The sequence below is a fragment of the Canis aureus genome, chromosome 16, assembly GCF_053574225.1.
Source record: "Canis aureus isolate CA01 chromosome 16, VMU_Caureus_v.1.0, whole genome shotgun sequence".
NCBI classification, from domain to species: Eukaryota; Metazoa; Chordata; class Mammalia; order Carnivora; family Canidae; genus Canis; species Canis aureus.
In genome coordinates, this window is record NC_135626.1 from 34,701,103 (window position 1) to 34,768,537 (window position 67,435).

General features: G+C 54.6%; 4 protein-coding genes and 1 long non-coding RNA gene across 35 annotated transcripts in view; 1 reads left to right on the forward strand and 4 right to left on the reverse strand.

The window, feature by feature from the left end:
* Positions 1-7,276, reverse strand: part of CACNA1G (calcium voltage-gated channel subunit alpha1 G) — a 63,395-nt gene extending 56,119 nt beyond the window's left edge. For 14 of the 27 annotated variants that reach the window (XM_077852749.1, XM_077852741.1, XM_077852742.1 and 11 more), the window contains exon 1: positions 6,322-7,275. In XM_077852749.1, coding sequence (XP_077708875.1) covers positions 6,322-6,563 — 242 coding nt within the window. In that variant the 5' untranslated portion in view covers positions 6,564-7,275. Of the gene's footprint in view, positions 1-6,321 lie in introns of all 27 variants that reach the window. The other 13 variants (XM_077852759.1, XM_077852757.1, XM_077852750.1 and 10 more) reach the window with 3 other exon arrangements.
* Positions 7,277-12,005: 4,729 nt separating this feature from the next.
* SPATA20 (spermatogenesis associated 20) lies at positions 12,006-19,324 on the reverse strand. Of its 3 annotated transcripts, none has more exons than XM_077852780.1 (16): positions 19,167-19,324; positions 18,850-19,029; positions 18,506-18,570; positions 18,197-18,351; positions 17,971-18,114; positions 17,658-17,859; positions 17,126-17,256; positions 16,925-17,029; positions 16,625-16,699; positions 16,318-16,527; positions 16,040-16,232; positions 15,569-15,737; positions 15,070-15,281; positions 13,504-13,703; positions 12,545-12,625; positions 12,006-12,368 (listed from the first exon to the last, which is right to left on the reverse strand). In XM_077852780.1, the coding sequence occupies exons 1-16, from the start codon at positions 19,241-19,243 to the stop codon at positions 12,198-12,200; spliced, it is 2,370 nt and encodes a 789-aa protein (XP_077708906.1). In that variant the 5' UTR covers positions 19,244-19,324; the 3' UTR covers positions 12,006-12,197. The 3 variants fall into 3 exon arrangements, with proteins under 3 accessions (XP_077708906.1, XP_077708905.1, XP_077708907.1); XM_077852779.1 differs by having other exon boundaries at positions 16,625-16,720; XM_077852781.1 differs by lacking the exon at positions 16,625-16,699.
* A 37-nt stretch (positions 19,325-19,361) lies between these two features.
* Positions 19,362-23,450, forward strand: LOC144286382 (uncharacterized). Its single transcript, XR_013354469.1, has 2 exons — positions 19,362-19,425; positions 20,616-23,450. It is a non-coding gene; the product is annotated as an uncharacterized LOC144286382 (long non-coding RNA).
* Positions 23,451-24,614: 1,164 nt separating this feature from the next.
* Positions 24,615-33,916, reverse strand: EPN3 (epsin 3). Of its 2 annotated transcripts, none has more exons than XM_077852783.1 (10): positions 33,534-33,916; positions 29,818-30,494; positions 28,740-28,858; positions 28,006-28,086; positions 27,604-27,732; positions 26,587-26,674; positions 25,843-26,112; positions 25,541-25,612; positions 25,186-25,416; positions 24,615-24,973 (listed from the first exon to the last, which is right to left on the reverse strand). In XM_077852783.1, exons 2-10 carry the CDS (start codon positions 30,353-30,355, stop codon positions 24,636-24,638), a joined length of 1,866 nt encoding a protein of 621 aa, XP_077708909.1. In that variant the 5' UTR covers positions 30,356-30,494; positions 33,534-33,916; the 3' UTR covers positions 24,615-24,635. The 2 variants fall into 2 exon arrangements, with proteins under 2 accessions (XP_077708909.1, XP_077708908.1); XM_077852782.1 differs by having other exon boundaries at positions 24,618-24,973; positions 25,541-25,657; positions 33,534-33,909.
* Positions 33,917-35,081: 1,165 nt separating this feature from the next.
* MYCBPAP (MYCBP associated protein) lies at positions 35,082-55,780 on the reverse strand. Of its 2 annotated transcripts, none has more exons than XM_077852785.1 (19): positions 55,644-55,780; positions 48,598-48,725; positions 47,440-47,599; positions 47,209-47,312; positions 46,200-46,383; positions 45,826-45,941; positions 45,139-45,289; positions 43,892-44,007; positions 43,688-43,803; positions 43,135-43,246; positions 42,156-42,345; positions 41,482-41,669; positions 39,946-40,092; positions 39,096-39,506; positions 38,586-38,707; positions 37,608-37,723; positions 37,064-37,209; positions 36,726-36,896; positions 35,082-35,266 (listed from the first exon to the last, which is right to left on the reverse strand). In XM_077852785.1, the coding sequence occupies exons 1-19, from the start codon at positions 55,684-55,686 to the stop codon at positions 35,165-35,167; spliced, it is 2,823 nt and encodes a 940-aa protein (XP_077708911.1). In that variant the 5' UTR covers positions 55,687-55,780; the 3' UTR covers positions 35,082-35,164. The 2 variants fall into 2 exon arrangements, with proteins under 2 accessions (XP_077708911.1, XP_077708910.1); XM_077852784.1 differs by lacking the exon at positions 55,644-55,780 and adding an exon at positions 55,421-55,578.
* Positions 55,781-67,435: the final 11,655 nt, after the last annotated feature.

Below are 67,435 nucleotides of genomic sequence, written 5' to 3' on the forward strand. Positions count from 1 at the left end.
CCAGAGGTCCACGGCTATAGCGGCTCCTTCACCACAGCACTGGAGCCAGATGCTGCCTCTCCCACCACCCACCAGCCCCTTGGCCTCTCAAAGGCCTAGATGGCCTCCGAACACACTCACACATTTAACTATGAGGACCTGCTACACACCAGGCCCTGTGGTAGATGTAAGTCTCCCAACTCACGCAGAGTAGACAGTGCTCTGCACACACAGACCCCAAGTCTTGCCACAGAGTGGATTTTATTAAGGGGTTCACTACCAGCCCATCAACAGGAGAATGTACAGAGTGGCCTCTGGACCTTAGAAGGTTCTGCACGCTGGACTCACAGATAAAGTGACCCAGCATCCTATTTTTCTTAAAGAAAATATGGGGTGGGGAGAACAAAGAAGATAGAAAGGAGCAGAGAGTGGAGCCTGGGCAAAGGAGGGGCATCAGGGATGGTGCCATGGCGGCCCACAGCATGACCGGCCAAGCTGGACTGTGGGACGCAGAGTGCCTAGAGCAGCTGGAATCTTCCATCATAACCCCACTTCTGCAGTGAGAAGGCTTTGTCCGGGGACCCCAGCACTTTCCTCCCAGCTGGTCCCAGCTAACCCCCCATCTCTGGCCTGAACCTCAGGCCACCCCGCTCCACAGCAGCTCGAGACACCCTCGATCCCCTCCCGGCCTCTCTGCCACCTAGGCCGTTTGCCCTCATATCCCTTCCCACCGACAGGCACCCAAACAGGCCGAGGCACTGCAATTTCCCATGCCTCCACCTCCCCCTCACAAGAATAAGAGTAAAAATTTTTTTAAAAAAATAGTTCTAGGTTTTTGGGGTAAGTATATGGAAGGGGGAAATAAAGAGTGCTCTGTTTCCATGGAGCTATTTTCCAGAGTGGAGTCAGAGCCCAATGGATGCCTCCCCAGAATGAGGGTCAGCCAGGGGTCACCCTGGAAAAAGGAGGATAGGGAGGGAGCTCCCTTGGGGCGATTATCTGGAAGGGGAAAGACTCGATTAACCTTCAAGAATTGGTCGGCTTTCCCCAAGCTAGCCCCCTCTCCTCTGCAGGAAGGGACCCATGTGAGCAGATATCTTACAAAGGAAACGTGGGTAGTTCTCTAGGAAGAAGGGCTCCCAGAACACCTGTTTGGACCCCTCTAATGGCAGTGATTCCACCATGCCATCTGTGCACTAGTCTTATCTCCCTGGCTGAGGGAGGGACACTCTGATACATGTTCACATCCCCTACAACGCTGACAGTAGTACCTGGCACGTAGCCGATGATCAATACATGGGGGGAACGAATGAATGATGAATGAATGAATGAATTGATCAATCAATCGCCCTGCTTAGAAGCCTGTGAGTCTCCCCATTCATGTTCTCCTGCCTTGTTTGCATTAACAGTAATACATTGATAGCTGTGAGGGGGAGGGGCAGAAGTGACACCACAGAGGAGCTGGGACTCCTTCTGTGCTCACTTTAGACATGCTCACACGAGGGCCTCTTAGAGCTAGATTCTGCCCCCAAATAACCCATTTCCAGCTCTAACCATGCAAACCCCTTCTCAAGGGTCCCCTTGGCAATTTAGCTTACTCCCAGGTACAGCCTATCTGCTGTCTACCTTTCCCCTTTCCCAAAAGGTGAGCATAAATGGACAGGGAAGACACTAAGGCACAGAGAAATTTGGGACCATCTGAACTGAGAAATAATTAATGAGGACGGGGGGTCTTTCACCCTTCTCAGGGTAGGGCTCGTTTCCTTGGGAACATGGCCTTATGTCACTGTGTGATGTTCCTCTGTTGCCATAACAACAGGAGGATGTGTCACCAGGTGGTGTGGATTTGTTGCTATGGCAATTTAAGGGACCCCTCACACAAGAACTCCCCTTAACCAGACTGCCATCCTGTCCTCATGCAGAGAAAGGAAAGCAGGAGACCCACAGGTTATCAGGTTGGGGGGAAACCATGTGACAAATCCCCATGGCAACCAAGGGAACGGGGGACACTGGTTGCCATAGTGACTATGAGAGACCTGTGCAGTCACATGTCTACTGTTGCTATGGCAACTGTCCGGCCTGGAGTGGATCCCAAAGGGGGAGGTGGGTAGGAGAGGGGAGGCTCTTTCTTCTCCCCACAACCCACCATCAAAAGCAGAGAAAAAGGAAATGGCAGGGCGAGGAAACCCACTTCCATCCCTCCTCCTCTTCTCCCTCCAGGAGAGAGAACCAGAGCATGTTATCTGTACAACTGAGTCCTCTAGAGCTTTATCTAGAGCCCTTGCTTAGCCTGGCAGCTGTAAGGGGTGAGGGGAGGAGAGAGGAGGACAGGGGCTTCCAGAGACACAGGGGGTAGGGGGGCCTCGGGTGTGACTGGGAAGGGAAGCAGGTGCCCCCAGTTGCCCCTCTCCCCAACTGAAGCCTGGAAATCTGAGACTAAGGAGCACTCAGGAGGAAATGGGCCTGGACCCAGGAATCCTTGCCTCCTAGTATGAGTTGGGAAGGTGGGATCCTTGTCTTGCCTGCCCCCCCCCCCAGAGAAGCTGGCATCTCTGGGGGCTTCAGCATCCCCCAAGGGGGGCTGGGATCTAGGAGCTCAGCGGTGTGGCTGGCACTGGGCAGGCAGAAAGGGGGATTCCCCCAGCCAAGCCCCCACTCCCACAGCCTGTTTCCCAGTGGTCTCCTCTGCTCCAGCCTGTGGGCGTGTGGGGAGAGAGGTTTCCAGCTGAACTGAAAACTGAAGCCCAAAGAAAGGCAGCCGGCCCCACCCAGAGACAGAGACGCGAGACCCAGAGACACAAGAGAGCCGGCCTGTTGGAATCTTTGGAAGGGGAAATAGTCCAAAAATCTGATTCAAACGTCTGTGACTCGTGTGTGTGTGTGTGTGTGTGTGTGTGTGTGTGTGTGTGTGTGAGAGAGAGAGAGAGAGAGAGAGAGAGAGAGCACACACACGTGTGAGCAGTTGTGTCTGTCGCCACCCTGGCTGAGGCAGGCAGGGTGGGGTGAGGGCTGGGGCGGGAGAGAGCGAGGGGTGAGGGGGGGTTGCGTGGTGGGGGTAATCCCAGGAATGGCTCCAGCTGGCACTATGGGTGATGGGGAGTCCCCCAGCAGTTCCTGGAGTAGCGTGGGCGTGTGACCCAGAAGGAAGGTGGGCCTGGGGCAGAAGGAGTGCCAGGGGGTGCTCCATTCCCCCAGTCCTGTTCTATTCCCCAGCCCTCCTCCCCAGAATCCCCTCTGGAGTTTTAAAATGAGAGGAGGGAATTGGTGAGGAGACAGGAAGAACACCCCCTCCCATTTCCTCTGAGGACCAAAATGGAGATTCCTCCCTAGGTAAGAGAAAGAGGCAGATTTGGGGGCACTGGGACAGTGGCAAGGAAAACTCCAGAAATTCTGGGCCCCCTCCTCTCCAGACGCACACACAGTGACGCAGTCACACACTCACACTCACTTCTGGAAGCCATTAGGGCTCCTGCCTTTTGGGCCTCCCCCTCTCCTCCCCCAACTCCTGGCAGGCTCCCTACTCCCCCTCTGGCCCCCCTCCCACTCCCCCTCTCGGCATCCCAAATGCCAGCCTGTGATTTCCAAATGAGAAAAAGCTGTGCTGGGCTCCGAGCTTGGAGAAACTCCTACACAAACTTCCAGATGTGACACAACAGCCGGAGAGGGAATGCTCAGGATCTCCTTCCCGGGAGGGGCGACGCACTCCCTCACACTTCAAGAAACACATATTGGAAAGTCCAACTCACTCCCCTATAACTGGGGGGGGTGGCTACTGATGTGAGTGCCCCAGATCTTCCCAGTACCAGCGCATGCTCTTCTGAGCCTCTCTTCTTCCTGCTGCCCTCCCCTCCCCCAACACACACACACACACACACACACACACACACACACACACACTACTTCCTACCTGGGTCTAGATCTCCTCTCTAGGAAACCTGGTGTCTTAGAGGCTAAAGTGGGAGAGGTTGAGAAAAATGCCAACAGAAGTCTAACTAGCTTCAGCTGGTGGGGGAGGTGTCCCTATGTCCCTGAGACTCAACAGAGCCGGGAACCTTGTGGAGGCAAGGGAAGCTTCACTGATACCCAAAAAGAGAGAAAGGTAAAGACCGAGGTCCAAAAGTCAGCTCAGAGCCCCTCTGGCAATGAAAATACAGGTTTCCCTTGACATTCAGGTGTGATGGGATTTGTAGGGCACAGCTTAGGGCAGCCAAGAAATTGTTCTCAACCCATCTTCAGCCAACCCAGGCTCAGTGATTTGTCTAGACCTAGTGATGCCAATGCCCCACACCCCAGACTCCCACCATTCCAGACATAAGCCTGCTCCTCTATCCCTGAGAGGAGCACTGGGGTCCCACCTCTCTTTCCTCATTCCAGGCCTCTCCACTTGCTTCTTCCCAGAACCCCTCAAGAAAGGAACCTGCCTCCACCCAGAACCATCCACTAGCACCTAGAGACAGGGCAGGTGGGGAGATGCTGGTCCAGAGTTCTGGTTGTTTTACACAGAGATAGAAAGGGGAGAGAAGATCTCTATCTCCCCTGGACCCCTGAGGAGGAGGAGTGGGGGATGGGGCTTTTTACCATTTATGAAGAGGGTAGGTGGTTAGAGGTAGAGAGGGGGATGCCCAGGGCCCATCTTCTCAGAGACATTTCTTCCCCAAGTCCATCTCTACTGTGGAGAAAGGAGCCAGGGGGGGTAAGGATGTGGAGGTGGCGGGGGAGTCAGAGCCCTCTGAGACCCCCTACTTCTCTCTTTCTGCAGCTCAGACAGAAAAGAAGATGGGGCAAAGGATGAAGAGAAGGTGTAATGAGGGGAGCTTCCTAAAGACCTGCGGGGTGTAGAAGATGGGGGTTGGGGGGCGACCCAAGCTCACATCCCCGCTTTGCGCACTAGAGGCAGCAGAGCTGCAGAGAGTGAGGGCGGCACCAAGCTCCCCTCACCTCCCCCAAAGCAGAGTCCCGGTTGGGCTCTCAGGGTTTACAAGGGAAACCTGAGGTCTCCCACCCTGGTTCAAAAGAGCCTCTGAGCTGGGAGAAAGGAGTCAGGAGAAGCTGTCAAGACCTGGGATGGCAGTGCACCCCCCTTTCCTTCCGGCAGTGATGGGACCCACCCGGAGCCCCGCATTAGCCAAGCAGCGCTTTGTGCCAGGGGCTAAGTGGGAGAGGCCATGGGGCTGAGGGGGCCAGGATCTCCCATATCACCCCAGACCAGGCAGAGGAGAGGGGGCAGTGCCCAGTCTATCTCCCTGGAATGTGGGGCTTGCATTCCACAAACCCAGCCAAGGAGCAGCCCTTGGGGTGCTGGACCCGAGTCTTCCTTAGCCAACCAGCTCACAGCGTCACTGTTCCCCCAATACTTTCTTGGAGGCTGCGGTCTCCCATACCTGCTCTGCCGACAGGCGGGAGCACTCTCTATTTGTGACAGGGTAACTTGGACCGGCTTAATCCCATCCCCCGCTGGCCAAAGCTCCCGACAGTCTTTCCCTCTACAAGAAAAAAAAAAAAAAAAAAAATCCAGCACAAAACTCCCCAACCCCAACACAAAGCACCCCGCGCTGAATGAAGAATTAGGGAAAAGGGAGGCACTCCAAGCCAGTGGGCTCCAGCTGAAAGGGTCCCTACTCCAGCTCTGGGGGCAGACAGCTTCCCCTTCACCACCACATCTTGTTCTCATTCTGCGCCCCTGACATCAGCCGCCGCCGGAATCTCCTTGTTGTGCCTCCAACCCGCGGGTGGGGGTGGGGGAGTTGGGACCTGGTCCCCGCCCCCCAACATCTCCCTCTGGGTCAGTGAAAACCCCTCGGCCTCAAGGACCAGGTCGGGGGTGGGGATCAGACCCTAGAATCCACCTCAAACTTTGCAGCGGGGGCAGGAGGGAAACCCAGGAGATCGCAGTCCCCCCTCCCCCGTCCCCGCAGCTTCCTCCCCACCCCACCCCCCAAACTCGGAAACCCAACCCAGCTCGCTAACGGGCGGCGGGCGGAGTAGAGCTCCCAGGCTCCCGAAGCTTCCCACATCTGGAGGATGACGACCCTCCCCTGCCCACATCTGGAGAGCATCCAGCTACAAACCAGCGGGGCACGTCTCCTCTCTTTCCCTGGCCCGGATCCCAGCCCCCCAAGGAGGACCGAGGTGTGTGTACCGAGGTGGGGCTGGTCTGGGGTATCCGCCAAACCTGCTCGCGTCTCCGCTCCCACTCGGAAGCCCCCTCCCTCCCTCAGCGGCCCCACTCGTCTGCCCACCTTCCAGGCTCACTTCTCCGACTCACCTGGCCTTCGGTCCCCTCCCGCGGCGCGGCCCGCCCCCCTGCGGACCCCGGCCCGGCCGTCGTGCCCCGGAGGATATGGGTTACAGACCGTGCGGAGACACCAGCTCCGCGGGCGGCTGTCCTGGCTCAAGTAGAAGAAAACCACCGGGGCCAGCGCCGGGTAGGGCAGCCCCTCCGCCTCGGAGTCGGCGCTGCCCGGGTCCTTCTCCGCCGACCCCGGCCCCGGCCGGCCCCCGGCCCCCGACAGATCGTTGAGCCGCATGAAGCTCCGGGGCTGTCCTGACTCCTCGGTGCCCGCTCCATCCTCCTCCTCGTCCATCCTCTGGCCAGCCGGGGCCCCGGGCGGTCTCGAGAGGGGCGAGCGGCGCCCCTCGGAGGAGGTGTCCTCACGCCACCGGGGGGCCCCGGCGGGGGCGCATCTGGGGGGCTCTAGGGTGCAGGCTGAGCCCCCGGGAGGGCCAGTTCAGCCCAGCTCCCCCTGCCCGCAGGGGCATGCTGCCCGCGGGGCGCCGGGTCGCAGGGCAGCCCCGCCCGGCGCGAGTCCCGCTTCCCCAGGGCTCCTGGGGCCCCCCCGGGCCAGCCGGCCGGCTCCCCCTCACTTTGTTCCGGCTTCTTCGCTTCGCGCCCAGGCTCCGGTCGCCCGATTCGGCGCTACCTTCGGAGAAGCGGCCGGGAGAGGGGTAGAGAGAAGGGGGTCGGAGAGCGGGGCGTACCGGGGAGGGGCGCCCCCTCTTCCCGCGGCGCAGCTGGAGCAGGATCTAAGGGGTCGGCATCGTCCCGGCTCCGCGCCAGCGGCGGCGGGGGGAGGGGAGGAGGGCTCTCTTTGAGGGTGGGTTTGGAGGGGGTGGGGGGCGGCTCTTTCCTCCGCCCCGCGGCGGGCTCACGGTCCGGGATGGGCGGGGAGACGGTGGGGGGCCGTCCCGGGCGGGGGCGGAGGCGGAGATGCCGCCGCAGCAGCCGCCGCGGTGGCTGCCGCTGCCGTAGCTGTCGCCGGCGCCACTGCCTCCTCCTCCGGCCGAGACGCGGAGCGAGCGAGCGAAAGCGGCGGCGAGGAGCCCGGCGCACGCCACAGCTGGATCCCTCACTCCAACTTCAAGCCTCGGCCCCGCCTCCCCCCAGCCAGCCCCGCAGCCAATGGCCGCGCGCCGCCGGCTCCGAGCCCCGCGCCCATTGGCCGGCCGCCGTGGCAGCGAGGGCGGGGGCGCCGGAGAGAGAACCGCAGCTGGAATTCTGTTCCCACCCCGGAGCCCAGCGCCGCCCCTCTCCCCTCCCCTTGCCCCTGGGCCCGCTCCCGGAGGCCGGAGCCAATGAGACGGCTACCCAGACCGAACCCATTTTCCTATTGGCCGCTGGGGTCTCCGGGACTCCCCCCGAGGGAGCCCCGGGGAAGCAGAGGACTCGGCGCCGGGTCCTGGGATAGCGCCGACGGCCCCGGGGCATCCTTTGTCCACGACCCCTGAATTGGACCACAGCCGAAGGGTGGGGCTCAGCTCTGGGCGGGCCTGGAGAAGAGAGGCTGGCGGCCGGGCTGCGGGGTGTGACCAGGGTCCCGGAGGGAAATCCCCACCTGATTAATCGCCCACCCTGGAGTCGAACCGGGGAGCAGGACCGAAGAAGAGGAGGAGCGGAGAAGGATGTAAGGGATGTAGGGGGTAGGGCTTCAGGCTGGGGGTGGGGTGGGGGGATGGTCTTGGGGAACCGGGAGGAGCCGAGGGAAGTCAGGGGCTAGCAAGGTCTGCGTGTGCTTTCCACCTGCCTCTCAGCCCTATAGACCCCTTCTGCGGCTTTGACCCTGACCTTCTAATCCTGACCCGCTGACCCTAACCTCAAGTCAACACTCCAGCCCCTAGGAATCCTTTGAAGGCTCTGGATTTCTCTCAGGGGCTTAGTGCTTGAACACGTGGCCCCAGACAGGTCATGTCGAGCCCAGGGCCCCCAGAGCAGCTGAGGATGCAGAGAGAGGCTCCTGCGAAGGGACCTGCTGGGGCCTCGACTATGCGGGAGGGGGTGGAAACACGGAGCTGGGGTTTCTGAGTCTTGGCCTGCAAAGTGTCACCAACCCTCCCCGCGCCCCACTCCGTGCCTCAGCTTTTCCCTCTGAGTGCCAGTATGGCTGGGGGGCCGTCCGCAGGACAGGAGCTTCGCGTGGCCGCCCTCCTCGCATGCCTCTGTTCTACCCAGAGCGTGTCCTCGAGGCTCACACGCACGTGCACAGCCCGGGCCTCGCCCCGCCCCTGCTCCCCGAGTCCCCGGGCTCAGCCAGCTCCAGCCCCCTCTCGCCGCCGCCGCCGCCGCCCCCCCAAGGCTGCAGGTGCCCGGAGCAGAGCGCCGCGGGAGAGCTGGGCGCTGGAGTGAGGTAGGTCGGGGAGGGCATCGAGCATCAGACGTCGGGAAGCGCTTCCCACCTCTGGGAAGGTAGACACGGCCGCGGCGGAACCAAGCAGGTCAGTCAATTCTCTGTCCCACATATTCGGGTCGCTGACGCCACAGCGGAGAGGCAGGGGCATGGACCGGGTGACCTCCCAACCCCCGCCCCCCGACTCCCGAGGCTGCGCCACCCGCCACCCGCCACCCGCGCAGGCCCCGCGCGCCTCCAGCCGCCTGCGGCGAGTGTCTCAGCTCCCTCGCGGGCGGCTCGCAGGGAGTGCGGCGGGGAGGGCCACGCCGCTGCAGCCTCCCGGGTTGCCCTTTCCCCAAATCCGAGCACCGAGTTGTGTAAATGAGGCCGAGCTCATTTGCATTTCATGCTAATGAGCAGATCCCTTAAGTGCCTTTCCCTCCTGGCGGGAGTCTCTGCTCTCATTCCGCGTGTGTGCGGTGCCAGGCTTGAAGTCTCAGCGGTCTTCTGGGAGAGGGGCCTATTTATGGTTCACTCCACGTGTCTGACACCTTCGTCTGCAGTCTGCCTCCTCGGCCTGCCCTTCCCCGATGGGGTCAAGAAGCCCCAGGGCTGACACCGGGAGGTAGTGACTTTAATCATCCCTGCTTTGCAAAGGGGATGATGAGCCCAGAGAGGCTGGCCCAGCCCAATGGTCAGGTTTCCTGGTGGTCCACAGGCCTCATGTCTAGATCCCTCATCCAAGCCACCCCTGTCTCTGGGCTGAACTCTGTTCTAGAACATACCCAGAAAGGGGGCAGGGTGTGGGGCAGATACACATTACTTCCCTTGCCTCGGGGCCTGGGGTGACCTGCCACCTAAAGCATCCTGATCCCTGGGCCGGGGGCAGCAGGGGACTCTGACATCCAGTCAGAGATGCTATCTTCACCTGAGTGGGGGGATGGGGAGGAGGTAGGCAGGACCTACAGAGAAGGCAAAAGAAGGGGTGAAACCATCTTTAAGTCTCACCCTTCCAGCCTCGGCTTTGCCATCACCTCCCCAGAGCAGCCTTTTTCAGCAAGTACTGTGATGCTACATGTGCCAAGGTGCTGAGGACACAGTACTAAGCCAGACCAGAATCTGGAACCTCATGGCTCTTCATGTTGCTGTATGTAAGGAAATGATTGTCTGCCCCTCTAGGATCTCTGTTCCCTCAGGGCAAGGGTTACGTCCATTCTGCTCACCACAGCCTCCTCTGCTCCAGTTTGGCACACAGTGGGTACTTAGTAAATCTTTGTTAGATGAATGAGTAACCTCAGGCAGGGAGGAGAATGAGGGATGGGAAATTTCTTGAGGCTCAGTTTCCTAACAAAGAAGTTAGGCCAAAGCCTTGTCTGAGATTTCCTCTGGGTTTGGGGGAGAGCCTCCATATAGGACCTGCTCTGTCAGCCCCTCCAGCCCCCTCCAGCCCTCTCCCCTTTACACCTCCCGCACAGCCTGGCTGGCTCCCTCAGGAACTGAGACAATCTTCCCATCTGTGAGGCGCTCTGCTCAGCGATGATACATCATCCCGTATAGTCACCTCACAGCCTCACAGTGGGGTGGTGGTTGTCCCATTTTTTAGATAAGAAGACCGAGGCTCAGGGAGATGAAATTAGGTATAGGATTTCTCAAACGGTGAGGTCCCATCTCCACTGGCGCCAGCTCCCAGCTCCTCCAGGACAGCCTTGCTGGCAGAGAAAGGACCACACGCAAGAGGGACTGGCCAAGGGAAGAGAGGTGGCAGATGTAAAAGCCCCTATCCGAGCAAGACTGATGTTCAGCTTTGCCCTAGTCAGAAAATGCTAGCTCTCCCGCAAGCCTAACTCTTTCAGGCCCTAACTCCTTCCTTTGAACTGATTACAGAATCCCGTTAGCAGGGGAAGGGAAAGAGGACACAGAGCAGAAGGAAGACTGGCTAGAGGGGTAGGAGACACCAAATGCATCCCCTTTCACAGCCGTGCCTCTACCTCCTGGGGGAAGAGGAAGGCTCAGTGATTTTTATTGTCCCCCGAAGACCACGGAAAGAACCAGATATGCTGAGTGGTCTCAGGCCAGTCTTTGATCTCTCTGGGCCTTGAGTATCCATCCATAGGAGGCCAGAGGTACCTGTCTTGCCACCTCATTCTTGAGGGTCAATGAAACAGAGACAGAGGGTTTTGCAGACTGCCTAGGTTTTCCAGAGCCAGGGCTGGGGCAGCCAAAAAGGCCACCTGTGCTTCCCCGGCTCCACCCTCCCTCCTCGCCGCCTCCCAGACCTGGCTCTACTTGCCCAGGCCTTGGACTTCCTGCTTGGGGCTGAGCAGGCTCCAGCCAGAAAAGGGCCACCTGACCTTGTTGGCTGGAGCCCTAATCCTCTCCAGATGGGCCGGTGGCTTGCACCGAGGGCCCAGCTGCCCAGTCAAAGCTGAGCCTGGTCCCCTGACCATGTGTGGCAGTGTGTGACCATGTGCAGAACTTGCAGGGACACTTCAGTCTCCTGTTCCTGCCCACTGCTGACATCTCCACAAGCAGTGGCCCCATTTGGGTGTCATCTCTAGCAGCTTCTTCTGGCTGGCCGTACTGCTTGGCTCTGGGACTTCAAGGGTACCCAGGCTCAGCAGATCCCTCAAGGGTACGGGGAGGGAGACAGCTCCTTCCCCTTTCCCTGCCTGTCAGCCCCATCCCACTACACCTGCCCTTCCCAAAGCACGCTTCCCAGTGCCATCCCAGCGGTGGAAGCTAGATGGGGTTTCTGGGGGTCTGTGAAGATGCAGAGGTCAAGGACAGGGCTCGGGAGCATCTGAAGGGACTGGAGGAGGACACAGAAGAGTATCATCTTTCCCTCCAGCAGGAAGGACTCAGATTTGGAGAAGAATTTCCAACCCAATATATGTTCCAAATGAAAGAGAACCCTCCTTGGACTGGTTGGTATGAAAGCGGGGGCATGGACGATATGACCTCCTGTAGGGGGCCTTGGTTCCATCCTGGGGTAAGGGGGAGCAGCTAAATGGACATCCCAAAATAAACATCCCTGGTCCAAAGAACAACAGCTCCCATGATGTACCGAAGCATATGCAAATGTCATCATTCCTGAAAAATAAACGCTCATATAAAACATCCCCTTCCTTTTCCCCAGCTTAGAACAGGAGACAGGGGGAAGGGGAGGTCAGGATCCTTTCCTAACCCCGCTGAAGGCCAGGCTCAGCCTATATCCCTTCTCCAGGGCAAGGCTGCACCCCAACCCCCAGCCCTGGCAGGCATTACAGGCTCCCCTACCCTGAGCTTCATTCAAGCTGCAATGACCACAGACTGGGGCAGTGTCAGCCCAGAGACCTCTGAAGGTGAAGAAGGAATTGGAGAAGGCAGAGGAGTCAGCTAGAGGTCCCCCCCAACACACACACAAGCAAGGCTGAGGCCCCAAGGTTCCCACGGGATGCTGTTAGGTTTATTCCAGGGTGAGTGGGTGCCCATGGGGGGGATGGTGAGGATGGCCGAGGGCGTCTGGTGACAGGGCGCCCAGGGATGGCCACAGCATGCACAGGGCCCTACTGGGCCTGAGTCTCCGGCCAGCTGGGAAGCTCGGCCTCCTGCCCCTGCCTGACACGGTCGAGGAAGTCATTGGTGTAACAGTTTCCGTAACTCGCAGGGCTCCGTGATGGGCATTGAGCAAGCTTGGTCCTCACACACGTAGGCCGTGGCCCGGTCTTCCAGCCGCCGCAAGGTACTCAGGAAAGGCAGCTGGCGGGACAGGAAACTGGAGGGGTCCCCGTTGGCCAGGATCAGCACCTGTGGTAGCAGAAAAGTAGACAGTCACCTGGGGGCTACTGGGACACTGGCAGGGCCCACAGTGGTTTTCCTCTCCTGGGGCCACCAGAGGAGGGGATAGTGGAGAGCTGCAGAGGGGCAGGGGGGCCCCCAGGCAGGAGAGTTGGGAGGCTGGGGCAGGGCTCACAAACTCTAACCTTGTTAGGGATGTAGATGGAGTGGACACACTGCAGCAGAGCCTTGGTATCCTTGGCCTGGGGATCTCCACAGATCACGATCTGGCCAGAACAGAGAGGTAACTCCAGGAGCAGGGGTGGGGAGCTGGATCCAGACCTACCAGGGGTTCCCTGTTCCCTCCACTCTGCACTATAGCCCCAGGAAGGAACAGGGATGCAGCTGAGCATCCTCCAGACCAGCTGCCAGGAGGCTGCCTCGGATTCAAGCTCAGCAAGTGGGAACATGGACGCACGTACATAAGAACACATAAAGTGATGGTATCCTACACAGCAGTGGGATACAAACCCAGGGAGACGCACCCACAGGTGCAGACATCAGCACACAACACACACACACATACACATAGAAGCAGAGGTGTGCAGGTAAACATGCAAATATAATCAGGGCAAATCTGAACATGGCACATACATACTGGTGAACACACTAGCACACACTCGGCAGGCATGCAGATGCACAGTCACACACCTCCAGAGGCACACATATTTAGACATGCACACCCAGCAATAATGTAAATAGGGATTTGCACACAGATAAGCACATGCCTGCCCACACAATGGCAGCCCCAACCACACAGATACAGAGACAGAGAAACACTTCACCAACCGCAGGGACCCATCTCTAGCCCCTGCCTCCTGCCCTCTCTGCTCTGAGTACCCCAGTAGCAGGCGCTCACACAATCATTTACCCAGGCCAGAGGCCTGGCCCCTCAGATGCACACTCACTTGGATACCTCCACTGCCTAGAGCAGCTCGTATGGATATTCCCATGGAGACACCTGCACACACTCCTCGACGGCCACACACTCACAGACCTGAGCTCTGGGGGACAGCTCCAGGAGCCCCACCCCATGCCCCCAGCCCCCGATCCCTTCCTCTCCCCTCCCCCGGGTCCTAGCATGAGTGCCCTCACCCCCACACACCTGCTTGAGGGTCTGCTGGTGGGCTGAGAGGGCGCGGACCATCTCTGGCAATGCCACAGGGACACGGCGCATGCGCTCGGAGAAGGCAGTCAAGAGACACACACACTTGTCCATCCAGTCTTTGTGACCCGTAAAGCCGTGCATCCGAAGCAGGTTGTGGGCCGACACAGAGTTGGCACTGGGCTCTGCGCCATCCTGGTCTGCAGGGGACAGGGTGGAGGGGGTAGTAAGGGTCAGTCACAGGGTCCCGGGACCCAGCCCCAGGACAGTGACCACAGTGGTGGCGGATGGGGATGGGATGGGAAAGAGTCCACCCCGGCCCAATCCTGCCCCAGCTCTGATGCCCGGCACTTGCTGACCTCTTGCTCTCTCAGCCACTTGGCACGGGGCTGAACATTTGGTCCCCCGGCTCCCCCATCTATGGACTCCTCAATCCAGCTACACAGCTGCTCAGCTGCTCAACCAGAGTGCCATCATCCTTGCCGCTCCCCACCTTTCCCCTACTTCCCACTTCTAATCCACCCAGTCTGCTGGGTCCATGGCCAGAGTAGACCTAAATCTCACCACTTCTACCCATCTTGTACTTCCAGCTTTTCCGCAGCATTTGCCCGCCCTCGCTGGGACTGAATGCCACTGATGGCCTCCTGACTAGTCACCCGGTTTCCCCTGCCCCCCTTCGGAAGGGCCTTTTGTCCACCTGCAGTCAGAATGATATTCCTAGAACCTCACCGGACCAGCCCACGACCTACTTAAAACCCTTCAGAGATTTTCACTACTTGCCAGGCCTATAAGACCCTGCAGGGACCCAGCTTGGCCTAAGAGGGCGCCTCCCCTCCACTAGCCTCCGTCCCATCCCCCATCCTCCAGGCTTCTCAGAGTTGTTGGCTAAGTGATGCTTGTCCCGGGTTTGAGTCCATCCCCCTCACTGAGTTAGGTCCCACTGTTGTTCTCCAGCAGGGTCCTTTCATTCCTTCAGCTAACATTTGTGGAGCACCTGCTAATGTACCAGGCCTATGCTAGGCGCTGGGGATGATGCAGAAGGAAAAGGAGAAAAGTTTTGCTCCCAAGATGCTTACATTTTGTGGGGGGGGGGGCACCATTAACATACCAGATGTGTCAGGTAATGGTGAGCAGTACTAAAATGCAAGGGGCCAGGCGCCTACTACTCTATGACGCTCCTGTTGTAACTACCCATCTGTGCGTGCACTTTTGTAGTGGTCATTACTATTTATTAGTTGTTTCCCCTGCTACATTGTATTTTGTGAGGGTACACCTTGAATGATCTATGAATCCAAGCACCCAGTTACTGCTGCCAAGTGTGTTCGTGGAATAGCTTGATCCATCTCTGTATCCACCTGTAAGTTAGTACCAATGCTAGCTCTGTTTCATGCATTAGGAAACTGAGGCTCTGGAATATAATAAGACCAACTCCAAGTCAATTGGTGAACAAATAATTGGTGGAGATGTGAACCCAGGCTGGCTCTTTACCACCACGCTGCGCTTATGCCTCCCCCAGGGAACCCAAGCCTTAACTGGGTCGAGGTCAGCCCCACACCCACCACTGACCGTCCTTCAGACGCAGGGGCAGGCCAGCCCCTAGCTCAGCCTCACTGCAGAAGTAGCCACCGCCTTGGGAGTCCCAGAAAAGCCTGTCCTGCGTGTCCTGCAGCCGCAGAGCCCACTCGAGCCATGAGCTCTCCTGCGAAGCTTCGTACAGGTCCAGTAGGCCCCGCACTACAAAGGCATAGTCCTCCAGAAAGCCCCAGCAGGGTGGGTTGCTGTGGGGACAGGCATTAGGGAAGGGGCTGCGGACAGGCCGAGGGAGAGAGAGGCTTTCCCAGAGGAGGCCCTCTACCTGCCCTTTCATTTAGCCTTTAAGATCTATCTCTTGGTGGGTACCTTTAGCCCACTTCCTGGATGAGTAACTGGGCTCAGGGAAGGTAAGAGCTCATAGCCAGCAAATGGAAGAGCAGGGATTGGCGCCTACCAGGAGGGAGGGAGAGGGACGGAGATAGGTCCGCGATGCCCAGGGAGACCGGCCTTCCCAAGCTGTCCTGGCCCTGACCTGTGCTCCACAGTTCCCCCAGGGCCTGCATAGCACGTCCGCATCAGGCGCCCACTGGCCACATCAAACATATGCCGCTTCAGGAACTTGGCACCATTGATGGCATAGTTGATCAGCCTCTCCTGGCCCAGGACAGCCCCAGTCACAGCATAGCCAGACACCATCAGTCCTGGAGGGAGGAGACACTAGACACTTCAGGAGAAGCCAGCTGGACCCTTCCAGGTATGTCCGCCCTGACCCTCCAAGCCCCCGACACCTCTCTGGAGCAGTGGGTAAGAACTCCTGGCTCCTGAGTGTGACCTAGGGTGGGTCACTTCGGCTCTTTAAGCCTCGATTGGCTCATTTGTAAATTGGGAATGATAAACCCGATAAAGGGAGAACTGATATCTAGCAGGTGCCTGACAGATAGGAGGGGCCTCTTGAAGGATAAAATCTGTCAACAGGATCAGGCCGCAGACATGGCCACCCCACCGTTCCAGGCGGCCAGCATCTTGCTGTCCAGGTGTGGCTTTGGCCGATGTTTCCGGGCCTGAAAGAGCTTCTCCAACCCCGTATTGAGCAAGGTCCGGACGGCATCTACGTCCAGGCCAAAGCGGGCAGCGGTCAGTTCCAGCGAATAGCGGACGGTCAGCACATTCTGGCCCTGCAGCTCCCCCTTGGGGTCCTGAGGAAAACAGCCCTGGTGAGAGGGCGTCACCTGGCCTGCTGGCTTCAGGGCCCCTCCATCCCGGACAGCCCAGCATCCTCACCTGACTGGGGCTGATGTTGCCAGCCTCTGTGAGCCCGTAGTGCTTCATGAGGAGCTGGCCCGAGGTCAGGGGCTCGGTGGCGCCCAGCACAGGCTCAGGAAGGAGGTTCTGGACCTCCTTGACCGTCCACACATAGAAGGCCCCCTCTCTGGGCCGCATGCCCCGCTCTGGGGGTGAGTCTGCGTCCTCAGCGCTGTAGAAGCCTCCAGACTGTGGGAAGAGGAGAGTTGGCTGGCCCCTGCCTTCAGGGCGGCTGAGGCCCCGAGCCCTCCTGCCGCCAGGCCCGCCTGCCTCAGTGGACACACACCCGATGACTCAGGTTCCGAGCCACGTACTGCAGGATGCCTTTGGCAACATCGGAGTAGAACTCGTCACCAGAGATCTGAGGTGGGAGGAGGGAGGTCTGTAAACAGAGGTCTCTGGGTGGCCTGGGTACAGAGAGGGCTGTCACCATTCTCCCAGGAGGGTGGGGAGAGAGCCTGGGCATACGGGAGGGGATTAAGGGTGAAGTCAAGGGGGCAGCTACAAGTCCCCAAGCCTTAGAAGGGCAGCCAGAGGTAGGGGGACAGGCTAAGTGTCTTTGCTCTAGGCTGGGTTCAGGGGTCACCTGGAAGGCTTGTGAATAGGCCACTGCAAGCTGTGCCTGGTCATACAGCATCTTCTCAAAGTGGGGGATATGCCACTGGCGGTCCGTGGAGTAGCGATGGAAGCCCTGTGCCGGGCAGGACATGGGGCTCGAGGCTGACCCCAGATTCTGCCCCTACCCCACTACCTCCTGCTGCCCCCTCCAGGGAATGCCTCCCCTCACCTGTCCCACATGGTCTCGGATGCCCCCGTTAGCCATCATTTTCAGGGTGTGCAAGGCCATCTGTTGGGCCCGAGAGCCATCTTGGGTTAGTCTATGGCTGAGCCAGTAGGAGAACAGGAAGTTCAGGATCACTGTGAGCATCAAGAACAGTCACGTGAGAGGATGGGGGACTTAGGGTAGGGGCGCAGAGATTTGGGTGATCAGGAGGCCTTTGGCCAGGCTGGGGTTAGGAGTTCACTCAACAGGCTGTCTCCCTGGACACGCTGGAGGTTAGGAGGTCAGTGGTCAACACAGAGGACAGAGGATCGCTCTCCAGGTCAGTGTCATAGGGCTGCTGCTCAGATCAGAAGTTAGGACTTCACCAGAGAGCTCCTGGCAGGCAGGGGTGGGGAGTGAGTCAGAGCAGCTCTGGTCAGCCAGAGCAGGTGGTTAATGACCAAGCCAGAGGTCAGAAGAGATCGGCCCAGATAGGCATCACAGGCATCGGAGGGCTGGGATGGGAGCGGGGAAGGCAGGGATGGGGGGCACGGACCCGGCGTGGGGAACTTGGGGGCCTCAGCAAAGCCACCATACTCCTCGTCATAGCCCTCATCCAGCTGTTGGAAGCAGCGGCTGTTCATGGTGGCGGCGGATGGTGGCACCTGCCGGTCACCCATGCTGATCTCTGAGCGGGCCAGGAGGGCTGTGGTGACACGCTGGCTGTTCTCCAGCAGGGTGTTCTTGTTCTGCTTCCACTGTAGGAGGCAGGGGCAGACCCAGAGGTCAGCATCCAGTGGGGGGGGGGGGGGTCCTTGCCCTGGACTCCCACTCCCCCACGCATCTCCACTCCCTGGGAGCACACCCACCTGCTCCCGTATCCTCAGCAACACTGTGCGGAAGCCAACTCGGGTCAAGCCATCCTCGGGGGGAAAGTAGGTGCCCCCCACAAAGGGCTGGAGGTTGGGAGTCAACCACACATTCATCGGCCAGCCCCCACCACTGCTGGTGGCCTGGCAGAGAGAGGACGAGGGTGAGGGGAGCGGCCCCCTGTGCTCAGAACACCCCCACCCCCATATGGGGAAGACTACTTACTTGCACGAAGGTCATGTACACCTTGTCCACATCTGGCCTCTCCTCTCGGTCTACCTTCACGCTGACAAAGTCCTCATTGAGCAGGTGGCCAATCTCCTCATTCTGGAAGGATTCCTCCTCCATCATGTGGCACCAGTGACAGGTGGAGTACCCCACTGGAACGGGGCCACGGTGGACCGGTGGTGGTGGTAGTGGTGGTGATAACCAGTGATTGGTTAGAGGTTTCCTGGGAGGCTCCAGGCCCAGAGGACCCTTCCCCTGTCCACTACCGCCCCCTTCCTCCCATCCCAGGGAAGGGGGGTACGTTACCTGAAAGGAAAATTGGCTTGTTTTCTTTCCTGGCCTTGTCAAAAGCTTCCTGTCCCCAGGGGTACCTAGGCCGGCAGGGTTGGGCTTCACTGGCTGACCCCAGGATGGGGGTGAGGGTGGGGGAGAAGGGGTGTAGGAGGGGCTGAGAGCTCAGCTGCCCCCGGTGGGGGGTAGGAGTAAGGGGGTGTAGGAGGGGCTGAGACCCCATCTGCCCCCAGAGAGAGAGGGGTAGGAGTAGGGGGGTGTAGGAGGGGCTGAGAGCTCTGATACCCCCAGAGGGAGGGGGGCAGGGAGAGGGAGGTTTAGGAGGTCGGGGAGGGAAGAGCTTCAGGAGTGGTACTCACCAGTCCACAGGGTTGTAGGCATGTTGCAGGAGGTACGGTGACTTCTCATTGATCAGGCGGTTGGGGACCTTCTGGGGTACGGATGGGGAGCAGTTGGTCCGGCTTCCCTTCCCTCCAATAGGCATGGGTACTGAACTGCTGACTGTCGCACTGCGGTCCTTGTCCCGGGAGGAGCTGCCCCTGGTGTGGGCAGGTGCGTCAGTGACAGCTTGCCACCCGCCTCCCCCCAGACCAGGCCCACCACGGAGGCCCACAGCACTCCCCCTGCCCCCCCCCCGGCCCCTCTCCTGGAGCCCCCTGCTCCAGGCCCAACCCACCTTTCTGAACCACGGGGGAGACCGCGGCCTTTGTGCTCCCCCTTTTGTTTTTGGGGGGGTGAAGAAAGGTGGCTCATTGGGGGATCCCTGCCAGGTTAGTCTCCCCCAGCCTCTCGGACCTGGCGGTGGGAAGGATGATGACTGTGAGGTCAGAGTGAGTCACAATGGGCAGAATGGAACTTCAGTCTCCATTCTTTCCCCCTCACGGGGCCCCTCCCCATGGTGTCTGCACTGGCAGGTGTCTCTCTGGCCGGCCTGGGTTAGTGACCTGGGCAGGAGGCTGTCTGCTGCTGGTGGCTGGACAGGGCAAGAACTGGAGGGGCAATGACAGGCAAATCGATACAGGGGGCCCTCTCACTCAACATTCACCCCCTGGGCCCTTCCATAAGGCCAGACCCCCCCCAGCACCCCCAGGGAGTCAGAAACTGGCTCAGATCTCAGGGCTCCCCGCCTGGGAACCTGGCACTGCGGGGCAGACCTAAATGACAGGCCCCTCCACCCATAAGGATTGGGACAGGTCAGCCCAGGGTGCCCCTGGATAAGGAACATGGCCTGGCACTGGGGTCCCAGTAAGGCTTCCCAGAGGTGGTGTCAGGAGAATTCCGGGGAGCTGGCCCTGCAGCAGGAAGGCGGGGAGTCGGATGCGGGATGAGGGGGATGAGGGGTTGGGGAAGAGGGGGCGGTACAGTCTGGGCCAGGTCGCGGGAGCAGGAAGGGTGGCGCGGCGTGCTGGGGACCAGCACTGTGATGCGACAAGCGGTCCCGGGCCCCTCGGGCTCGCGGCTCGGCCCACTCACCGGCCCTTACCGGCGGCGGGCGGGGAGGCCCCCGCGCGGCGCGGGGCAGCAGGAGGCCGCGGCCCAGCCAGGCCCGGGCACCCAGCACGGCTGCGGGCGGCCAAGGCGCGGACGCTGCGGACCGGGAGGGAGGCCCAGGCTGCGAGGGGCGGGCCAGGGCACCCACCGGGCCGGGCCTCCCGCCGCCGCGTGGCCGGTCTCCGCGCGCCGCCCGGTGGCCGAGCGTGGGATCGCAGGCCGGACGGCGCGGCCTTGGGAGGCCCGGGTCTGGGCACGGAGGGGGCCGGCTGCGCTCCGCTGGGCTCCGCTGGGCTCTGCCGGGCTCCGCTAGGCCTAAACCGGCTGCCCGCGGGACAGTCACGCCTCGTGAGAAGAACATGCAGGGCTGGGAGGATGTCAGGGCCGTTGGATGCCAGAGCCTTAGGTCATTTTGTCCAACCCTTGCCCATTGTACAAATGAGAAATGAGGCTGGAGGGACCCCTGGGTGACTCAGTGGTTGAGCGCCTGCCTTCGGCGGGGGGGCGTGATCCCGGGGTCCTGGGATCGAGTCCTGCATGGGGCTCCCTGCATGGAGCCTGTTTCTATGCCTCTCTCTGTGAGTGTCTCTTATGAATAAATAAATAACCTTTTTTTTTTTTTTTTTTTTTTAAGAGAGAGACAGAGAAGCGAGGCTCGAGCAGAAGGCATGTATCCTCCAGGCCCACCCAGCCAGAGAGCTTTGACTCTGCCTTTCCATTTAAAGATCCTGGGCACATCCCACCCACTCCAGGAAGGCTTCCCTGAATAATAACGACAAGCCAGCTCTGTGTCCTATCATATACTTTCCACACTTATCTCATTTACTACATTCAGCCAATATTTATTGAGTGCCTACTGCCTGCCAGGTGCTCTGCTTAGGTACAATGGTGGGTGGAGAGAGACCAGGCTCCTGCCCCTATGTTGCACACAGTCTGTTGAAGGAGACAGAATTTAATCTGACAGACAGACACACACACACACACACACACGAATGTACAACCACCCACTGTGAGAAGTGTCATGACTAAAACAAGGAACCTGATCTGGTGGGAGAGGCGACGCAGGAGAGGCTTCCCTGAGGAAATCACATTTGTGTAGCAGCCATGGAAGAACGAGAGCACGGGGTCCTGAGAGAGGGTGTCGGGGGGGTGCTGGGGAAGCAGGCAGAACTGATGTGCAAAGGCCCTGGGCATAGCAGTGAGTCAGGGCTGAAGAACTACGGAAGGCAGGCATGGCTGCAGGGCAGAGAGCAAAGGAAAGAGACATAGGAGATGACGTGAGTTTGGAGGAGGGCAATTGTCCAGGTCCTGGAGGGACTCATGAACTGTGAGTAGGAGTTTTGGTTGTTGATGAGAGAACAAAGATGTTCAAGGGCTTTGGTCAGGGAAGTGACTGTGCACTTTGGAAAGGTCCCTCTGGCTTCTAAGTGGAGAATGGGCAAGAGTGGAAGAAGCAGGATTGGTTAGGAGGCTGTGGCAGGACCCAGAGGAGATGGTGGAGGTTTGCACCAGGTGGAAGTGGAAGTAGTGAGAAGGGTCTGGAGGCCTGTAGAGGAGAAGGCATCCTCAGGATTGGCAGTGAGGGAAAGGAAGATGTCAAGACTGGTTTGCAGAGTAGGGCTTATGCTGGACGGTGAGGCCATTTGCTGAGGAGGGGGCATGGAGAGGCTCAGGTGGGAGCTCGAGAGGTCATTTTTGGACATGTTGGTTTGAGGTGCCATTGAGATATATGTGTGGGGAGAACATGGCTCTGGAACAGAGGAGAGGTTTGTAGGAGGAATTGGGGCAGCGGGGAGGGTTCAGTGTGTAGACAGTGCAGGCATGGCAGGGACCATCCAGGGAGCAATGAGAGGAGCAAGCTCAGGTCTGGGCTCAAGGAACTCAGGAGTGCACCCATGAAAGACACAGACAGAGAATCACAGGAGGGTCAAGGGAACACCAGGAGAGGGTGGTGTCCCAAAGGCAAACGGACAGAGAGTTGCAAAGAGGAAGGGTCCTCACGGTCAGATTCTGGAAAAGCCAAGTGAGATGGGACAGAAAAAGGTCAAATGACTTCAGCAACACGGGAGTCATTGGCTGAGCTTGGCAGACAGTGTTCAAGTGAGGTGGGGTTGACAGCAGAAGCCAACTGGAGTGGGTCAGGAGGAAGGGAAAGAAAGGGGATAGAGAGAGGTGGCATGGGTGCTTGAAGTGAGGGGAAAGATGGAAAGACTTTCAAGATAGATGAGGCTAATTATGATAAATATCAAGGAGAAGGACTTGGTTGACAGAAAGCAATTGATGACGTCAAGGAGAGAAGAGATCTCTGAGAAGGTTGGGGTGGTGGCAGAAAGGTCAGCAGGCCAGAGGGTCTGGTAGATGCTCCCTGGAAGGAATGAGATTAAGATCAGAGAACAGGAAGCCTGCCTGGAATGTGAAGGAATTTGGGTGATGACGAGCCCAAAAGCGTGACCATGGGTAAGGGTAGCTGAGAGGTCAAGGTCATCTTTCTGATTAATGGAGTCAGGTGGGGTTAAGGAAGATCTGGGTGAGGAGATTGTGAGCCAAGAGGGCAAGCATGGTGAGAATGAGGTGGAGCACAGCCCCAGGCAGAGGAGGCAGGACAACCCAGGGGCTCCAGCCTCCAAGAAGGAGGCTCTTAGAGGAGGAAAATGGTCCAGAAGGAGCTATGGGGAAATAAGGCTACCCACCTCTTCTTTGTGGGGGTCAAGCAGCATCCCTTGGGGGTCCTCAGAAAAAGTCCACAAGGGAGAGCCAGCTTAGAAGAGGAGGGCCCAGATAGGGGAGGGGTGACCGGTGGGTGAGCTACCAGGAAGGATGGAAACCTCCCAGGTGTGTGTGACAGAAGACAGACGGGGGCTGGATTCTGGGTGCTGCCTGGCAAGACCAGGAATGAGGGTATGACGGGCTCATTGCTCACGGGAGTCTCTGAAGAGGGTGGGCCCTGGGCCAAAAGGACACTGCATGGGAGGAGCCACATAGCAATCTCCTAAGGAAGGAACTCTTGTTCCCACTTGACAAGTAAGGAAATGGAGGCAGAGTCATAGAGAGGTTAAGTAATTTACTCAAGGTCAGGGAGCATAACCACTTATTACTAAGTGATTATTATTATTATTATTATTGAGTGCAAATCTTGGAGCAGAGTTGTGAGCTCTGTTGGTCTAATTCCTAAGTAGGAGCTCTTGTTGGTCCTGCCTGTAACAGCCATAGTAGGACTCCCTCCTTCCAAAAAAAAAAAAGGAAAAAAAAAAAAACAACCCAAACCAAAGTAGCTCCTTTTGCCACATCCTCCTTCCACTTAAGAAAGAGAACAGCATCGTATCCTCCCTCCACTTTGGCGTTTCTGCTCTATAGAAGGCTATTTTCCCTCAGTGACCCAGAAGGGAGTGGGGGCTGGGAGCGGGGCTACTACAGGGCCAGAGTCTGAGCCCTGAGGACAAATTAGTGTCCAGTGGTGGAAGAAAAGGAATGGAGGGTCCATGGTGGCCCTAGGATAAGGTACTGGGCCCTGCCCCCTTACCTTTGTTTCTCAGACCCTACATAAGCCCCCAGAAGGGGTCAGGCTCTCTCAGCAGGCCTGAGATAGAATTTCTTGCCCTGGCAACGAAGGAAGGGGGCGGGGAAAGGGTAGAACCAGATTTAAAGTGACTCAGTAAAACAAAGGAGCACAAGGGCTCCAGTACCGGTTTTGTCTCCCCACTGAGTTCTGAGTTCCTGGAGGTTGTGGGCTTAGCAATTCTTGGATTCCTCCCCGGTGAGTGGAACACTTTGGTCGCTGCAGGTCAATATTTGTAAATGAAACCGGGGGCCCAGCCTGGGAGCACAAGGCTGTGGAGTCAGATTTTCTGAATCCCAGTCCCAATCCGTGCTAGCTTTGTGACTTTGAGCGTGCCACTTAGCCTCTCTGAGCCTGTTTCCTCACCTATAACATGACAGCAGGACCAAGGGCTATGCACTTGGTTTAATGCTCTGCTGCCTCCATTTTGAAATTCTTAATTTGGAAGAAGGGCCCTGCCTCTTCATTTCGCACTAGGCCCCACAAATTATGTAGCCAGTCTTGAGTGGGAATAGTATTATCTACCTCAGAGGGTTGTTGCAAGGGTTAAATTAAATAATCTGTCTAAAGTGCTTAGCACAGAATGAGTGGCAACGAATGGGAACAAGTGTCTATTGTTCCCTGCCATTAGATCATCCCCAGGGCTGATCCGCGGTAAAATGAAATGAGAGAACGAGTGAGAGCTTGGGGAGCGTCTGGAAGCGCAGGTGCCAGGCTGTGGGATGTACGGCAGGTGGGAGCATCTCTTGCCCCACACCGTGGAGCACTTGTTTCCGCCGCAGCCGGCGATTCGCGCGGTGGTCCCGGTCCAGCCGCCACGCCTCGCAGGAAGTCCACTTGGTGGAGCCGAGGAGGCGGGCTCCAGTCCCTACCACGCGGGCGTGCTCTCGGCCCCGGGAAGGCGCGGGTCTCAAGCTCCAGGAGCTGCGGAGCGGAGGGGCGCCCGGGCCGGCCGGGGGGCGGAGCCTCAGCCGGTCCGGGCTCCCGGGGGCGGGGCCTGGTGGCAGCCCCGCCCCGCCCCGCCCCGCCCCGGGGGCGGGTCCTCGTGCGCAGGCGCAGGCGCAGGCGCCGGCCCGGGCGTGCGGGGCGGGGCTGCGCTCAGAGGAAGGGGTTGGTGCCGCCGGCCTGCGGGGGTGGCTGGAGCGGCCCCCCGGAGCCCGACGTGGGCAGCAGCGGCTGCGGCAGGCTGGCGGGCGGCGGCGTGAAGGCTCCCGCCTGCGGGAAGACGCTGACCGAGGCGGGGAGGGTCACGCCGGCCGGCACGCTGCTGAGCGGGAGGGGCAGGGAGGCGCTGTAGGTCATGGAGCCCAAGGGCGCCCCGACTGGCCCGCTGGCGGGAAAGCCCAGCGCCGGCGACCCGGTGCGCATCTGATTCAGGGTCGGCCTGCCCTGCTCGCCCCCGCCGAACGGGTTGGTGGGGGATGGAGCGCTGAGACCTGCGGGGCGAGAGAAGGGGAGGGAAGCTTGGAGCGCGCCAGGGCGCGCAGCCCTAAATGGAGGGGGAGGCAAGATCTGGGGTCTCAGGGATAGAGAAGAGTAGGTTTTTAGAGAAGGTTTTTAGGGCAGGAGCTGGGCTCCGAAAGGAGTGATGGAGAAAAGCAGGCGGCCCGCAGTGTGGAGACCCAGCGGGGACACGGGAGTGTCCTACCTGTCAGGAAGGGGTTTCGGGTCTTTGCAGCCTGGGGCGCCTTGACTAATGAATCAAGATTGACCAAAGAGGAGGCTGAAGGGCCCAGGAAAGACTCAGGGGTCCGGCATGCTCGGGCCTCCTTGCTGGGCTGGGTTAGCACTTCCCCCAGTGCACTCAGGTCAAAGGCGTCTGGCTCCTTGGTGCCATTTTGCTTGGAACTGGGGATGGGGTCTCCAAACAGGTCCAGCTCTGGAACAGAGATAGAACGCATTGGTAGGGAGAGGGAATGGTCACTCTGTGGGAAGAGAGGACAGAGGTCACCTCTGGGTGGGCCCCTCATTCCCCAGAGCTATATCATCCCCTGCCTCCTTACCCACAGGACTGCTGGGCTTCCCAGAGGGCAGGGCCTGGGCACACTCTGGCGCCTCCTTGGTCTCTGTGGGTCCTGGAGGTTTGGCAAATGGGTCAAAGGGTGAGGTACCACCTAGAGCTGGCCAAGGAGGAAGAGGGAGAGGAGGTAGGTTGGCAAAAAGGTGGGTGTGCAGTCACTGGTCTGACCCCTTTCGGGCAAGCAGCCCTCTTAACATAGACAGGACATGCTGCCCCTTGGCACTGGAGGGAGGGGACCCAGAAGTCCTCCAGCGCCTCACCCACACTGTCTGGCCCTCTGCTTACCAGGTGCATTGGAGGTCTCCCCTGAGGCCCCCCAAGGGTCAGCCCCAGTGCTGGGGAGCTTGTGATGGGGGGAGCTCTGTGCCCAGAGGTCTGTGGAAGGGGGTCTGGCAGGCAGCACTGGGGTCCGGCCCCAGGGCTCAGAGGAGGAGAGCATAGGGGGCAAGTCCCAGGGCTGGCTTCTGGACAGGGTGCTTCCTGAAGGGACAGGAGACCAGGGGTCTGTAGAAGGTCCCCAGGAGGAGCCACTGGGCTCTGTGTTCGGCCTGAGACCTAAAACAGGAACAGCACAGACATGACCTCAGACCCACCTTTACACCCAGTCCAGGGCCCTTCCCAGTTACCCAGACCAAGTTGGGATGCAAGGGTCCCATTTCACAGATGGGATGTTGATTCAGGACCCACCCAGCAAGCTGGAGCCCATATTGAGCAAGTTGTGCCAGGAGCGTGGACTCCCAGGCATGGGCAGATCAGGCCACTTCCCAGTCAGGGATGGGCTGGGACGGGAAAGCCAGGGTGACCAGGGGAAACGAGAGAACATCTCTTGTGTTTTCCATGAGCTGGGCTCTTCAGACATTCTCTCCCATCCCTTACTACAACCCCATGTCCCAGAGGAAGCTGAGGTTCAGAGGGGTAAGTGACTTGCCCAGTGGCCCCTAGCTATGGGGAGGGGGCGCCAGCAAGTGGTGGAAAGGAAGGGGCTTTCTGGGACCAGCCTGGGAACCTCTTGCAGCCCTGCGTGCCCACCTGGGATGTCCCATGGGTCAGCGGAGCAGTGAGTGGAGGGCGGGGCCGGGGTGGGTGCGAAGATGTCTGCCAAGTCCAGGATGGAGGACTGCGGAGTGGGAGAGGCAGCCATGGCTCAGAAGTGGGTGAGACCAGAGGAAGGGCGGTCCCTGGCCTATCTTCCTCAGTCCAGCTCATTCTCTCCTTTGTTCATTTACAAACATCTGCTAATGATCCCTCGCCTCTGTACAGTGCTTTGCAGTTTATAAAATGGTTCCTCATCCATTTAGTACCTGACTTTCATAACAACCCTGTGCAGTAGATAGTACAGGTAGTGGTGTGCCCATTTTACAGATGCATCAGCTGAGGCCCCGAGAGGGGAGATGCATGCATGAAGTTGCACAGTTGGGGAGAGGCAGAGCTGGGATAAACCCAGGCCTGCCTGACCCCTTCCTCAGTTGTCCTGATCCTCCGCCCATTGGTGGTAGAAGACAGATTTTATGACAAGTCTGCCTTCCTAGGTCAGAAATTAGCCACTGTTGAACATGGCAGAAAGGAGACAGGGACATCCTAGGGGTAGCATGCACTGCTTTGGAGGATGGCTTTGTTCCAAGTAGCTACCCACCCCCGTATTTTTGGAAAGTATGTGTATGAGCCCAAGATATTGTCTGGACCATGTGCCTGAGCCCGCTTCCCCCTCAACTAGATCCACAGCATCACATAGCCCTAGAATACGAGAGGTGGAGCTGTCCAACAAAAGGAAACGGAGGCCACCATAGTGATATGCCCAAGTCAGAGTGACAGCAAATCCAGAACCCAAGTCCAGGGACCTCAGATCAGGATTCTTTGCATCCCACTTTGCTCGGGCATCAGCCCATGCGGTCTGGAACTGGGGGCTACCGCACCCCCTCCACTCCCATTCTTGTTGAATAAATGCTTAAACAGCGCTAATTATATACAAAGTGGGGTTCTAACTGCTACGGATACCAATCTGGTTCGTGTCACAGGCTCAGTCCATGCACCGCAGCCCCTCCCTACCTGGCTGGTTTTCAGCTTCTCCTCCTCCTTTCTCTCTTCTCTCTCTGGCTCTTTGTCTTGCCAACGGTGGACAGCGGCCCCAGCGCCATTGGCTACAGGGGAGTCATCTCCCCGCCAGGACCTCACCTCCTGCAGAAGGCAAGAGGAGTGAGGACAGCATGAGCGGCCCAGGCTGGACTTGGGAGGACTGGAGCTGGAGTTGAGAAGAGTGTGTGAGAGAGGTTAGGCATGGCAGGACCACTGGGCGAAGCAGGAGGAGCCTGGTTAGTGCCTATGTAGCACCTGTCCCAGCACCTGCATCAACACCTGCACCAGCACCTGCCCTAGCACCTGCACCTGTCCCAGCACCTGCACCAGCACCTGCACCAGCACCTACACCTGCACAGGAGGCTCAGCCGCTACCTTCTCATGCTCCTGCCGGCTCAGACGCAGAGCCAGCTGCAGCTGCAGATCCTCATCCCTGTGGGAGGCTGGGGGAACCGGCTGTGAGGGGGGAAGACAAGAGTGAACAGGGCCCAGTGCTCCCACTCCCGAGGGGAGAGAGAAGTGCCCACGCTAGTGGGTGTGAGCAGCCTGCTTCCAGGCAGCAAGGTGAATGTGCCTGCCTGCCTGGATTTGCGACCAGTTTCAAAATCCAGGAGATTAATCCTTTTCTTCTGGATCCCCTGAGTGCCCCCATGTCCTGCTGTGTGAGGCCCAGCTGCTTCCTGCCCATCCTACATGGATCCAAAGAAGTGGTGGCAGAGAAGATGATGTCAGAGGGGCTATCCCTGCCCCCTAGAAGGAGAGCTGGTGGCAGGGGTTGTGGGGGCAGCGAATCTCGGTGTCTCCCAGCACACTCACTACTTCCCACAGTGAGCCTGGAAGACACACACATACCCTCAACCCACTAGGTACTCACTGCCCTTTCTAGGCCCAGCCAGAGGAGACTGGAAGCAGGGAGGCAATCCCTGCCAAAACACTCGTGGGCACAAGGACAGGCCCTATGCTGTCCTTGGGAGCTGGACTGGGGTCTGGGGGCCCAGAGGAGAGGACCCTAGGAGTCAAGGGTGTGGGGCATCAGGGCACCTTTCCTGCCTCCCTCCAGGCTCCCCTCACCCCCAGTGCCATGCCTAGCTGTGCCCCAGGTGCCTTACCTTCTCAGCCTCCTCCCGGCTCATGGCTAGAGCCAGCTGCAGCTGCAGCTCCTCTTCTCCTGATGTCTGGGGCCGGGCCTGCTCCAAGTCGGAGGTGTAGCGGGGGGATGATGAGGAGGCTGCAACGACCACCGACCATTGTGGCTTCTTTAACCACAGAGGTGCCCATGCCACTCCCCTCCCCCTGCCTCATCAGGAAGCTAAGGCTCAGAGAGGGAAACAGAGGAGGAAGGAAACAACTGGCAGCTGAGGGCTCTAGGGGGCCAGGCAGCATGCTGCCCAGTGCTTTGTGTGTCTTCCCATTCCACCCCCAGCAGAGTCTCCAGTCCCTCCTTTACAGACACGCCAAGAGCCCAGGGTTGCCTGGCCAGGGTCCTGTGGTAAGACTTGAACCTGGTCCCCTACTCCACCTCCTGCACTCTTCCAGTGGGGTCCCATCCTACCAGGGATCAAGTAAGGTAGGAACATGAGAGGTTCCAGGCAGTCAGGGTCACAGCTCTCAAGGTCCCCCAGCACACCCTCTAGGGCTTTATGAACTGAGGCCCCTCCTGAGTACCCCTCAGCTCCAGGACGCCCACAGTGGGGCAAGGAGGAGAGTCAAGAAGAGCTCTGCAGACACCCGCATTTTCAAGGACAGTGCCCTCAAGCAGGGAGTCATGAGGGATGCCCCGATGGAGCGCCCTGTGCCATGTGTCTGGGCTAAGGGTATTCCTAGGCCTGGCCTCACCTAATTCTCACATCCAACAACTGGAGCAGATAAGATTTTCCCTACTTCATAGATGAGGAAACGGAGGTTTAGAGAGGCGACCGTCTAGATTGCTCAGCTGGAAAGGTGCCGAGGGCGACCCCGCTGGGGGACTGCGGAGCCTGTGCATCTGCCACCCTGGCCCCGGCCTGCCGCTGGACAGCTCCCCGAGGAGCACTTAGGATCCCGCTGTGGTCTGCGCTAATTTGCGGCCCACCTGCTCTGCCAGCCAGGTGTGCCTCCCGGGCTCCATTCCCCACCTCGTCTCCCTCAATGCTCGGGATCCCCCAACACTCAGGGCCGCACCCCGCCCCGGCCCTGGGGCTCACTCACAGTTGTAGGAGGACGGGGAACCTCGAGAGCGGCCGAGCCCCAGCTGCCCGCTGCCAATGCCCGTGCCCTCCAGCGCCATGCGCTCCTTGGTCTTGAGGGCGTGGGTGCGCTCCTGCCGGAGGCGCTCCTCGTCCTTGAGCAAGGCCATCACCTGCTTGACCTTCTCGCGCACGTTGACGCCCTGGTCCTTGCCGTCGCGGTCGATGTACTGGAAGTCCTTGAGCGTCTGGATGGTGTAGAGGTTCTCGCGGCACTGGTGGGCCACCCGCTCGGAGCCCGTCTTGAGCAGGTAGTCCAGCAGCGTCAGCGCCTTGTACACGTGCCGCCAGTTCTTGCCGCTGTCATTCAGCCGCCGCCACAGCATGCCCATGACCTCAGCGAAGGCCACCGTGTTAAAGGTCAGGTCGGCGATTTCCGACATGAGCGAGCTGGGAGGGCCCCACGGGTCATTGCTGGTGGCCTCTCGCACCTTAATCTCTGCCTCCGAGTAGTTGTGCACAATGTTCTTCACCTGGCGCCGCAGCGCGGAGGTCGTCATGGCTGGGGACTTGGAGGTGGGCAGCCCCTGCCCCCGCCGGAGGTGGAGGGCCGAGGGCCACCGTCTCAAGGTCACGATCTCCAGGGGTGGGCCCCCGCACTCTCAGTGGGGCGGCCGCGTCCTCGGGTTCCACATGGGTCTGCAGGAGAGAGGGACAGAACTCAGGGGCAGTGGCCCCCCTTGACAGCCACTCAGCCACCAACGGAAGGCCTGGCCACAGGTCCCCACCGGCCAGGAGCCACCGCTGGCAGGCACTTATTTTTATTTTTCTTATTTTACATATTATTCAGAAGGCATGTCTAGCCTCACATGCACGCTGCTTGTCACAGTCACACTACAAAGACGAGCTTATTATCTCCGTTCAGAGATGGGGAAGGGAGGTTCACGGAGCTGGTGTGAGCCAGGAGCTACCTCGGACACGCCCACCTTGCCCTTAGCGAGAGACACAAAAGTGACCCCCAGGGATGCCTGCTTACCCTGTTCATGCTTCGTTACCAGGATCTAGCGTAGCACCCATTTCTTTCTGGTCCTCGGTCCCCATTCTCCCCATCTCTCACAGCGTTAGTTTGTACACCTTCATTCATTCAACACCTAGTTCCTGGGGCCTTCTCTGAGCCCAACACTGTGCTGAGCACAGAGCACAAGTCCTGGCCCACACAAGTCCAGTTCCAGGGGCACAGATGACGATTCAATCAAGGATGGGCATGTACAGGAGTACCCAAGCTGGGAAAATCGGGGGAGACTTCCCAGTGGAGGTGATGGTCAGAGATCTGAAGGGAAGATGAAGCTGCAGGGTGACAAAGGGTAGCTCAAAGGGAATACTTGGGCGAGGCCAGAGGCCCAGAGAGGAGTATGAGGCAGGAAGCAGGGCCTGCCTCTCGAAGAGACCTAGCCCCCGCCACCTCTGTGGTACACACAAGAGCACTGAAGTCAGGGATGGGATGCAGCCTGCCCACAGTCACACGGCGTGTAGGTGGCCGAGCTGGGACTAAACACCTAGGTCTCCAGAAGACGAATCTGATACTTATTGTCAGGGTTACTGGTTTAGTCGTTAATTCATCTGATTGCTTTATTGTTTTGGTTCCATCTCAGCTAGATTGTAAGCTCCCTGAAGGCAAGGCCGGTTTGAGCACCCCAAATCTGAGGGGGAGCTAGAGTCAGCCCGCTGGCCTCTCCACAGCTTCAGGACCAGGCCATCTGGGGAAGGCAAACCCAGGTTCAAGACAGAAAAAGGTTCTCCCAGGGCCCCACCAGAAACCAACACCAGAATCCCCTACCATGGCTGTTCCTCTGGTATGGGTACACACACACACACACACACACACACACACACACACACGCTAGACCCCCAGAACCTCCACACCACCCGTGAACCCCCACCAATACCACCACCCATGGAGATTTTGCCTCCCCCCACCACCTCCCCCTGGCCTCGGGTCTCTGCCCTGGGCCTCAGCAGGAGTCAGAAGCTGCTCATCCTGCCCTCCCCCATCTGGACTTGCCCTCCACCCAGCCCTGCCAACCCTGGGCTCAGTTCAAAGCAGCCAGCAGGCCTTGGCAGGCTTCTTTGGGGCCCAGGTGCCTGGGAGAGCTTGGGCCCAGAGGAGGTGATCCTGTGGGACTCCAGGGAGATGGAATGCTGGCTGAAAGGCTGCCTACCTTCTGTCTGCTGTCTGTCCGTCCAGCCTGGCAGGCCTTCTGTGGGGATACCACAGCCAACGCTTGTTTAACTCCTGCCCTCCCCCTCACTGGTGACTCAGATCTGTCTTTACCTCCCCAACTGGTGGGCTGGCGGGTGGCAAGAATCAAGATGAGAAATAATTGTGCCCCACAGCCCGCCCGGAGTGCCCGCCCCTCCCAGTGCTGGCCACAGAAACCAGCAGAACCAGTCAGGCATCCTGACTCCACCAGCCACCCTGCCAGAGCCTGGCTTCCCCAGCCCTCCCGCCAAGCCTGGGGTAGTGGGAGGGGCCCTCCGTGCGGACCCTGCTGCCCTGCCTGGACTTTCCTTCTAGGAGGGGGAGCGGAGGAGCCTTCTCTGCACACCTTCGCTGGAGCTGGGGGAAGGGAGGCATCAGAAGCCCCAAGGAGATGCCTGGACTTCCCTCCCCTAAAGTTAGAAGGGACAAGGTGGGGAGGACGAGGGGGCAGGGTGAGGCCCAGGGAGCTCTGAAGGGAGGGAGGAGAAAAGGAAGGAACACGGGAGGGAGCAGCTGGGAGCTCTGCCAGCGGTGTTACAAGCCCAGGGTTTTATCGAACACAATATGCCCAGAAATAAAAGGGAGTGAAACAGAAACCCAGCAGCCAGTGGCGGCAGCGGCAGGCCCGGGCGGGCGGGTATGGAATTACTGCAGTGACCTTGAGCCAGACCCTGTCAGGTGGAGGGAAGGACACTGAGAAGGCAGAGCCTGAGAGGCTCATTCCGAGATATGGGGGAGGAGGAGGCAGGCGGGTATGGGGCAGAGTGGGGAGGGGCGGGCTGGGGGGCAGGCCATGTGGCACAAGTATCCGCTCTCTCCTTTATAAAGGGTGCCAAGGAGAACTTTCAGGGGGTGAGGGGGAAAGGAGAGATGGGCTCCAGGACTGGGGAGGGAAACTGTCAAGGCTCAGGAAGTAGATGGCATCCCTAGAGTGGGGATTCAGGGACAAGGGGAGAGCCTAGATACGTTGTCACGTGCAAGAGTTTGTCCAAAGTGTGTGTGTGCCACCAGCCTGCAGAGCCCCCGGTCTGCTGAGGCAGCCCCAGCCCCTGCCCCGTTGGGGTCAGCGGGAGCCCCGGGGCAGGGGGCAGAGGGAGAGGGAGTAACTCTTGCCAGAGGGAGGCGCAGGGACAGGTGTGAGCTAGAACTCTAAGCTTAAGTCAGCCCTGAGGTGGCTGTGTCCTGGGGTCCTGGAATGGGGTGGGGGTTGCCCTGAGGCTGGAGATGCAATGGGGGGTGGAGCTAAGGAGGATGGGTGGGCAGAGGAGGATGGGACTCTGTGGGGGGATGCCACCAAAGATGCGGGTTTCAGGGTGGGGAGCCAGCCCCCCTGAGTCCTGCTTCCCTGGGGCTGCAGGCAGGAAGCCTCTGGGATCCTCTACTGTCCTCCTCACCCCTCTCCCTTGGACCTGGGATGAAGACTAAGCCCCAAGCCTTCCATGAGAGGTACCACCGCTGCCAGGGAGGGGCCAGCTTACCTCTGGTGCAGGCTCCCTTGGCCCCAGCCCTGGGACCACGAGCAGCCTCTGCAGTGACCTTCCGACCCGCGCGGCAGGGGGACAGTACAGCGTCAAGAGTGACCCCAGAGCCATCCACCAAGGACCCTCGTCCTGGAGATGCCCACCCTCTCCCAGGAGGTGCAGACCCCTCGGAAGGGTGGCAGCAGGGTCCCCAGAACGGGCTGCAGCTCTGCCTCTAGCTTGCTTGTCTTTTAGACGCTCAGCCTGCAGGCAGGCAGCACTCGGAGGAAAGTTGCTCAGCTGGCCGGGCAGGTCTGCCTCAGCAGTAACAGGACACAGGAGGAAGCGCAAGGCTTGTTAACCCCTTCCTGCTGGCTGGGCAGGCGGCAACGTCAGGGGGGACGCCTGCCGGCTGGCTGGCTGACTGGCTAGCTCTCCCCAGGAAATTCGTTTTCTGAGAGCCAGGGCTGCTAGCCCACTCCCACCCCGCAGGGAGTTAACCCTTCCCCTGCCTCAACAGGAAATAGGGTGGGGGTGGGGGGGACCCATCTCTGCTGGGCCAGGAAGACCATTCCCAGGGGCTGACCCTTTGGTGGAGTTGCTTTCTGTGGGCTCCAGCTGGCCCCCTCAGCCACCCTGAAGGGGGCATCCAGGCTCCAGGCATAGCCCCTCTCTGCCTCTCTGAGGAACAGAGTGACCTGCTCTCTCCAAAACTCTTCCCACTCTCTACTGGAGGATGCTGAGGCCCACGAGGTCCTTATCTGAAGCACCAAATACAAAACCAAGCAGGTGGGAGGTTGTGGCCACTACCCCATCTCCCACCCACACCTCTGCTCCACTAGCACTTAAGGTGGTGAGCCCAGCATTAGCAAAGTTGCTCTTCAAACTCTGGGAGCTTAGAGCCCACTCAGCACGAGGTCTGGCCCTGAATGATGATTTTGGACAGAAAGCCATTCAGGTACTAAGTCTAAGCTGACAGTACTTTCCTTTCCAGGAGCCACCCCTTGTCCACTTCCCATTTCTCTAAGCGGTGGGGGGGGGGGGGGGGCGCAGGGGCCAAGCATAATGTCCAGAGCTGTTTTTAAGGCAAAAAGTGGTCCAGGGGGGCCAGCTGGTCTGACAGGAGGAAGGGATGAGACAGGCTGCCGAGGACACAGGGATCTGGCCTCTAGGGTTTGACAGTGTAGTGAACATGATCCCCAGGGACTGCAAATGGGCCTTGACCCAGCCAAAGTGCGAGGATCTCAGGGAGCCAGGCCCCATTGGGTCCAGTTCTCCTGGTCTCACACTTGGTCATTCTTGGTGATCACACCTGGGGAAAACCTGGTTCCAGGAAGCGTAACCCCAAAACTGTGGGCCAAGAAAGGTGAGAGGCAGGGTGATGCTGATGTCTGTCCAGTCACCTGATTCATTCCTTGTCCTGATAACAACCTGTTTTTCTACTCGTCATCTTACACATCACCTTTCAGGTAAATGTGTTTCTCCTTCCACCTGTGGGATGTCTCCAGGAACTGGAGGAGGGGAATCCGAATCAGGATCAAAATCCAACATTCAAGACATGAAGGCTTAAAGGAAGCGGTGGGAACCTAAAGGTTCTTTATTGATTTGTTCATTAACCAGTTTCCCAGAAGGCCCCTTGGACACATGAGTCAGGTACAAAGACGCAAAATCTCCTCGACATTCTTTATGGGTCTGAGCTCATCAGCCAGGACCATCAGGTCAGTCACTAGGGTGTCCAGCAGCCCGTAGACCTGGAAGAATGGGATGAAATCACAGGCAAGGTTTGCTCTATGGAAAGCACCTACACCAGCGAGCACACAGCATGCTATGAGGGCGGACATGTTTACACCAGGACAGAAGGGGTCAAACCAAACCTGCAGAGTGTCTGTAGAACCTTTTTTAAAATTATTTTTTTATTTTTTAGAACCTGTGTTTTTACAGATAGTTTTATTTTTCTAACAGTTTGGAGAAATAATCCTGCAGCAGGCCCTTGGACATGTGGGGGCACTAAAGCCTGGAACGGTTAAAAGGTAATTCTGGAGCCCATTTACCCCTTGGGGTGGTCCAGTTCCACGTTGGCCATCCAAGGGCCAGATTTCCTTCCAGTTAGGATCACAGATCCACATATTGAAATGTCTCTGGGACCATGCCCTCTGAGACTGGACCATGTGGGCTGGACCACATGAGCCTTGGCAAGCTGCTTCTTCATTTCAGAGAGCCCTAGGATTACTTTTTAAACCCCATCGACCTTTAGAAATCGCCATGATGTCACCAGCAGCAAATGGAATATCTGAGCAAACGCGATCCGGAGCATTACCACAATGTACATGACGCAATCCCAGCTATCTAGCCACCAACGCCAGAGGAAGACGAAGCACTGCCATTACACGTGGTGACAATCGAATGTGACTTTGCGGACCTTCCCTCCAAAGCAATAACAATACCTGGGTGAATCTCTAAGGACTTCCAGCTTAGAATATACCAGTATGAAGTCTCTCCTCTGCGGCCCAAGACTCTACTTGGTGGTTCCCCCAAGGGACCCATTTGCCAAGATGCACCTAATGCAGAGAAAGTGGAAACAGCAGGAAGGGAGGAGGGGCTTCTGCTCTGTTCCTCTGGTCTGTTTTCCAAACCACAGCCAGAATGATCTTCCAAAGCCTAACACAGACTATGTCACTCCTCAAAATTCAAACCCCTGTGGATTTCTCCTTTTGACTCAGAAAAGCCTCAAGTCCCTGCAATAGCCTGCAAAGCCCCACCTATCTGCAGCTTGCTCCCTTTCGGTGGCCTCTCTGCCCTCTGTCCTCCTGGTCCACTCTCTCCCCTGCATTAGCTGCCCCCTCTGTCAAAGGTACTCTTCTTCGATGGCCACATGGGCATCCCTCACCTCCCTTTGAGTCTGTTTGATATCACCTTCTCAGTGAGGTTCACCTACCCCAGCCAGCCTTCCCGCCCCCTTCCTCCCCCAGCCCTGGGTTATCTCTCTTCCTCCCAGAGTGTTTGCCTTGTAGCATACTGGGCGTGTCACTTAGGCATGAGGTCTTGTACACTAGGATGCCCTTCACAAGGGCAGCTCTGTTTCCATCTTCCATCACGGCACACCAGGCATTCATTGTTCATGGAATAAGTGGGATGAATGAGGGAGGGGAGGAAGGCCTACAGAGCAGGCATGCGCAAGGGGAGGGTTGGGTGCAGGGCTTGTGCCCTCACCTCTGTGTGCAGCCTCTTGGTGTATTTCTCCATGACCAGGGGATCTATGGGTTCCTGAGAAGTGGTAGTGCTGTCAGGGGCAGGGTCTTCCAAGGAAAGCCTGTCTCGACTTGAAGATTTCATTGGTTTCTTGTCATCCTTTGCCTTGTGCTTCTTACTGTTTGAACGGTCCTGTTGAGAGAGCCAGAGACACACACAGCCTTCAGGAGCTCCTGGGGGAGGTTCAGGGAAATCCAGGCTTTCTGCAGAGCAGCTTACTGGGAGAGCCAGGACATCATGCTAGAGGACCGCCCACCTGCCACAGCCCCACCTGAGGCCCACATTAGGTCCCCACATGCCTCTTTCCCTGGCAACTTGGCTGATTTTTTGTCCTCTTTCTCTCTGATTCCCAGCTGCTTCTTTTCCTGGGCTGTCCCTTTCCGCTCTTCCTTCCCAAGTTTTGAGGCAGTCGGTTTCGCTTCCACAAAAGGAGGGGACTTTTGATCTAAGGGAGGTGAATGGAAGACAGCATGACCTGTCAGAAGAGCCAGACGAGTGAAGAGCCACTGGCTGAGACACATGATGTTATGGAACAGGACTGTGGGGCAGGGGTGCGAAGCCTGGTTCCAGTCCCCACTCCACCACTGCCCCATCTATGGCACAGGCAAGTCATTCAACCTCTCTGAGACTGCACCTATAAAACCAGGGCACTGGATGAAGGTGGTTGCTTAGGTCACTTCTTGATCCCAAATCCTAGCAGTAGACAGAAGGGTAGCAGGGCCTACTCCATTGGTCAACCTGACAGAGGTCCCACCAGAAGGGCATGGATGGCTGATGGCTGAAGCACACAGCCCGCTGGGTGGAGGGGTGGGGAAGCTACGTGGTGCATGGCTGCATTCTGACCTTGCTCGTCTGGCATGTCCAAATAGATGGTCTCTTTCTCAGGCAGACCTAGCAGAGCCCTCAGCCACAGGGAATGGCTCACCAGGCCATCGATCACATCCCGCCACAGCTGCAAACTAGAGAGCAAGGCATGCTGGAGAAAGCCATCACCCCTCGTTTGCCCTGAACATGTGGAGGCATGGGTCCTTCCCTTCTAAGACATGGGTCCCAGGGGCTGCCATAGAGAGGCCATGCCCGGTCCAGCCAGCAGCATCACCAGCACCTGTGCTGGCGTCCGGATACGGATCTGGCTTCCCTGGGACAACAGCCGGGAAAGAGTGGCCTAGGACGAGGGTTAGGTCAGTCTAGGGTCCAGCTTGAGACCCTGGCTAGCCTTGGGTGCAAGACAAAAGTGGGGGAACTTGCGATTCCCTGAGCACCCCCCCACCCCCCGCCAACTGAAGGCACCCATGCATAGCCAAGCAAGTTCCAAAGGAGATGTGAGGCTTTTCATGGTCTCACTATGCTCTCTTTTTTTTTTTTTTTAAAGATTTATTTATTTATGATAGACACAGAGGGAGAGAGAGAGAGAGAGAGAGAGAGAGAGGCAGAGACACAGGCAGAGGGAGAGGGAGAAGCAGGCTCCATGCCGGGAGCCCGATGCGGGACTCGATCCCGGGACTCCAGGATGGCGCCCTGGGCCAAAGGCAGGCGCCAAACCGCTGAGCCACCCAGGGATTCCCACCATGCTCCTCTTCTTACTGCTCTCCGGTTCCTCCTCGGCCCATTTGTCTGCTCATTGAGAAGTAACCAAGCAGGAAGGTGGGAAAGAGATGGGGAGCTCCATCTGCTGGAAATGCTCCAGGCTAGGGGGCTGCTGTGGCAGGTGCCAGAGCAGAGAATGTTTGTGGCACCTTTCTGCATCTGGGCTTAGCCCAGAACCACAGGCAGGACTTCACAGTGGGGAGGCAGGGCCGGCTCTCCCATGGGGGCACCTACCACACCTGGTGCCGGAAGTCAGATTGCAGGGGCCTCTGTTCCTGGCACAGCTCCAGGGCTGCTTTGTTGAGCCTGATGAGGGCATCTTCCCTCTGGTTCTCCTCGGGGAGTGCCATCACTGCCTGGCAGAGTTGTAGGTACCATGGGCAGCTGTCCTGCCCAGGACACCAGGGATCTCTACATCTTCTAGTGATGGGCCTGGTGCGGCGAGGACAGATGGCCAGGAGAAGATGCAGCCGTGGAGAGGGGACCTCCCCCAGAACTATGTACCCATGAACCCCTTCTCCAAGGTGTGCCTGGGTCAGAGAGGGATCTGTCCCACCCCACTCCATGGTGACCTAGGCACCCAAGACAAAAAGAGATGATTCAAAAGACTGCTTTATCTGGGCTCTCAGCAGGGTTTGTTTCTTTGCTTATGGGGGCGGAGAGTCTGTTGGGGCCCTCCCTCAGTGTACTGCCACCTACACCAGGGCCACCATTCTACCCACCCCTTCAGAGTCAGGGGAGCACCTTTCTGAAATCCTCCAAGCATAGGTTCCATTCAGGAGAGGGAAGGCCATCCGGCTCCCAGGGGCTCTTGGTGCTCCCCAGGTCTGGGATCTCCTCCACCAGGATCTCCTCCATAATGCTCTTCCGCAGAGGACCCTGGGCCCCTGCTCCAGGCTTCTGGGACCCGAAAACATCTTGGGAGTCCTTAGGAGCCTCACTCTCTTGCTGGAACAGTTGGGATTCTGAGCCTGGACTCTTAGAGGGTGCTGAAGGCTCCAGGTTCACACAGGCTGGCTGTGGGGTGGCAGCCTGGGCTTTGGGGTTGAGGTACTCCACCTCACTGGGCCTGGCCTCCTCGGACTTGAGGGGCAGGGTCAAGTACTGGCACCACAGGCTGTGCAGGCTTTGGACCACTTGGTGCTGGTAATGCAGCTGCGGCAAAGGCAAGGGGAGACATGTGATGGGGAAGGCGGTAGGCAAGGTGAGAACCCAGAATCCCAGCAAGCCTGTTCTGGCTTCCCCATTCCAAGAGCACTGATGGAGGCTGCAGGGAGGAAGCCAGCAGGAGCTGGGGTGGCCAGAGCAGCTCCTCACTTCCCCTTCTACCTGAGTATCTCTGACGTAAAGCTTTTTTTGTATTTGCATTTCCAAGTAAGACTGGGGTTGTGCAGCTCCATTCAGACCAGGTATCCACTTACTTGCTAAGTTATCTTGGGCAAATTGTTTAACTGCCCTGGGCCTCAGTCTCCTCACTGTAAAGCAAGGATATAAATAGTACCCCCAGCACCGGGCTGCTGTGAGGAGAAAGTGAGTAACTCATGGAAGATGCTCAGAATGGGTGAGGGCGCAGGGGTGGGCGCTGGGCCTGTACCCGGGGGTTCCTATGGTGGAACAAGTCCTCCTCTGTGAGATAGGCATCCACGGGGGACTGTGCACGCTCTGGGGTCAGGATCCCACTCAGCAGCTCCTGCAGCACGCTCTCCACGATGGTGACTGCTTCGCGGGCAGCCATCTTATGCTGGGGAAAGGAAGGTGGGACAAGATGGCAGCTCAGCCTTTCAAAACCCATGTTGCAGCCCCGAGGGGGGTCAGAGCCCTCAGGGCTTTGTGCCTTCCTAGGGGTTAAGCTACTGCCACTGTCTGTCTCTTAAACACACACACACACACACACACACACACACATGCATACTCCTGTTCCCACAGTCAAAATCCCTGGGTATCACCAAATATCCTTCCCTAGAAAGGGGGACGCCTGGAGGGCTCAGTGTTTGAGCCTCTGCCTTTGGCTCAGGGTATGATCCGGGGGTCCTGTGATTAAGTACTGCATTGGGCTCCCTGCAGGGAGCCTGCTTCTCCCTCTGCCTGTGTCTCTGCCTCTCTCTGTGTCTCTCATGAATAAATAAACAAAATCTTAAAAATAAAAAAAAAAAAAAGAGGCTGAAAGGACGTAGGAAGGGAAGCCATTCCCAGAGATTGCTCCCTTGTGGGGCCAGAAGGTCGTACAGTCAGCATTTTCCCCTCAGATTAGGAAGAAGGGTAGGGGCACCATGGTTTGGGCCCTGTTTACAGTGTGGCTTGGCCACACTGTTGGTGTCGCAGGAACAGTGAAGGGGCATCTTATGTGAGAGATGGTCCTATAGTCAGCAAGTCAAGCAGACATGGCACTTATCAGAATTACCTGTGCTCACCTGGGGCTGACCTCCAGCTAAAGTAGTTGGCTTGTATCTGGGGACTACAGTAAAAAAAAAAAAAAAAAAAAAAAGTGCAGCTTTCTACAGAATACCTGGAAGCACAGCAGCAGCTGGCCAGCTCTGGAACCGACTGGAGCCAGGGCCAGCAGACTCCCGGTGCCCACCTCGCTCTCTCCCCGGGTGTCAGCCCCACTAGTTAAGTTGTTGTCTCTGGTTCAGAAGGCTTGCCAGTTAAATCAGACCCCACTGGATAGCATCAGACCACAGTGCAGGAACAGAACTTCCAGCAGGTCTGCTTGCAGGTGGGGCAGAAAGCTGTTCCTCTTCTCACCCGCCTACCCACCTTTTACGTCACAAAGCCCTGGGGGGTGCTGGTTGAGCAAAACCAGCTACCTGTTGGTGAAAAATTCACCCTTTTTTTTTTTTTTTAAGATTTTATTTATTTATTAATGAGAGACACACACGGAGAGGGGGAGAAAGAGAGACAGAGACACAGGCAGAGGGAGAAGCAGGCTCCATGCAGGGAGCCTGATGTGGGACTCGATCCAGGGTCTCCAGGATCACGTCCCAGGCTGCAGGCGGCGCTAAACCGCTGAGCCACTCCGAAAAACTCACCTCTTAAGCTGGGAAAAATAAGATCCCTGAAGGTAGTACCAAGAAGAAGACCAGGGGAACCTATCTGGTGTCCAATGGGGCCAAGATCTCGGGCCTCTTACCTTCAGTAACTTCCTCTCTTCCTTGAAAATGTCCTGGGTCAGGGAGACTGCATGGAGATTGACCTGCAGGGGAGCACCTCCTAACAGGGTGGGGTGGGTTCCAAACTCCCAACATTCCCTGAAGATCCCTGCATTCAAAGACTTGAAGAAGAAGGTAAAGGTTTTCGTTTCTCCAGGCAGGATCACACCTGAGAGGGACCAAGACAGAGGTTTTCACCACACAGGAGTCAGCTGGGCCTTAAGCCTGTGTGTATAAAGTTAACTGAACCCTAAACCTTTGCATACACAGTTAACTGAGCCCCTGGCAGAGTGACCAACACCATCCCGATTTGCCCAGAACCAAGGGGTCTCCTGGGACGTAGGACTTTCAACTTTCTGTGCAAAAACTGGGGAAGTCTCAGGCAAACAGGGATTGAGGGTTCCTAGCCTCAGGTCTGAGCATATAGGTAACTGAACCTCTAGAAAGTTTCTGCTCCCTGGTGACTCTCCTCTCTGTGATCTCAAGAGTATGACCGTTCCACCAAAAGACATGGACAGTTGGGAGAGGACACAATTCATGGAAGAAATGGGAGGGATGAGGCCAGGGAGGGGGGCTCAAACTTTCAGGAGCATCAGCCAAACTCTGGCTCCTCACAGAACGAGGGCAAAAGCCAGGGAGCAGTGCAGCTAGGTACCTTCCCGATTGTTAAAATAAAACCGCGGCATCCTGCTTCTCTTCAGGCCTTGGAAAGAGTCCTGCTGGGACCTCCGGCGCCAGTCATACCAAATGGCCACTGTCCCGTTATTGACTACAGTCAGTTCTGAAGATGTCTTCTCCCCTTCTAGAGTTTCAAAGATCAAACGGACGGCAATTCCAACATGCTTCTGGGGGAGGAGGAGTTATGAGAAACGTCTTTGAGGGATGCTGTGGCCCAGGGTGACCAATTCATCCTGGTGTGCCAGGGACTTTTCTGGGTTTGACACCAAAAGTCCTGTGTCCCAGTCCTCCAATGCCTGGGTGCTCTGAGGTCTATCATTGGACCAGGATAGTGGCTGTCTCTGAAGTTGCCATCCACAGCAAGAAGGGGAGAGAAAACAGATTTTGTATCTGATGAACAGTTCTGCTCCTCAGATCTGAAGGGTTTTTTTTTCTTTTTTTAAGAGAGAGAGATTAAAAGAAAGAGAGAGAGAGAGATGGTGCATGTCCATGAGCCGACAGGGGGGCAGTGGGGTTGGGGGGGAAGGTCAGAGGAAAAGGGGAGAGAGAATCTTAAGCAGGCTCCATGCCCAGCATGGAAGCTGACATGGGCTCCATCTCACGACCCTGAGATCATGACCCAAGCTGAAATCAACAGTCAGATGCTTAACTGAATGAGACACCCAGGCACCCCCTGAAGAATATTTTAGAACCTTCTTGAAGCCCTACCTGTTTGAGAAGGTTTGCTTATTTACATGCTTGGGGGTGGGGGGCTACGTACAAACTGGGTGGCTTGTGACAGTCTCTTTTCAGCCTTGTGATTTTATTCTGGCGTAAGTTAGCACTGCTGTTACCATTTTCAAACATGCTGAATGCATGACCAGATAAAAATGCAAATAGGTGACTGTCTAAGCTCCTTGTGACTGCACCTGAGGGAGGCCCTTCCACCAAGTGGGTGAAAGTGGAAGCAGTTTTACCTTGTCCTGTGGGTTACTGCCTCTGATCCAGCAAGCTGGCTTCCCACAGAACAGCAGAGAAGGGCCAAGAATAGGCATGGGGATCACATCAGGGTAATTGGCCAACAAGTCTCTGTAAGAAAAACCAATGATTTATTTTCCCTAGCTACCACGGTCTTGCCACAGGGAGGCCAGGGAAATGGCTGCCAGGAAGTCTGGAGAGGTGCCTGGCTCTGGCCTCTGATGGAGGACCCTCAGCTCCACTCGGCTTCACTTTGTCCTGCTCTATTCCTACAGGTGGGCACTTCTTGGACACACAGATTCTTCACGCATGGCCACTCGGCATGCATGGCATTTACCAGCAAAGGAATGGCTGGGAAATCCCCTTTAGGGGCTGGTTGCTGGAAGGGAGCAGATGGTCATAGCAAAGCTGGCGCAGGTGTTGGAAGGGACCCAGAGACAAGCTGGGATGGAAGCACTTGGGTTTCAGAGGGGGTTGTCTGCCCCTTGTACTGTGCATGCTGGGGAAAGCCACTCTTTCCAACCGCTCTCCTGAGGGTCCAGGCCAACTCACAAGGACACAATGTCTTCAGAGGAGCTTTCCTGGCTCCTATCAAATACTGAATAGTCTTCCACCGTAACAGCCGTAAAAGGATGCCCTCTGCCCACCACTTCCAGGCCATCAATATCCTCAGAGAGATCGAGAAAGGGAAGATTAGCTCACTGAAGATGGGGGCATCACAAAGGGGCTTCGGACCCAGCACAGAGGCGTACCTACCTGCTGGCTGAAATCCAGCTCTGCCATGACCTTCTGCAGCTCCTTGCGTCGGTAGATCAGAAACAGACTCCGATCCCAGGTGTAGCGGTACCGAGCCTCCTTCTGGGCTGGCAGTCCTAAAGCAGCAAGGTCCAGAGGTCCTCAGCACAGTTGGCTGTGGTGGCCTCTTCCCCACCCACTCACTCTCAAGGGAACTGCGAGCACCCCCTCCCTCCAGCACCACTTCTGAGAAAGGAGAAAATACAGTTTCCCTGTGAGGCCCGATTCTAGTCCTCCTGTCCCAAACCTACCACCTCAGCAGCCCAGTACAGGACATCCTGCAAGATCAGCTTGCAAACCTGCAAACCTTTGGATTATAATCATTTTTTTAAAGATTTTATTTATTTATTCATGAGAGACACAGAGACCGAAAGAGGCAGGACACAGGCAGAGGGAGAAGCAGGCTCCATGCACGGAGCCCGATGTGGGACTCGATCCCAGGTCCCCAGGATCATGCCCTGGGCTGAAGGCGGTGCTAAACCGCTGAGCCACCCAGGCTGCCCTTTGGATTATAATCATAATAGCAGCTACGTTTGACTGAGTCTTTAACAACTGGCTCAAATCTCTTACTATACATCCTGTCTCATTTAACACTCTCACATTCCACAGTACTTTACAGATGGGGAAACTGAGGACCAGAGAGCTTAAGTAACTCTCTGGAGTTGGCAAACCCAACACGGGGAGTGGGGGGGAAGGGCTGAACCCAGGAATTTTGGCAGCTTTTAAAGCAGTGCCGCCACATAGAAATAGCATGCAAACCATAAATGCAAGTCACCAATGTGATTTAAAATTCCCTGATGCCACACTGGAAAAGGTGTAAAGAAACAGGTGAAATTAACTTTAGTAATATAGTTGAACCCAACAGATCAAAACTAGTATCATTTCAACATGTAATCAATATAAAAATGATTACTAAAGTATTTTTCTAGTACTAATCTTTGAAACCAGTGTGCAGTCACACCTGAGTCCATGCTAGCCACATTCCAGGTGCCTGATGACTACCGGGCCCATGGCGGCCGCACAGCCAGAGCAGCCCCACGGCCCCCTTCCCACTTCTCTCACTAACCTACTGCAGGGGGCTGGACCTCCAGGGCTTAGAGGCCTCCATCCCAGGCAGTTCTCACTCCAGAGCCATGCTGGCCCCCCACCTGCACCCCCCATCCTAGGCCAGTTGCAAGCTGCCAGTGTGCTTCCAACCTGCTCCTCACCCATCTCCACCTGGATGCAGCGGGGCTTCCTGACGTGAGTGATTGGCTCCAGGATGCCACGCTGAGCTTTTGTCTTTGTCATTGCCAGACCCGTCATTTCATCTCCCAAGTATTCCAGGCGACTCCAGAACCCAGTGGTCTCCTCACAGCTCTGGCAAGGACATATGAGTCACATCACTTGGACACTTTGGAGAGAGGGTGGTGGAGGTCCAGGGCCCCGGGGAACAAGAGTGTCACAGACTTCAGATGCTCCCCCTGGGGGACTCGCTGCTGCCCGAGAGCAGGACAGAAGCACCCACTTTGTTTCTGGGATGCCCTGTTGTAGCCCCAGTCAAATGGCTTGGGCCCACATAGGTGGCTGCACTGACAAACCAGAGCACAGGATGATGCCCCAGGTCACCTGAAAGCTGGAGTCTTGGCTTTTAGAACACTGAGACTATTCTAATAACCCAGTAGCTTTCCCCTCAAATTGACTACCACTGACCACCACAGGCTGAGTAACCAAGCTAGCCAGGCAGCCCCAAGCATCTGAAAGCAGGACCAATGAGAGGATTTAGTAAAGTCCTTCAGAGCTTGACAAGGCCTTGCAATGAGCAGATTTGTTGTTGTTCCTAATTGTGCGACCTGAGGCAGCCATCCCTGGGTCCAGACTCCCTCTCACGGAGCACTTGGGAACTCGGTTCTCACCTTCCCATCATGCTGTGTTGGAAGTATTCGGTCAATGAGCTCCCGTTCTTCCTGGATCTGTCGGTAGGTCTCCCCAGTGTGCATCAGCAGCTCCCCCACAGGCTTCTTCAGGCATTCTAGAAAGGGCAAGCCAAGAATGCAGCCCCTTCATTGAGTCAGAACAAAGGCTCCAGTACTGCACATTGGTCAGCGCCATGGCTGGGCTGATTTCAGGACCCGCTAAGAGCAAGGAGCACTTGGGAGTAGATGGTGGAAATGGGACCAGCCTGTATCCAGGCTGTGGCTGGGCGGAGGGACAGAAAAACACAGCAGCAGAGCCTCGGTGGTGGTGGTGGTGGATGAGGCCCAGCAAGAACCCTATCCATTGTGCTCACCGCTGAGGACTTCCTGCTGCTGCTTCCACAAGTTGATGTTGCGCTGCCAGTTTTTGAGAAAGTTGTGCTGAGGAGGTGGGGCCCAGGGATGTGCCTTCTTTTCTTCTGGGGCTTTCTGCTTTGGTTCTTTTTTAGCTGAGATTAGGGTCACCAAGCCTGGTGGGGTGTGTATCAGCTCAGCCAGCTGCAAAGTACACCGAAGGCGTGTGGGTGGCAGGGAGGTACTGAGCCAGAGTCAAGCAGAGACTTCTCCAGGCTTCACCCCCTGCTGTCCCCCCACCCTCGCGACCTTCTGCTCAGAGGCCCTCCTGTTCTGGACCCTCACATAGGGACTGACAGACCCAGAGAGCCTTGGAAGCCCCTGTCAGAAACCTCTCTTTCAGATGGGAACCTTTGCTCTGAGACGGTGGTCGGCAACTCAGTCTATAGGTCCCCCTCACAACTAATGCTAATTGACACCTTCATCTGCAGGGCCACAGAGCCATTTTTATATGACTCCAGGCCTCTTGACACCAGACCAGAGATTTTTGCCTAAAGCCAGGACAGCAAAGGAACTAAGAGAGAGCAAAGCACCCCATGCCGGGGAAAGTCAGGCAGACATGTGGCCCTGGGAGCTTCAGGAAGCCACCTTCTTCCACCATGTGGACCAAAGAGGAAGTGGGCCAGGCTTTGGAGGAGGGATAATGAAGCTGGTGCATAGAGGAATGGAGGGAAGGAAGGAGTGGGAACTGAGTCCTGGGGTCGGAGTCCAGTCTAACTGGAGCTGGACACACTCTTGCTTTGGGGTTCCTTGAGGAGCTTCTGTATCTTTATTGTGAACTCCTGACTTCAGCTGAAGCTAGTTTAAGGTGGTTTCACCCTTTCAGGGGGAGGGTTGCTAGCACTTCGGACACAGGGCCCATAGACTGAACTGTCTCTGTAACCCCAGTCCTGCTGGACTCTGCCAACTGGTTAAGGCTGGAACAACTTCAGTGACTTCTCTCATCCGAGCAGCTCTGTACAAACCAACCTGGGTGTTCCCTTGAGCAACTGCAATTCTCTTAAAGTCCTGGAGGCTTCCCAAGATGTGGTGAGACAGGATCTGTTCACAGCCATGGAAGCTGTCACCTGGACCTGGTGGGGAAAAGGAGGGAAAGGACTACCTCATGGAAACATTTCAAGGGGGTTACTTTCTGATGGCAACCCAGCTTGGTCCCATGAATTCAGAGACCAGTGACGCCAGGGCCAAGGCCGGACATACCAGAGTAGTCCAGGGGCTTCGTGGCTGCATCTGGAGTTGCGGGATGTGCTACTAAGTGGCAGACCTTCCTCTTTGGATCCTTGGGTTTGAGTTTACGGATGATAAATTTCTGGGTTATGACAGGTCTATCTTGTGTCTCAAAAAGGCGAGGAATGTGTTGCTAAAAACAAAACAAAACAGAGGAGAATTCCACTTGCGATCAGGAGGAGGAAAAAACACCACCCATCTCCTCTGTCCTAATTCTTGGTGGAATTCCTGAAGGCTGACAAATCTGTTGCTCCAGCTTTGTCCATATGCTCTGTCGAGGAAATGCCCATACAACAGACATAAGGCTCAGTAATGTTCTGGAGGAAAAAACTACCATTTAGTGTCTCCAGACAGTATAGATGAGGAGTGGCTGACTCTCCCAGGGTAAAGCATGGGGTTAGGGTTTAGCAGCTATATCCACATCTGTAATGTGCTTCTCAGACTCATTTTCCCATCAGTGAAATGGGGATGATGGGCACTTGCCTCCATGGGAAGCAAGACATACCTCAATATCTCATTTCCCTGGGGTTCTATAGGAGTCTCAGAAACGTTAAAACAACATAGTAAATTTTGTTAGATGCAAAAGTGCAAAGAATTCATGTTCAACTAGAGGATGTTATGCTAAGTGAAATAAGTCAATCAGAGAAAGATAATTATCATATGATCTCACTCCTGTGGAATTTAAGAAACAAAACAGAGGGTCATGGGGAAGAAAGGAAAAAAAAATACAAGACAAAATCAGAGAGGGAGACAAACCATAAGAGACTTAATCGTAGGAAACAAACTGAGGGTTACTGGAGGGGAGGGAGTGGGGAGAGGAGATGTGGTAACTGGTGATGGGCATTAAGGAGGGCGTGTGATGGAATGAGCACTGGGTGTTATATTAAGACTAATGAATCACTGACCTGTACTTTTGAAACCAGTAATACATTATATGTTAATTAATTGAATTTAAATTTAAAAGAACTCTAAAAAAAATTCATGTTCAATTTTTCCATGGAGTAAGACATTCCCTCTGAGTAGGAAGGTGGTGAAGAGACAGTAGACATGTAGACATGGTCGATGTTTTAGACCACATAGACTGGCCCAGAAAAGTTCCTGCTGTAAGGGATTCCTGGACTTTATGCTTACCTTCTTGAGGTCTTCTTTCTTGATGGCTAAGGCAAGAATATCATCTCCTTGTAGGACATTGCTAACAGACTCCGGTTCTTCCTGAATGGGGGGTGTGGGCTGCTCAGGTACCTTTGCCCGCTTCTTTTCTGAAGAGAAGCAAAGGTACAAGTATATATATATATTTCTAATATACAATAAATATTCTAATATCTAATAGATATATAATATATTCTACTATCTGATAGGTAATATCTACCTATATTAGGTTTCATGGTAGAAGGCAGAGCTCAACACCTAGACAGACAGCAGAGGCTGCTAAGACGGCCTGCAGTTTACTCTGGAAGGTCCCCCTACCTGTTCCCCTTGGCCTGCTACAGTGACTGAGACTTCCGGAGCTGGAGTTGAGATCAGAAGACAGTCCATTCCAGGCTGTGCTACTTAGAAGCTATACAATCTTGGGTATATCACTTACCCTCTCCTGGTCTCTGCCTTCCTTTTGGTAAAAAGAGAAAGCTGGACTAAATCAGTGGTTACCAAATATTAGTCAAATGTCTGCCTGAGGATCTTCTGGAGAGTTATACAAATATAGCTTCCCAGGGATCCCTGGGTGGCTCAGCGGTTTAGCGCCTGCCTCTGACCCAGGGTGTGATCCTGGAGACCCAGGATCGAGTCCCACATCGGGCTCCCTGCATGGAGCCTGCTTCTCCCTCTGCCTGTGCCTCTGCCTCTCTCTCTCTCTGTCTCTCTCTGTATGTCTCTCATAAATAAATAAATAAATAAATAAATAAATAAATAAATAAATAAATTTAAACTATATATATATATAGCTTCCCAGATACTGAGTAGGGCCAGGGGAACTGTTTGTTGTTGTTGTTGTTGTTGTTGTTGTTGTTGTTGTTGTTGTTGTTTTTAACGCCCTAGGTGGTTCTGATGCTGAGGAGTTTGAGACAACCAGACTAGATGCTTTCTCAGCCTCCCTTCTTGCTGGCAAACCATGCATTGTTCTAGATGAAGACACCAGGTTTCCTAAGATACTGGCTAAAATGTAGATGTTCTGAGGGAAGCAGAACATTCACCTTTGAGCATTTATTTCACATTCTTTCATATAATAAATACTATTTAAGCATCCAGCCAGACACTGTGCTAGGCTCTGGGGATACAGGCAGAGTCTCAGGTTTCCAAGAACACAAACTCATGGGAGACAAGACTGTCAAACAGGGTCACTGAACTAGGGTCACCATGGGGGGCATCAAGGGGGACCCCAGCCCAGTGCACGGGGCACTCAGGGAAGGCTTCCTGCGGGGGTGATTTTTAACCCAAGAGCTGAAGATGACAGAACTTAGATGTGAGAAAGGCTTGGGGAATAGGCATTCCAAAGGGAAGAGCAGGAAGAGGCCTAGAGGCAACAGAACAGAGTGGGCATCTGGAACTCAGAGCACATTTTTCAAATAGCTGGAGTGCAGCAAGATGAGGGGTAGAAAGCAGTGCCTGGGAAGGGAAGTAGGCGCCACATGGCGAAGAGCTTAGTGAGCTGTGTAAAGAACTTCGGTCTTTACCCCGTGGGCTACAATATAGCAAGGAACAGATTGGGGGGTGCAAGACGGAGTGGGGCACTATTTATGAGTCTACTGGGGACAAAAGTGGCTCGTGGGACTGGACGAAAGTGGAGAGATCTGAGCCTATTTCTCTCAAGTGCGGGGGCTGGAGCGCAGCTCTGACAACTCATGGTTAGAGCGAGTCACTCTCCAGTGAGAATACACTCCCGGTCTGCTTTCCACAGACGTGGGTTAACAGTTTCAAATGCATCTTGCTTCTCTGGCTAGGGTCCTCCTGTCTGCTGCCCCCTGGTTTAGAATGATGTGATGTGGGCAGCCCCGTTGGCTCAGCGGTTTAGCACCGCCTTCAGCCCAGGGTGTGATCCTGGAGACCTGGGATTGAGTCCCACACCGGGCTCCCTGCGTGGAGTCTGCTTCTCCCTCTGCCGGTGTCTCTGCCTCTCTCTGTGTCATGAATAAATAAGTAAAATCTTAAAAAAAAAAAAAAAAAAGAAGAATGATGTGATGTAAGGCCCACCACAGGATAATCAACAGAAAGACTAAGTCCTGCCTTTTAGAGACTTTATTTATTTTTAAACTACTGTTTTTTTTTTTTTAAGATTTTATTTATTTATTCATGAGAGACACAGAGAGAGAGAGGCAGAGGGAGAAGCAGGCTCCATGTAAGGAGCCCGACGTGGGACTCGATCCCAGGTCCCCAGGATCACACCTTGGGCTGCAGGCGGCACTAAACCGCTGTGCCACCAGGGCTGCCCCCTTTTGGAGACTTTAAAACAAAACTTGATTTTGTCCACTGCTCCTCAGAGTACTCTAATTTTGAAGGGACAATATCTCTAAAACATCAAAGCAGGGGTTTTGATTACCAAAATCCAATGTTTTTAGGAAATGCCCACATAGTGGCTGAAAAACCCACGTCAGAATCATTCCAACATAATTCTAAACGCAGCCTATTGGTCAGAGTCTTCTCCTCTGCCAATAAGGTCAGCAGAAATCCAGGAGTATCTGTTAGTTAAACCACTGAGCTGTGTGCACGTACGTGCATGCACACACACACACACAGAGCTGAATGGCTTGACCCCCCGAGTTCTGGTCCCATCTGCTGCTGTACGTGCAGGTACAGCCTTAGGTCTTAATTTCCACTTCCTCTCTCCTTTGTACATAAAGCCACCAAAGTTGGTGCTAGTCCAGGAGAGAACTGGTAGCAGTTGAAGGTCTGCTTTTATAAATATTTTGGAATTTGGGAATGTCTGGCTGGCTCAGTTAGAGGAGCATGTGACTTTTGATCTAGGGGTCATGAGTTGGAGCCCCACACTGGGTGTGGAGATTAAATAAATAAATAAAAAGACTTTACATAAATAACTATTTTGGAATTTATATTTTCCAGGACTTCTGCTTCCTGTCTGTCACCTCAGCTGGGTCTACATCTTCCCAAGGGATTAAATATCTCCAGATGTATGCTTTTTACTGGTGGGCGTATAATTACCATGCGTAAACTTAAAAACCTTCAACATTGCTAAAGATTTCTGAAATACTGAAACTCTGCTCTGAGATTTCTCTGAGGTTATCTTGAATGCTGTTTAATGCTCTGTTATGGCATAGTCAGGGAGTACTGTGTTCTAGTTAATGAAGTATTTAGAAAAATGATATATACATTTGGAACTTCAAATCACCCTAGAGAATATTCATTGAGCAACTTTTTTTGTGTGTGCTATAAACTGCAGAGAAGATGGTATGAAAAGTTAAGCTATGGGGCACCTAGGTGGTTGACTGTCTGCCTTGGGCTTAGGTCATGATCCTGGGGTCCTGGGATCGAGTCCTGCATAAGGCTTCCCTCAGGCAGCTTGCTTCTCCCTCTGCCTATGTCTCTGCCTCTCTCTGTGTGTCTCATGATTAAATAAATAAAATCTTTAAAAAAAAAAGAAAAAAGGTTAAGCTATGGCTCCTTCTCTTGAGGAACTGAAAAACTGCAGCAGACACTAACATGCACCAGCATAACATAGGGGCCTAACTTAGTGGCATAGATAAGGTGTTTGGTTACACATCAAAGAGGGAACAGATGGATGTGGATCATACAGGTTAGGGCTGTAAAGAAAGGTTCAGAAGAGCAGGTGCAGGGAACAGAGGCTAAGTTAGGCCCTGAAGGACCAGAAACCTTCAGACAGAGCAGCAAACAAAGATGTTCCAAGTGAGGTCAGAGAACAAAGGTGGAGGCAGGGCAGAGCATGACGTATGTGAGGCATGGTGACACAGAAGGCTTGTTGGGGGAGGTAGGGGTGATATTGGGGATGAGAGAAAAATCAGGGCATGACAGCTTGGTAAAGTAAGGCTGAAGCATCTGTCTTCTTGCTGGCAGGAAGAAGGTTTGGTCCAGGAGAGTGAGTTGGTAAAAGCAGCATTTCAGAGTGATTCATCCAATGAGGGTAAGCCAGGTGGACTGGGGGCTGGGCGGGGGAGGTTGGTGGTTTGGAGAGGCAAGTTGGGGAGAGCAGGGAGGAAGGACTATTGTGTGTAGGGGGGTCATTTCAGGACCTGTGGGAGGACTCAGCAGGATCAAGATATGTCTTACTACTAAACTTAATGGAGGCTCAGCTATTCCCTGTTCTTTGGTCTATAAACCCAAGCTGAGTGGGGCTTCTGGGGAGTCCCATAGCTGGCATTTCTCCCTTGATCCTGGCAGCTGTGAGGGGGTCAGAGACAGCCCCTTTACATGGGGCAGTTGGGTAACATTTCTGCCTAACACCCCGGTGTTAGGCCAGGCAGCTAGAAGCAAGGTGCTCAGACGAGGTAGGGGTGGGGGAAAGGGGAGAAACTATGGAGGGAGAAGAAACCTGGTCTCAAGTTTTCTGTTTTTTGTGTTATCTAAACATTATTCTTTTTCTTTCTTTTTTTTTTAATTTTTATTTATTTATGATAGTCAGAGAGAGAGAGAGAGAGAGAGGCAGAGACATAGGCAGAGGGAGAAGGCGGCTCCATGCACCGGGAGCCCAATGTGGGATTTGATCCTGGGTCTCCAGGATCGCGCCCTGGGCCAAAGGCAGGTGCTAAACCACTGCGCCACCCAGGGATCCCAACATTATTCTTTTTCAATGTTGACCAAGGTCTTTGGGAAATTCTGACTTCAGGGTTGCACTGGGAGAACCAGGGGAGAGGCTGTCCCTAGGGTTCAGGGCTGAGCTTTCATTGATTGGCGAGGGGCATCTGGTACTGCTGGGAGTCTTCCCGGTTTCTTAACAAAAGCAGGGAGAAACACGGAAGTCAAAAGGGCTCACGTCCCCAAACAGATTTATGGTCACATTATTTGCTTGCCTTTTTGCTTATAATTCAGAGACCGTGGAGAAACATAGCACAAGATTATATTGTTGATTAATTATATCATATGGGGGAGAGGGTGTAAAAAGTACTTTTCTACTACATTATTGACATCCCCTGAGATATTTTAGGGGGAAGAAAGGGGTATCTTGCATACCACTAAAGCCACTAAACACTGGCTTTATCCTTCCTCACCCCGGTGCATGTTCCCAACTCAAATGGCTATTTAACAAACTACGTTTCCCCTTCTTAAAAAAATAACTATGTAGTGATAAATCTTTCCTTGATTCGTTTACAGTAGAAAGTTCAAATCTGATAAGATCCAGAAACTAGGTGTGCAGAAGGCAATGGCTAAGAAAGCCCTTGACTGCCCTTGGGAAAGGGGCCCAGCTATTTTTCTTTCCCTCTTAACTGTTAAGAATTATATCATGAGGGACACCTGGGTGGCTCAGTTCGTGAAGTCTCTGCCTTGGACTCAGGTCATGATCTCCAAGTCCCAGTTTCGAGCCCTGCATCAAGCTCCTTGCTCAGTAGAGAGTTTGCTTCTCCCTCTGCCCCTCCCCACTGCTTGTGTTCTCTCTCAAATAAATAAACAAACCTTAAAAAAAAAATTATGTCATGAAACAGCATCTCAACCCAGCCTAAATCAGACTTTTATACTACGAAGAGGGATAAAGCCAGCCATAGTGACTAAGCAGGCCTCCCAGGGGCCTCTGCTGACTGCAGACCTGCCCCTCTCCTCACGCTGACCACTGCTCTGAGGCTGGCTTTGGGTCTCCTCAGGGCCTGCAAGAGCATGAACAGACTTTTTGACCTAGCAAGTAAGGCCCTGGCGTGGTCTGGCCCCCGTCTACCCATGTAGCCCTGTCTGGTTCCTTCCCTCTCCTCCACACCCACCACCTCTGCCCTGGCCACCAAGGTCCTAGTTCCATGCTTCAGCTCATGCTGCTCCCTGCTCCCTAGACCTGGGAAAGCAAACTGCCTTTTTTCAGAAGAAGGTGGGGAAGGGGATGTCAGCCACAGATGTCACCTCTTCAGAAAACTTTTCCCCCAAATTCTAGCATCTAAGGCCTGGGATCAAGGGCTCTGAGCCCCCTTAACCACTAGGGATCCCTGTATCCGAGCATTGATATTTGCCTGGTTCCTCCTCTGGCAGTTCACTAGATTGAGTTTCTCGTGGGCCAGGGTCACACAGTCAATACTGACACCGTTGCTGCCCAGCACAGTGCCTGCCCACAGCAGCAGGCCCTCAATAAATGGAAATGGCAAAAGATGGAGATGAGGTGAGTTGCACATAGGAACACGTCCACGGGGGTGAATGTGCAGTCAGACACCTTGGGACTCTGCCACCTGCAACCAGAGGAGGCCAGGACGCTGTCATGTCTGAGGCGCTCTCCAGTTTAAACAAGTGGGACAAGTGTCATCCATCCCGAGAGGACATACGTGGTGGAGAGAGGTGGGAAGAACTGGCCAAGTCGGGCATTTCTCCTGGGTTTTTCCAGCCAGCGGCTTATGTGAACACCCTCAAAGAATCCCCCTGGTGGGGTTGTTGGTTTCACCACCTCAACATGTTTCGTGCATTCTTTTCTGAATCTCTTTTCCCAAGGACTGGGGTTCCTGGACCTCTTTCTTGACTCTTCTGAACCCCCGCCAGCGGAGGGTTCGGGCCTGCGCAGTCCCACCCTGAGATCCGGCCTTCCTGCCCTGGGCCATCTGCCCAGCAGTTGACCCTGAGGCCTCTCCGGCCTTTCTGCGTCCCCATCCCCAAGGCCCAGTGCACTGGGCCCCCTCCCCTCAGGGGTCGCTGCCTTCAGCCCTGAGGTTTGGGGTACGCCTTGCTCCGTACCCCATTCCCCCGTTATCTTTACCTCTGTCCTGGTGTCACCCCCGTCCTCCAGGCCCTGTGTCGTGAATCCCATCCAAGAACCCCAGCCCCTCTCGGGTTCTCCTGAGCTCCCAAGGCAGCCAGCGCCAACCTTTAAAGACTTCTGCGGCCTCCAAGAATCTGTGAGTAGACATTTTGAGGCGGGACTCCTTCTTTAGAGACTTCATGGTGCCGCCCGGGCCGAGAGCGTGACCCTGCGCCGCGGGACCGGGGACAACGAGGCTGCGCGACACCCCGGCGACCCCGCGCCCCCCCGCCCGCCGCCGCCGAGGCGTCCATAGCAACCAGCGGCTCGCGCGGGGGGGCGCACCCACCGATCAGCTTGGGCGGAGACTGCTTGGCGGCCACCTTCTTCATCCGGCCACGCCCTCGCGCCCGCCGAGGGCCGCTCCCGCCGCGCGCCGAACCGAGCGAAGCTGCCGGCCGGGGCCGTGATGTCACAGGGAGCCGGCGAGCGCCGTGACGTCAGCGGCCGGCGGGGCGGGGGCGGGGGCGGGGGCGGGGCGAGACCCGCGGGGGCGGGGCGAGGTGGGCGGGGGGCGTGAGTCAGCACCGCCCCGGCTCCCGCCTGCCCTCCGCGCCTCCGTCGGGCCGTTTCTTCCACGCCCCGCCGAACCCCCCTGCGCCGCTTCCCGTGGGCTTCAGTGACCTGGGGGCCCCTGCCCGTCCCCTGTGGCCTCCGCCCGCCCGCGCCCGCCACAGGCTCTCGGTCACTTCCCCCAAAGCCCAGGCTTTTACCCCGACTTGGGCGCCCCTTGTACTGCTGGTTTCAATCCCTGCAGATGCTGCTGCCCTTGACCCCCGAATTTAAAGTAGACCCTCTGTGGTCTCAACTTTCAGTTGCACCTGGTTTATATTTTCCCTAGAGCCCTAAGGCATTCTCGAATTATTCTGTCTGTTGGGGCAGGCGGCGGGGTGTGTGTGTGTGTGTGTGTGTGTGCCTGTTATCAAGTTCTCTTGAGAATGTAACCTCCGTAAGAGCAAGGCAGGCCTGTCACTTGTCCCCACCCCCACTCCAACCCAAGTTTAGCACTTTGTAGTCACTCAAACTGTGTGTGGAATAATGAAGGGGCTTTGGAGCCAGACTGCCTGCTTGCTAGCTGTGTGTTCTTGGACCAGACCCCTTGACGTCTCTGAGCCACAGTTTTCTCACTTATAAAATGAAGATGATGATGCCTCCCACACAAGGCCACTTGAGATCATAATTGAGAATATGTACTTGAGTACTTGAGATGCATAAGTGAGAATATGCATGAAAAGTACCCACCACAGAGATCTCCATAAGCCATAGAATCTTCTCAGTTCTCAAAATCATGGTAAGGTTGGGGAGATGGGCTCTATACCCATTTTACAGATGAAAAAACTGAGGTCTACATAAGAGGAGGCTGTAAAGGCACCTGAGTAGCAGGAAGTACAGTTTGAGCTTGGTTCCCCCAAATCCAAGGCCAGAACTCTTTGTGCCCTGTCTTCTGGGCCATGTCAGAGCTTTGCTTCAGTCTGCCCTAGACAAGGGGAGGAACTAGGGAGGATGACTGTAGGGGTAATCTCTCGGCTCCCTGTGTGTTCCCCAGACACCTCTTCATGCCCCTCTATATGGTCACTTTCTTACTGAAACATCCTCCGTAGACAACCTCTCTTTTGCTCTTGGAGGCCCAACCACTAGCCTCCTTCCACCCACCCTACCCCCGCAAGGGAGTCCCCAGTTTAGCTCACTCCATGAACATTTACGGAGCACTTAAGATAGATCAAGCCGATCACTGTGTCATCTGGACTTGCCAGGAAGCAGACATGGAGACGGGTTTAGGAGTGCAAGATGTTTACTGCAGGGCAAAGTGGGGGTGTGGTAAAGCCTTAGGGGAAGGAAGCAGGACTGGGCTGGGAAAGCCTCAGACGGTGTTGCAGATTCTCCAGAGTAGTGGACCTCTGGGGCAAAGAATGTTCATTAGAGGCTGTCTGCCACCTGCACTTCTTGCAGGTGAACAGTGATTTCTTTCTTGAAGAAAGTAGCCTGGAGCTCTGTGACATATGGAGGAAAATAAGAAACATCCCCTCTTGCTCTCTGGGTGCTCAGAGTGCACTCTGGAACTAAAGACAAACACTCATGAAACTCATTCTAAGAGCCCAGCTTCTGAGGAAGGCCTTTTAACTTTGGGAGGCTGCACAGCTTGTGGGTAGCCTGGCTAGGAGCGGGACAGAGGCCTGGGCTCCGCAGAGGCTAAAGGACGAGGGAAGAAAGGGGTGGGAGAGGTGCTTGGTTAGGTGGCTACGTAACCTGGCTGGGCTCTCCTGTCGTCCCCTGAATGACCTTGGATGGGTCCCCTCTGCTCTCTGTGCTTCAGTATCACCATCTGCTTCATGAAGATGTCAGACCAGATCAGAATAGTTTAACCTTTGGAAAATCTAAGCAAAGCTAGGGAGTTTCTCCCCTGATATGTGCATTTGGGTTTTTAAAAAAATAATTGTGGTAAAATACATGTAACATACACCATGTCAATAATTGCAATTTAGAGGCATTTGGTGCACTCATGATGTTGTGTAGCCATTACCACTATCTGGTTCTAGAACTTTTCATCATCCCAATAAGAAACCTTGTACCCACAAGTCGCTCCCCATTCCCCTCTCCAGAGCTGCAAGCAGCCACTGATCTTGTTTTTATTGATTTGCCAATTCTGGATATTTCCCATAAGTGGAATCACACACTATTGGACCTCTTATGTCTGCCTGTTTTCACTCAGCATAATGTTTTCCAGGCTCATCCATGTCATAGCCTGAGTCACTGCTCCAGTCCTTTTTATGGCCGAATAATATTCCCTTATGTGGATCTGCCACTGTTGTTTAACCACCATCTATGCTTTTGGTTTTGCAGGTGATTTTGCATTCAATTCCAGGAACTCCCTAGAGTTCGCTCATGTGTCCCTGGCTGGAGTAGACTAAAGTCAGTTTGCTCTAGACAGAGCTGAATCATCTCAAAGTGGATTTCCAACTCTAATAAATGAGCTCAGAGGGGAACCTGGGAACAGCAAAATGCATCAGGGGAGCCTTCATGGAGGAGGTAGCATTTGAGGTGAGGTGCTGAAGGTAAGAAGTCAACAGGCAGATCAGGCGATAGGCCCTCCTTGTGGGGGGACACAGCAGGAGCTGAGGTCCCAATAGGAGAATGCTCTGGGTGTGGAGAGTGGGGCAGGGACCAGCATCATTTAGCTGGAGCAGTCCCCTCCCCCACCCCACCCTCCCATCCACCCCCCACCCTGGCCCCCAGCAACCTCTCTGGAGCTCAGGGAGGAGAGGCGGTGGCTGGGTCGACAGAGGGCATAACCTCAATTACTGCCTTGTGTCTCAGTTTATTTCCACCCAGCCAGGTGCCGGGCATGTCGTCAGCCACTCTTTGCAGAGGCTAAATAGCCTCCTGAAATAGAAACTGTGTTTTCTCCACAGGCTTCATGGTCCCCTTCCAGGGACAGCCACCCCTCCCAGGCCCGAGGCTGGGGCAGCCTATTCTCCAGCCCCTCATATCTTGGCATCATCCACCCTCACCTCTGGCTCTCTCCTCCCAGGTCTGGCCACTGCTTCAGCCTCACTTCCACAAACACACCTGGCCCACTCTCCACACGGCTGGCTCACCCCCCTCTTCTGGCTGCCACTCTGAAAGGACAGATCACCCCACCAGCCTCCTCACTAGAACCTGGCTCAGCTGGCATGTAGTGGCCATCTTAGATTCTTCTGGGCCCTGAAGTCAGGCCACGGCTGGACTCTGTTCCCAGAACGGACTGACTTCAGCCTCAGGGATGATGCGCAGACTCTGGGCACCACCCCCAGGCTCAAATTGCCCTTCCTCTCCTTGGAGAAGGACACAAGGGGAGACTTTTAGGAGGCTGCACAGAGTGAGGGTAAACCACTGGTTTGCATCTCAACATTGCCCTTCCTAAACCACTTCTCTCCTCTTTGGAGTGGGGACAGCATTGATCCCCGACTGTCTGTCACCCTCCATCGTCTCGTCCTGTTTTGCTATCCTCGGAATCCTTACTCTGTCCTTCTGTACGTAGTTTGTTGGTCTGCCGTCACCGAAGCATGAGGGCCAGGGGAGTAGGCACCTTGCCAGTCAGACTCGGTGGCTGTATCCCAGTTCCTGGAATAGTGCATGGCGCATGTAAGCCATCGACAAGGATGGGGAGTTGGGGGGAAGCCTGGAGAAGCATCAGTAGGTTCATGGTAGATGCCTTTAAATATCTGTGGGGCACAGAGAGAGCCCGCCCCATCCCTGCCGCCAGGTAGCAGCACTCAAAGGCAAAACCATAAACCACAGTGACATTCTTGGGAGTTTTGCTGGAAGACTTTTTAATCAGAGTTTGCCTCTGGTGTGGGAATCTCTGGGACCACCTGCCTGGGCTGCTGTCAAGGTCATGCCCGAGGCCAACGGACTTCAGGGTCTGGGCTCTATGCTGAGGTTCTCCCCCAAAAGGAAGTTCTTGTCTGCCTTCTCCTCCCCTCTCTCCCTCCCTCCCTCTTGGTCCTGGTTCAGGAGAAGGCTGCTGGTTGAGGGGAGAACCAGGGCCAAGGGAGCTGGCTCACCTGGAGGGCTTCTTCCACTAGATTGTGGGGGTACCTGACAAGTTGCCCCACTCCACCAGTGAGAACACCATTTTAGTGGCCCAGGGCCTGGACCCGGGAAGGAGGATGCTGATGAAAAGTCTCTGGGCCTGAGTCTCTTTCTAGCTGTGTGACTCAGGCACTGTGCCTCCTCTCTTTTGCTTCCCTTACAGGATAGGCTCCATGCTGCCTTCCTTAATCCACTTCCCACAATCAGTATAAGGAGAAAAATTCTGTGTAAGTCCTCTAAAAACTGCAGATGAAAGAGGTTATATAGTTAAGGCCCAGAGCACTCCAGTCCACTAGATAATTTCTCTCTTAGATCGTGTAGTAGGCAGAATGATGGGTCCCCAAAGATTTCCACATCCTCATTGCCAGAAGCTGTGAATTTGTTAACGCAGCAAAAAAGGACTTCGAAGATGTGATTTACAGATAAGAATTTTGAGAAGGGAAGATTATCCTGAATTATCCCATGGGCCCAGTGTAATCACAGGGTCCTTATAAGAGAGAGGTAGGGGAGGGGCACCTGGGTGGCTCAGTGGTTGAGCGTCTGCCTTTGGTTCAGGTCATGATTCTGGGGTCCTGGGACCAAGTCCCACATCAGACTCCCCACAGGGAGCCTGCTTCTCTCTCTGCCTATGTCTCTGTGTCTCTCATGAATGAATAAATATTTTTTTTTTTAAATGAAAGAGAAAGAGAGGTAGCAGGTAGGGAGATCAGAGTCAGAGAAGGAGATGTGATAGCAGAGACAGTGGCAGAGTGATGTGGCCATAGCCTTTAGTGGCTGGAAAAGGCAAGTAGCAGCTTCTTTCCTAGAGCCCCAGGAGGAACACAGGTCTGCTGACACCTGGATTTTAGCCATTTCCAACTATTGACTTCCAGAACTGTAGGATACTAAATTCGTGTTGTTTTAAGCCACCAAGTTTGTGGCCATGTGTTGTGGCAGCAGTAGGAGATTAATATAGATGGGGCCATATAGACACTGCTTCAAATTTGATTCTCTAACATTATTTTTCAGTATTCCTTCTCAGTCAATGAAAAGTTTTGTCATTCCCAAGTTAGTTCATGACTCCATGTACCAAGATGGATCACTGCTTATTGGTCTTAAATTCCATTTTAGCAGAGCATCCAAATTCTGCATAACCAAGTTCAAATCCCAGCTCAGTAATTTTCTGGTTGGGTGACCTTGAGCTAGGTCACCTGACCTCTCTGAGCCAGTCTGTTCTGTGGCAAAAATAGGGGGTTGTAAGAATTAAATATGATTCGATTAAAAAACTCTTGGGGCCCTGGGTGGTTCAATGGTTGAGCATCTGCCTTTGGTTCAGGTTGTGATCCTGGGATCCTGGGATCAAGTCCCACATCAGGTTCCCCATAGAGAGCCTGATTCTTTCCCTTTGCCTATGTCTTAGCCTCTCTATGTGTTTCATGAATAAATAAATAAAATCTTAAAAAAACAACACCTCTTTCTTTTCACAGGTAATAAGGTCATGTTCAAGTTGCTAGAGAAAATACAGAATGGCCAGTTAAATTAGAATTTCAGATAAAATAAATATATGTATATATATATATACATACACACACACATAAGTATTTCTCATACTTGGAGCATATACTAAAAATGTATTGTTTTGTTTGAAATTCAAATGAAACTGAGTGTCCGTATTTTTATTTGCTAAATCTAGTAACCTTAGTTGTGTCCCAGGTCACATAGCTTGTAAGGAATAGGGTGAAGGACCTGGACTTGAACAGATTGGCTCAGTCACAAAGCAGCCGTGGACTTACAACTCAATGGAGCTTCAAAACCAAATGCAATTTGAGCCTTGGAAACCCATCTCATATCTTAAAAATATCTAAAATTATCACGAAAATCAAATTTTATTTTTTAAAGTAATCTCCATGCCCAAGTGTGAGGCTTGAACTCATGACCCTGAGACCAAGAGTCACATGCTCTATTGACTGAGCTAGCCAGGCACTCCATGAAAATCAAATTTTAAAACACCAAATACATATTTATATCTATTGTATGTATACAGAAACGTGTATAAAGTATGTAAAATTGAAACTGAGTATGAAAATAAGTTGGAGAAAAAACTATGCCAAGAAATGCTATAAAAAAGAAAGATTTATTTATTCATTTGAAAGAGAAAGAGCACATGGGCAAGGGAACAGGCAGAGGGAGAGGGGGACAAGCAGACTTTCCGCTGAGTAGGAAGTCCGACCCGCAGGACCGCAAGATCATGACTTGAGCTAAAATCAAGAGTCAGGTGCTTAACAGACTGAGTCATCCAGCCACTCCAAGGAATGATTTAACATCTATTAAGAATGTGAGTTCAATCTCTAAAGGTCACATGCCTTTTAGGAATTTTTTCTATCAGCTCAATCAGGACCACCTTACAGGTCCCACAGAGTTCAAGCTAAACGTCAACTAACCGCACTGAGAACTCACCATGGCCTGGGTAGCCTTCTAAGTACTTCAGCTCCACTGACTTAAAAAAAAAAAAAAATTGAGATAAAATTCACATGACACTTCACTACATAGAATTCACCATTAAGAGGTACCTGGCTGGCTTAGTTGGTGGAGTGTGTGACTCTTGATCTCAGGGTTGTGAATTCAGGCCCCGCATTGGGCATAGAGATCGAGAGAGAGAGAGAGAGAGAGAGAGAGAGAGAGAGAGAGAACAAGTCAGGGGGCAGGCGCAGAGGGAGAGGGAGAAGCAGACTCCCTGCTTAGCAGGGAGCCTGATATGGGGTACATGTGGGTGGGAAGGCAGGGTGCTTGATCCCTAGGACCCCAGGATCATGACCTGAGCCAATTAAATTGTCCCTAGACCTCAGACCTTGTTCAAGATTAAGGTTGCCTGCTTCACAGTTTACATCATTTATTTGTATTGTTCATGAATTAGCCTGAAGCGTCAGTGCTGGGTGGGGACCTGGAGGAGGGATGTTTGTTTCCTCAGTGATCTAAAGCAGCCTCCAGGAGCTGAGGCCTTGCCCACCTTGTCCTCCACTGGTGCTGCAAGACCCTCAGAAAGGCAACTGGCCTCTCACTGGGGTCTTGACCACAATAAGATCATCAAAGAAAGTGAGGCTTGTGTAAGTTGATCTGATTCTAGGGCAATGGAAGCCCCAGCCTGAGTCAGGAACAGCAGGAATGGAGGTAAAGAGGCCCAAGGTCTAGGGAAGAATGAGGGGCAATGGGCACCATGAGACACCTACTAATCAGAAAGTGGGAGCAAAGGCAAGGCACACTCTGAGAATGTGCCCCAGGTATCAGGGGTCTGAGAGGCAGACCTGTCTGCATGGCTCAGCCACCTGAAGAATGGGGCCATTCCTGTCCCACCTGCTGGGAGATGGAAAGGAACTCTGGTATAAAAAGTCAGCTAGTGAGGGGCCCTTCCTTCCACTGTGGGTGATGCTGCCCAGAGGCTGTCACTCTGTCCTGTGGGCACACACCCTCCCAGCCACCTGGGAGGTGGCAAGTTCTACAGTAGAATGGGAGGAAATTTTTTCCAAGCCGATCTACTGGCAAGTTTCGGCATGACAGAGAAATGGCAGGTGCCTTGTCAGGCACCAGGAATTCCTGTTCAGGACCTGCCTTCCTTAGGGCTAGTATGCCCAGGGCACTGTAAATTACAATGAAAACACTAATGGTAATAACTACTGCATTTGTCAAATGTGCACTTTGTGCTAGGAATGGTACAAGGGCTGTCCATCCATCCATCCATCCATCCATCCATCCATCCATCCATTCACCTATCCATCCATCTATCCATCACTCCCAACCTTACAATAACCTCAAAAAAGGCACAGTCCTTGCCTTCAAAGGTGAAGGAATGGAGACTCACAGAGTGAATGGCTTAATTAAGGTCACCCAGCTAGTAAGTGACACTGGCCTCCTCCCAGAGGCATTGCTATGACAGCCACTCAGGTCACACCCCAGGAGCCTAACTACCCTACCATCCCCTGCCCCAAAGATGAGAGAAGAGGCTGCTGCTCAGGTTGGATGTGAAATGGGAGCTGTTGATTGGAGAGGAGGCAGGACATGCTGCCTGCAGTAGTCACAGTGGCTAAGGGCTGCTGTCCCCACCCCAACTCCATACTCAGACACCTGGTGCAGGAAATAATCTCAGACATTGGCTGGCCCAGTGGTCCTGAAGTATGTCTGAGCACTAGGTTCACTGGGGAACATTTAAAAATACAGATTCCTGGGACGCCTGGGTGGCTCAGCAATTGAGTGTCTGCCTTTCGCTCAGGGTGTGATCCCAGAGTCCTGGGATTGAGTCCCACATTGGGTTCCCTGCATGGAGCCTGATTCTCCCTCTGCCTGTGTCTCTGCCTCTCTCTCTCTCTCTCTTTCTCTCTGTGTCTCTCATGAATAAATAAATAAATAATTTAAAAAAATACAGATTCCTGGATACAGAGATTTAGATTCTGTAGATTGGGTGGGGGTGGGTAGGGCAGGAATGTGTATTTTATGGCATGTCTGATGGTTCCAATATAGCACCAGCATTGAGAAGCTGCAGCTGGTCCAACCCCTTCACTAAATCCCATCACGAACACTGGATCTCAGATGAGGGAACTGTCCCCACCTCCTCCCCTCCCCCCCCTCCCCCCTCCTATGGTCATGTAGGCGGGAAGCAGCAGAGTAGAGATTCAGCCCAGGTGGGCCTAGCCACCAACATCAGACTGCATGTTCTGGGAGGAGAAGCCAACTTGAAAGTTGCCCCTAGGGATGCCTGGGTGGCTCAGCAGTTGAGCGTCCACCTTTGGCTCAGGGAGTGATTCTGGGGTTCTGGGATCGAGTCCCCACATCAGGCTTCCTGCATGGAGCCTGCTTCTCCTTCTGCCTGTGTCTGCCTCTCTCTGTGTCTCTCATGAATAAACAAATAAAATATTTTAAAAAATAAATATAGAAAGTTTGCCCCTATCTCTGGAGCATGGAACTGACAGATAAGTCATAAGGTAAAGGATGGACTCAATATGTAAATATTTGACATTTCTAGAAAACTTATTTCCAAAAAAAGTAAGAATCCAGTATACCGGAAGCAATTTTTTTTAAAAGATTTTATTTATTTATTCATGAGAGACAGAGAGAGAGAGAGAGAGGAGAGAGAGGCAGAGACACAGGCAGAGGGAGAAGCAGGCTCCATGCAGGGAGCCCGACGTGGGACTCGATCCGGGTCTCCAGGATCAGGCCCTGGGCCGAAGGCAGGCGCTAAATGCTGAGCCACCCAGGCTGCCCACTGGAAGCAATTTCATAGCAAATAAGACAAAGAGTCAATATATAGTTACGATATCTATCCTAGTCTATCTAGACAGGTGCATTCAACTCAAGCAGGAAACCAAGGGTTAACTGGCCAAATAAGTAAAGAGCTTAAATATGCATACAATCATTAGTAAATAAACATTTAATAGAAAATGTTTAATCTGGTTGGTAAACTTTAATATGTAAACTAAATTTACACGATATTTAAAACTATATATATGTGTATATACATACATATATATATATATACACACACACACACACACACACATTTGTAGAAAAGGGTTGAGAAGGATACACATGGTGGTAGAGCTATCTGACTGACACTTAATATCCATTTGCACACACCCCCCCAGGTTTTTCTAAATTAACCAAGCTCTTCTATTATGGGGGGTGGTGGGGAAGAAGCAACATGCTCAGGCTAAAAATTATACTCTCCAGCCTCCTTTATGGATAAAGGTGGCCAATTAGAAGCAAGCTGAGGTCATAGGACAGGGGGACTTTGGAGGAAGCCCTTTAGAGGACGCTGATTCAGCTGGAGGAAACACCATGCCCCCCTCCAGCCTCCCTGCTTCCTATTGCTGGGAATGCAGACTTAATGGCTGGAACTCCAGGGACCGTATTAGACCATGTGGAGCCTTTAGGGATGGAAGTTAGGAACTGAGGGGACAGAGTATAAAGTTAGAAGCTTGGGTTTTTCATAGCCAATGATCACAGTCACACCATACCAGCCCTGAAATGTTCTGTCCAGACCTCTTCTATATGGAAGAAAAAGAAATATATTCATTTGCTTAAGCTTATGTTACTTTGGTTTTCTGTCCTACACACTTAAACCTAAACTTAACTGATAGGACTACCACACTTTGCTTTCTATGCTATGGTATTGCCTGCACTGATTATTATTACTTTTTACAATAAGAACATATTCATGTGTTATTTATATACACATTTGTTTTGGAGCCCCAGAGAATGCAAATTGAGTGCCAGTCCCACCACTACCTACCTAGGTGACTTGGACAGTCAATTAACTCTCTGAGCCTGTTCCCTCATCTATAAAATGGACATGCTTATAATAGAACTTATCTCATTGGGTCGGTGTGGAGCTTAAATGAGCTAATGCAGATAAAATTCTTGGCATCGTGCCTGGCTTAGAGCTAGGACTGTACTACATAATGCCACCATATAGGGACTGTTGGTGGCAGAACCAATAAGAAAAACCCAGGACATGTTGTTGAATAAAAAAAAAAACAGCTTGCAAAATTGGCGCATGAATATGATCCCTTTAGTGAGAAATTATTTTTATTTCTACATCTATATGTATACATATGCATCAAGACGTTTGGAGGGCTGGTTGTCCAAATGTTAGTAGTGGTAACTTCTGGGTAGTAGAATTTTTGCTTTCTTCTCTATGGTTGAAAAAGAGCATTATTATTTTTTGAGCAGGAAAAGAAAAAAAGAAAACTCTTCTGGAAAACTCTAACAGTTCACATCAAGAATCATTAGAGCATTCTCAACCTTTGACCCAACCATCTTACTCTTGGGAATCGACCTAAGGAAATAATTCAAATGAAAGAAGCTAAATTCATAAAAGCATGTGCTGCAGCATGATTTATAGTAGAGGAAAACGGAAAAGTTAATTAAATTATTAACTTTAATAATTATTAAATTACTTACCCATTGGAACATTGTACAACAATTAAAATGAGAAAGAGGACGACCATGTAACAACGTGGAACGATGCTTATGACCCAACAGGAGGCCAAAGGGGCAGATGCAAAATGAGATCTGTGCAGGCAAAAATCTTGCATGCATTTGGATGAGGGTTGCAAAGGAACACAGGCCAATAAAAAACACTGAATTCCTTGGGGCCATTGATTGGTGGGGATTTTTTTTTTTTCTTTTTCATTTAGAATTCCAATGTTTCTGATGTTGTTTGTGTAATACTTTTTTTTAAGTGGCTTTAAAAATCTCCTTAGGGAAAAGAAAGGAAAGCAGAGAGGGCAATATAGGAGGGAGGGGCTCTGCATAAGAGAAATCCAGAGGGTATCTAAAATCCAGGGGCAACATTTCCTGCTTGGCCTTCTACCTGGTCGTCTCAGAGATTGTATCCACTTGACACCCTGACTTGAGAGTGATCTGATGGACAGAAGAGTTGCCAAGTTAGGATGGCAGCCGGTTAGCTGATAATGAAACTAGGGTTGAGTGCTCTTCAGATTGGGATCATCTGGACAAGTCGATCATGCTTGCTATTGA

What these genes read in the sequence shown, in the direction of transcription:
- SPATA20 (XM_077852779.1), bottom strand. Translation starts at nt 19,243, where the DNA reads ATGAGCCACCTTTCTTCACCCCCCCAAAAACAAAAGGGGGAGCACAAA. An exon ending in CTCCCCCGTGGTTCAGAAAG is followed by an intron (nt 19,030 to 19,166) that starts GTGGGTTGGGCC and finishes TGCCCACACCAG; the next exon opens with GGGCAGCTCCTCCCGGGACA. An exon ending in GATGCTGGCCGCCTGGAACG is followed by an intron (nt 15,738 to 16,039) that starts GTGGGGTGGCCA and finishes TCCTCCCTCCAG; the next exon opens with GACTGATGGTGTCTGGCTAT.
- EPN3 (XM_077852782.1), bottom strand. Translation starts at nt 30,355, where the DNA reads ATGACGACCTCCGCGCTGCGGCGCCAGGTGAAGAACATTGTGCACAAC. An exon ending in TGACCCATGGGACATCCCAG is followed by an intron (nt 26,113 to 26,586) that starts GTGGGCACGCAG and finishes TTCCTGTTTTAG; the next exon opens with GTCTCAGGCCGAACACAGAG. An exon ending in GGAGACCTCCAATGCACCTG is followed by an intron (nt 25,658 to 25,842) that starts GTAAGCAGAGGG and finishes CTCCTTGGCCAG; the next exon opens with CTCTAGGTGGTACCTCACCC.
- MYCBPAP (XM_077852784.1), bottom strand. Translation starts at nt 55,496, where the DNA reads ATGAAGTCTCTAAAGAAGGAGTCCCGCCTCAAAATGTCTACTCACAGA. An exon ending in GGCCGCAGAAGTCTTTAAAG is followed by an intron (nt 48,726 to 55,420) that starts GTTGGCGCTGGC and finishes GCTTCTCTTCAG; the next exon opens with AAAAGAAGCGGGCAAAGGTA. An exon ending in CAACACAGCATGATGGGAAG is followed by an intron (nt 45,290 to 45,825) that starts GTGAGAACCGAG and finishes TGTCCTTGCCAG; the next exon opens with AGCTGTGAGGAGACCACTGG.